The sequence below is a fragment of the Cygnus atratus genome, chromosome 1 (assembly GCF_013377495.2).
Source record: "Cygnus atratus isolate AKBS03 ecotype Queensland, Australia chromosome 1, CAtr_DNAZoo_HiC_assembly, whole genome shotgun sequence".
NCBI classification, from domain to species: Eukaryota; Metazoa; Chordata; class Aves; order Anseriformes; family Anatidae; genus Cygnus; species Cygnus atratus.
In genome coordinates this window covers 46,525,900-46,597,988 of record NC_066362.1, presented here as the reverse complement: position 1 = coordinate 46,597,988, position 72,089 = coordinate 46,525,900, and the positions used below count along the sequence as shown (strand labels likewise).

General features: G+C 38.6%; 1 long non-coding RNA gene across 1 annotated transcript; it reads left to right on the top strand.

Annotated features, from left to right (window-relative positions):
• Positions 1–22,697: 22,697 nt before the first annotated feature.
• LOC118250549 (uncharacterized) lies at positions 22,698–66,167 on the top strand. The gene is made up of 3 exons (XR_004779484.2): positions 22,698–22,981; positions 63,980–64,108; positions 65,849–66,167. It is a non-coding gene; the product is annotated as an uncharacterized LOC118250549 (long non-coding RNA).
• The last annotated feature ends 5,922 nt before the right edge of the window (positions 66,168–72,089 follow it).

Below are 72,089 nucleotides of genomic sequence, written 5' to 3'. Positions count from 1 at the left end.
CCTAAAATGTTTAAATTCTGCTGCACTGCTTCTTTGCACCAATGCCTGTCAGTAAGATCATGTAACTTGTTTCCTGAGTTATAAATTCACCTAAATGTGCATTAGATGAAATGACATACTGTTTTCCCTCCCTTTGAAATAAAGCTCTAATCTTTGTGGCTTGCAAGCTAGTTTCCTGATGAACAAAAAGTTCATTACAGAGTCCGTGAAGAAGGAAACACTGTAGAAAAATACTTATAACGATAGTGGGATGCCAGGACTAAAGAAGCAAGATGACCGTCCTGTTTCTTTAATCATTATTTTTTAGCATAGCGTGGGTAGTACAAAGGGAAATAATGGTCCCCATTTTATGAATAGGTGCAGAGAAGACAGTCTATCATTGATAGGAAGTAGATGTGTATTTGCAAGAAGGATGTATGGTATGAGACATAGAACAGTGATTCTGACTATTTATCATTAATGCCAGAAGGAAACTCAATGCAGTAATTCCTGTGGTAGCCTGAAGCACGGAGGCCTATCTCTTTTGATGTTTTTGCACAGATATCATTTGTGTCTTTGAACTAGCCTCCGTGCTTTCACTTTCTTAATGCAGAAGTGAGAAGCTAGCACTCCTGTTCCTAAATGCGGCAGTGTGAGTTAAGTACATGCAGATTTGTGTATGAGTGCCATAAACTGATGGCCCCCATAGGAGCTCTGGCTCAGCAGGCCAAATTCCCATTAGACATCTTAGGAAATAAAAGATTATCAAGCCTGGCTACTTTTGCTTTACATCAGTATTTTTATTTTTTCCCTTTCTCACATGCCCATCTTGATCCTGCCCAGTGTGGTGATGGCATTCCCAGCCTGCAGGTTACACCAGCTGTGACTGTTGCATGCTGTACTGCCTGCTTTGGCCAGCACTACCCCAGCCTAAGCTGGGTCTGTGACTCTCCTCCAGGGAGAAGTGGGGGCAGGATGTGTCCCTTGGTGCTTGATGTTGTCCTTTCTCCGTCTGGAGACACACAGCACACTGCTGCCTGATGCAGCCTGGTAGACAAGGTGTCTGGAAGAGTCCATGACAACAGCCAGACAGCACTTAAGAGCTGACCTTATTTTGATGGGGAATGACAGGAATCATAAGTACCAATTTTTGTAATGGGAAAAGACATAGGAAAGATCTGCAAGTTCAACACAGTGTCTTCTCTCAGAGGGGAAGTGTGACTTTTGTACGGGGCACTATCAGTGGAGCAAATATCAAAATGGGAAATGTTGCACGAAGGAAAAAGTTGCACTCTTCCCAGCCATTTGAATATAATTATGTACCGATTAATTGAAGAAAATGGCATCTGACACCGTCAGTGTCCTGAAGTGTCACATATGAGACCCCCAAAAGCAAATGAGACACATATTAATTTTAATTAAAATGTTATCAAGAGGTGCTGCTGACCAAGAAGCCCATTTACAATAATCTGCTTTAGTAACAAGTGAGCAAGTCAATTTATTGAACTGAGATAAAAAGCCAACCCAGTAGCAACTGCCCACTGAACACATATTTGATCTTCCAGCTTCCTCTGATTAGCAGAGGAAAGCATTCCCTGAATATTATAGGGTTTTGTCTTCTTCCTTGCTTCCACTAGCTGGTGGTAACTTGTAGTAACTGTCTCCATGGTGCAATCAGCATTTGTTCATCAAACTTAAAAGGGAGCTTTTCTAGCAGATCCAACTTGAAAGAAAGCATTTATAGAGACATCAGTTGCCAGGTACCGTTATTTTCTTTTGTGCCTCAGCTGTTAAAATCTCTGTGTAGAACAGGACATTTTCCTTGGAGATATGGCTAGTTTACACACAGAGTCTAGTGCACAAGATTTGGGGGTTGCAGTAGAGGCTGTTTGAAATGAAAAATGACAAGGTTGCACAAATTCACCTCTTTTTGAGTTAAATTCATTAATCCAGTCCTTTGGATTTTGTGCTAAAGAGCATTAAACTGGACAGAGATTTCCTCAGAAGAATTGTGATTTCAAATATAGGAATAAAGCTGGTAATGACAGCCTAGCTACTGCTCACAGCAGGAGCACTGGGAGGTTTGATGCACTACTTCGCTCTGCCATCAACATCAGAAAGAAAAATAGCCCCACCATGGCTCTAACCTTTGCCCAGACCATTTTTGGGAACCACACCTGACTGCTTACTGCAGCCACACTTGTCTCTACAATGGTACTGATGATCATTTAGCCCAAGAAAATCTCTCACCTTCCTTTTGCTATTCTTTAGTGTAAAAGGCCAAATCCTTTGTTACATGGACAATAAACATGGAATACATTATCATTCTAGAAACAGACATTAATTCAGAATAAATTCAAGTGGTATCACACAAATAAAACAAAGTGGACTTATTCGTGTGTCATGCCCAAATGAGAGCATTGCTGTGGGTTAGTTCTCTTTTCACAGGAAGCAGTTCAAAGCTTTGGATTCTTCCTGAATCCATCAGCAAGCACTGGTTCTCTTGGACGTGTCATAACATACCAGACCCAGAAGCCCTCCAAATGTCTTTCTAAAAGCTCTGTTTTAACAGTTGTGATCCAGGAAGAAGGATTTTTTATAGTGTGTCTAACTTCTGTCTGACAAAACATTTTAGGTGGGAAATGAATCCTGTCAAAAAGGCACTGATGCCTTTTAAGTCCTACTGTGGACAATAGACACATCTGTCACTTACTGTTCAAGGGGCATGCCATGGTGAGCAAAACTGAAAGTCAATGAGATTAAGCGTACTTCAGTCATTCTGAAAACAATACCCAGCTTCTATTGGTCCAGAAGTTGCACCATGAGTACATTTAGGGTAGAGAGAACAGCAGCTGCTACCGAAAGAGAAAAGATTGATGATAAAACTGATTTTAAAGTTTCTTAATTTTCATGCTAAGTTGCTTAACATTATTTTTTTGAAATCCAGGTGTTTAGGACGATCAACTTTATGATATGTGTAGCAGCTACTCCGGAAATAGAATCTGGAGTGGTCTTCTTGCATTTTAGTGTAAAACATTCTGGAAGATTTAGCAGGAAATAAAGAAGTGAAAATTAAGTGAATGAATATACAGAACTTTAAAATATCTTTTTTTAAAAAAGGAACTTTCAGAAAAAAAAAACTCATCTTTTGGCAATTTAGAAGTTATTTTATTGGCACTAGAACATTTACAATTATTTCCAGTAGAGGTACTGCAATCAGTTGATAGTGGAACTCTTGAAAGAATTAATACAGTATAAAACCCATTGTGTCAGATCTGCAGTACATTAACAGGGAGGATTCTTGGCTGTACAAGACTAGTTTCCTAGCTAAGTATAACAGTATCTTCAAATGTTAAATGCTATAATAAAACAGCATCTAAAGCTTTATCTGTTACTTTCTCCAAACACTGTTGTTTTGTGAGACACTAGTGACTTTTCACTTGTTTGCACTGAAATCTTTTGAAGGTTCTTTAAAAAGTGATGTCATATTTTAGTGTTTTATAATCTGATTTGTCTGAGTTTGTTTTTGAACTTGTGTTTCTTTCTGTTGCTTTCCATGGATGTGGATGCTCCACCCCTGGAAGGCCAGGTTGGATAGGGCCTAATTAAATAGTCATAATCAAATTTTGTTTTCTGCCAAGAATCTCTTTAAGAGGAATGCCCCTCTGGATTATGATTATGATTATTATTTTTTTTTTTTTTAATAGACCTGAAAGCAAACTTCAGAGGATAAAGACCTTTGAAATTGTCTAATCTCAGTGAACCCCCTAAGTATGTGGTGGGAGGGGAGCAGATGAGACCATTGAGAATGAGGAATAACAATAATCAAACACTGGTGTACTGGAAGGGCTCTGAAGATGATCATTCTCACCCTTACCCTTTTGGTGTATCATTGCTGTACTAGCAAAGCAATTCTCAGTCTCAGTCCTGTGAACTGATTATAGTAATGTGGCTGTGGTCATGCACCTGTTTGCACTGTGGCAACATCTGGCCTGGTCACATGAAATGTTTTTTGTGTAATTCACAGAGGTAGCCAGACATAGAAAAATATGGGAACATTCTCTTCATACCTTTTTTTTTTTTTTTTTTTTTTTTTTTTTTAATGCATGAAAATTTTAGGGCCCCAGCAAAGAGAGGCACTCTATACATGCGCATTAGAGCCAGGCACAGCTTTCCAAATCCTCTCTGGGGAACCAGACACACACTAAGCTTACTGAATAAAAACAACCAATACACAGTGACTGCTTTTATTACAGTACATCCCTATATTACCAAGAAAACAACACCCAAAATGATAGTAAATGTAAAAGTGTCAACATTCTCCGTCATTCATGCTGGCTGTGGCAAGAAAATGTAGGCTGTAACCATGATGAACTGAAAACAACATTACCAAAATAACTGGAATTTACTGCAAGAGTGCAGCTATTACCATGTACTATGACAAGCATAGCTGGAGGTGTAGACATGTTTTGAATGCACAGAGTTGTTCAGGATTGGACATCCTGCAAATGTACTTCTGAAAACTGCTGCTATTTGCCTTGGTTTTACTAGTAATGCTAAAATACTTAGGTTAGAGTCAAGCTAAATATTATTACCTCTTTACTGCTATCTTTTTTTCTGAATACCTCATTTTCTCTACCTCGTGTGTCTGTGTTCCTCACCTCCCCTGTCTAATGGAAGATGATATACCACTTGGTCATAACACCGTCATCTTGGTTATGTATATTCAGAGCCTAGGTTGCTGGCCATCCAAACTGCAAATGGGACAGGTGTACACAGTTGTGGTCAAGTATCTGTGCTAACCAGCTGTAATTCTTTGGCAGACATTTGGTGTGAACAGATGATCTCAGAGTAGTGCCAGCCTCCAGTTTTTCAGTGGTTTTGAAGATGGAAGTGGGAATAGCTCCATGGCCCTTCTTGTGGTGTATTGAAGCAACTTCTCTCATTTCTTCAAACTAATGGGGAGCAGGCAATTGAATTTCTGTTCATAAAGTTGCCAAACTTTAACCTTCCAAACTTCATGTGCTCTGGCTGACTGAAGGATTCCTCTTCCAGAAGATGTTCTGGTTTATTCTGTCCCTTTCAGGAGGACTCACTTCTTTTGGCAGTAGCACATTTTAGGAAAATGGAAGATGGATTCTTACTGGATGTGACACCAAATGGGTAGATGTTAGTTTCTGGTTACCTCTGAGAACAATCATGAGAGTTAACAGTGAAAAGTGAACATTACCATATTTCCTTTGGACATAGAGCAGGGGAATCAAACCATGTTCATGAGATAAAGTAAAAAAACAAGCATCTATGCAGCAGAAATGTTTTTTAATATTTTTCAAATATTAATAACAAAATATAAGAAGAATGTGAAGCTTTTCCGTTTATAACAGGATGCATACTTTTCATTTGATAGAGCAATTAACACAGTTTTAACTAGTTTTCTCTTTTAAGAGTCAAAATTGTTTTGACTGTGCTCTTTATTAAATAGTTTTTGTTGAATTTGACATTATCTGTCATCAAGGTTAAGTAAGAGAAACGCTGCCTCTACTGGTATTGCAATGGAAAGCTTTAATCTAAAATCAATATTGTTTTAAAGACAATTTGCTCTAATTATATTGAGATGGAAACATGACTGAACTCTAAAGAAGTAAATTAGCTTTCTCTATATATGCAGAAGTTTAGTAAATGTCTCATTAAAAATGGGAACGTACCTCAGATCAAACAATTGGAGTTGAAAAGCCTCGGTTTGCTCCTGGCTGAAAGGGTTATATCATGAGCTGAGTTTCTCATTTACAAAGAATGAGATTCTTCCCTGGCCTGTCATTCCTTCTCTCTCTCTCTCTCTCTTTCTCTCTCTCTCTCTCTCTAATCTATTTATTTATTTATTTTGCCAGTGTTTTAGTCTTACATACAAACCAGTACCAAGGAAAAAGAATATAGCAGTGAAGTGAGGTTACTGTCAATATGTGTCGTGTTTGTAATGCTCTGCCTGGGCTGCAGAAGAATGAATTTTCCTTTCACATTGATACATGAATAATATTGGTGTAGTATTGGCCGTAACGTGTAGTAGTTTATCTGAAGGGAGGTGAAAACATTGATAACAGAAGCTTCCTTCTTATGATATCCAGTTTGAATAAAACTTTTTTTTTTTTTTTTTTTAATGGTAGAAATACAGCAATAGATGAAGACATAATTTACATGGCTAAGTGATGAAGATTAAATAAAATATATGCATTCCATAAATGTCTCTGAAGCAGTAAAGTAAGCATTCCTTTACCTATGAATTGCTGGGGAAAAATGGAAAAGAAAAAGAAAATGAAATAGACAATTAGCCTTAGCACAAGGACATAGAGCTCTCCAGTATTAATGTTTTCCTGTGGGATCCAGAAAAGCAACTCATTTTCTACAAGCCATTACCCCCTTCACAAGCAGAGAAAACTATTAAAAGTCTTGCCCAAGAGCAGGGATGTGGTCATAAGCTGTATTTCAAGGGGCAGGCTTCATTTTATTGTCATATGTAACCCAGATTTATTAGCCAAAATCATTGACTGACTTAGCAATATTGTAAGGATCAATCAGTCTTGTTCAGACACAACTACGTGGAGTACGGCAGGGACATATTCAGCCATCTTACCAGGTGCAGAAGTAGCACAGAGTCACCTCAGTATCATTAAGTCCTGAAGATTTTTATATATTTTTTTCAACTAAATACCTTCTGCTCTGCTAGATCAAAAAAATGGAAGCCAGCAATGAAAATTGTTAGTTTTATTCGCATCAAAAATGCAGTGCTCAAAGTTGAATATATGCATCAAAGATTCAGTCAATGAAAGGAAAAATAATGTGTAACTGCTTATAGCATAGGGGATAGGACATAGCTGTCTTTGTGGTCTACAAGTTTTATTTGCATTTATGATTGAGTTTTGGTAGCAGATAATTGGTTGAACATACCTTAATTATCAGCCCTTGGGTAGTTCCACACCTGTATCAAAAATCACCATCACATTTATGTATACAAGTTGTTGAGTTGATCATAAATGGGATGGCAAACTGAACAAAACAAAGCCTTGATGGAGAAAGTATGCAGAGATTTTCTTGAGTTTTTAAAGAAAGTTACACTTGAACGTAAGTATCTCTTCAATCATCTCCACTGGGTCAGAGGAAGAGAATCAAAGGAGAATGTGACTCCAAGTCTTCTGAGAAATGAGGTGAAAAGGGCAGCAATGAAACCAGTTTTGAAATCAAATTGCTATCCTGTTTAGAGGTACTGATAACCTGCTAATACTTCAGGAGTAAAAAACCAGATAACCAGTGCCACCCCTTCTTGTCTTTTCTTTGTCATCTCATAAATAAAGAAGTGTCTTTATCTCACCGGATATTTAAAATGCTTAGACATTCAGGGACAGAAACAGTAAGAGCGGTGTAGGTTACACTCACGGTGGCAGACAGGCAATTGAGACAGGCCTTTGGCAGGAAAAAAAGATTTTGCAGGACACTCAGCAGTTGATTTGTTTTTGGTTTTGTTTCTGTTTTCCTTAGTGTTCCCCAAATATTTTCAGGTTAATAAACATTAACATCATTCCATGTTAATATTGATGAGACATTCATCTACTTTCTCATTGTCTCAGTAGAATTCATAGCAGGTTCAGTCTGTTAACTCTTTCAGCACTCACTGTAGAGCTGTGACTGATGAAGGACCATCTTCTAAATTGCAGACGGATTAGATCCAGCTCTGCTAGTTTACCTGGTTGACCTCAGGGATAGCTAATCCTCAGGTGAGAGTTAGATCCATAATATACCTTCCTTTGCTGTGCCTTCTCACAGCAGCGTGCTTTAGGAACATAAAAATAGCAGCAGTTGCCAGTGCAACTCCAAATCTTCAGGTTCAGCTCCAGCCTCTATGGCACATGTCTGTGACCTTGGACATTCACTTAATCTCTTCGTACATTATCCTTTCTTTCTCTTTTGTCAGCTTTGATCATACTGTCTCCAGGGCAGAGGAGCCTGTTGCTTATCACAGGATGAGGGTATCCAGCTACTATTGTTATGCAAAGTTAATTATGAAGTGAAGTTATTAATACTAAACGACTTATACTGGTAGAAATTTAGTGCTTAATAACTGTTCCCTGTTTAAAAATGTATTCCCTATTCAGTCATTTTCATAGCAGTTTAAGGCAAAAGGACATAGAACTGAAACTGAATTTGGGGGTGCAGCTGCTGGGCTTTCTGGTGGGCCATTGAAATCAGTTGGGATGGTACCCTTGTAAGAATGGACCTAAAATTTTTATCACCTTGCCTAGAACTTAAGCAGTATCTCAGCTATTTACACTGAAGTTATTCTGTGGCTGTCAAACAGTCAAATGGTGCCTCCAGCTTCACCTTCCATCCTGGTAAAGCAGCAGTTCAGTGGATTATCACCACCTTTTCAGCCATCAACAACAGCTGCTCTCCTCTGCTAGACATCTTACCCTGAACTCCTGACAAGATTTGACCCTGGCTATATATCTGACTGTCTGCTTTTTGTGTTTCCCTGAACCCATTTCCACAGAGACCACAAGCAATCTGGAAATAAAGTATTTTTTTATAGGTGCAAACAATGATGGGGGGGGGGGGGTGGATTTCTGTGCCCGGAGCTTTGCTGTGTGCACTTTTCAGTGACTGTATATTCCCCTCATATCCCTATTGTTTCCACTCATTTCCATATTGTACGGTAGAATACACTGCTGTGTAATTACTGGCAAACAGGAGAGATTTGAATAAAATGTCAATCTCAATATTTGATGAAGTTGATAGGCAGAGAAGTGACATTTCCTAGGGCTTTAGTGCAGTCAAAAAATGTAAGAAATGTTACTTCTCAGACCTAGTGGTGTTTGCAGCCCATCACTACCTTAACAGCAAAAGCCGTGAGAAATGTTAACAGTGATAAACAATTGCCAGCCAAAGCTTTCCCTGGTGTTGAGATGCATGCTGAAAATAATGCACCCTCTGAGCTGACCCACTTAAAAGTTTCCTTTCTTTTGATTAATGCATCAAGCAAATCTTAACTCTCACTAATCTGCTGCTGCCATATCTGCAGGCCTGCCAGTGCACTCACACACATGGCTGAGGAGGCATTTGTACACTTTGCTACTGTAATTCAGCTACATCTTCTTGAAAAGTTAAACAAGTTGTTGGGTATTTTTCTTTGGTTTTGGTTTTGTTTTGGTGTTTTTTTTTCCTGTGTATTGTTTTTGTTTTGTTTTGTTTTGTTTTTTGTTTTTTTTTTTTTTTTTTTTTAAATGTGCTTTCTGGAATGCAGCCATGTCTTGCTGGCTATCAGAAGTGTTTGTAAGCTACTTTTTTTTCTGTTGTTCAAGTATTCATCCTGCATCTGGCATCTCTGCAACAGGGACCGTCCAATTTGTGAGTGGGCACGGTTCAATCTGAACAGACAGGGAGGAGGGGAGACAGACAAAAGATCATATGGAGCAGTAGCTAAAAAGTGTGGTGGTGAACCTGATCAAGGAGCAAGAATTTTTCTTTATCTTTTTTTTTTTTTTTCTCTCCCAGAAAATCCTTAGCAAATTCCTTTACAGGCCAGCCATCAACGCAATTGACAGTAACACTGCACTCTGAATGAATGTTGGGTTTGAAAACTGAGTTTTGCCTCCACTCTCAGTCTGTGATTTCTTGTTCAGGGGATTAAAATAAAAAAAAAAAAAAAAGCCTACTTTCTGTGCTGCATTTCCATGCCTCTGTCTGAAGTGTATTCAGCAGAACTCTTTTCAGTGGTCCTGACATAAAGGCTTATACAGGCAGTATGAAGAACTGATGTCTAATTCTGTAACTCTTCAGAGCTGGAGAAAAGCTTCCAAATTTTTAAGCTAGTTATGTGGTTGATTAGATTGGAGTCTTACAGGTAACATAAAAATCAACCCCTGCCTCTGCTTATGTTATTGCAATGTAATCTGGATACAGAGCTTAGAAAAATGATTTATCTGGAATTGGCTTTTTCCTTTGTTTTAAAGTATTTGTTTTGAGCTTTTCCAAAATCCTTTCTAAGTTGCATGGTGTTAAGTGTCATAGAGCGTAGAAGGTTTAAAAAATAATAAGACAAATTCTCTTTTTTGTCTTTTTCATTTCCTTGCTTTCCTATCCAATCCTAGCCAGGTCCATCTCCTCTTTCCTTTGCCCTTCACTAAGCAGGCACAATTTAATCAGATTTACAGAGAGATAGGAAAGCAGTAATTGAGAAACGGAGAAGGGAAGCAATTCAGCATGGTTACAGGCTTCTTGTGCATCTCACAGCCAAAGTGGGCACATTTGGGGGCACTGTATTTCCTCATGTAACCTTGTAAGCCACTCTAAATTGTTAAGTCAAGTAATGTTTTGGGTGGACCCATTTTCCTTCTTCCATTTGTTTTTAAGGGTTTGCTATGTCTTTTCTGGGAGCACTTGGAAGACAGGCCATCTGTTTTATTCTTAATGGCCTACAAAAACTCCATTTCTCTAGATCGTATTTATCTCATTTTAGACATAACCTACATTTATGTGCATAGAATTTACATACCCAAGAAAAATGTCTTGGAGCACATTGTACATCTCCTCTCTAAATTTGTCTACACAAATTGCACTCCTTGTCACTGGATCTGATCAGTAACAAAAGTAACAGGTCATGTTTTCGTTATTTTTATCACTGCACAACTTTTATTCACAAGGATTGCTGACAAAAGTAACCTGCTGGGGTAGAAGGGAATTATCCCCATGCAAAATCCTTTTTATGGTAAGGAGGATAGTAGAATTTGTCACGGATTTTTAGAAACTCCATACCCTGGTGTATAACATGTTAGGAGAGGGGGCTTTTACTACCATATCCCTCCCCCGAAAAAAAAGACACCTCTTGGAATGGGAGCTAAACTTTTTACTTTACCAGGTTAATTTAGAACAAGTGATTAAAAACAAAACAAAACCCACCAACTTTCAGCAGAGTTGATGTCATAAGTCCTTCCCTTCCTGCTAAAGTTTATTAACTAGGTGTACTTTGGCAGTTGAGAACTGTGACAGAATTGACTCATATTGTGTCTCAAGCATGGCATGTTTTAAAGTGCCAGGTCTGTGTCCTTTTATTATTTCTAATGAGATTTTCAGTTCTTCCTAAGGAAGAACTAAGCTAAGGTTTTGTTTGTTTGTTAGTTTGTTTTTAGCTCTTCTGCAGGTAAAAACAAAAAGTGAAAATGCAACTTAAATGTACCTTCCAGACTTAGAAGCCTGACCTGCAAATAAAATCAACCTGAAGCTTTTTAGGAAATGTCACAGAGTGGAAACCATACACTGTTGAAATCAAATCTGCCATCTACTTCACTGAGAATAAGTCTTCATCTCAGATGTTTAAACTGAATTTATGACCCCTGATAGTCATGTATTTATGTGTGATTTTTTGGATGCTTGGTGATGGTAAGTCCATAGTTTCTTTTAAAAGTTTCCTTCAGTTTTACAGTTATCCAAAACAAGGATTTGCCACCATAATATAGAATGTGAGAAAATATGATAACTACAGATACTGACCCTTAATTTCTCTTTAATGTTCTCATTTTATATAGCTTTTGGGCAGTATTGCAAAGGGCAATGGAATACATTCTCTTCCACAGTCGTAGAGACTGGAGACTCTTCCTCTTTTGGCTGGAAGAAGGCTTTTTGGCTCTATAGTCTGGCAAGTTTACTGACTTCCTGTACCTTTCATCCTAACTTCTTCAGACAGCTTTACAAATGCAATTTGTCAGTTTGCCTGTGTTTTGATATTTGAGATGCTAGTGATTCCACGGTTTTTGAGAAACAACTATCAACACTGATATGCAGGAGCCACTGATACAGGTTTGATACATTGACATTATACAACATAACTGATTTCAGAAATGGCCTTGGCTCTGTGCAACCACTCCTCAGCAACAACTGAAACTATCCATGTGTTATCACCACTATTTTCATCAAAAATCCAAAACACAGCACTCTTTGAGCCTCTATGAAGAAAATTAACTCTATCTCATCTGAAACTATTGATGTGTTTGGAATCTGTGTTTTTGTTATATATATCCTGGTGCAGTTCTTGTCCTTTCTCAGTCTTTCCACCAGCTCCACCCACATATTTTCCAGGTAGCCTCAGATTATAAAGACTTCAAGTTTCTATTTTATTATAACTGAACTGATTAGGGAATGTGCAAAAATTTGGCAGCTGTAATTGAAGTTTACAGAGTTCCTTGTGTGTATTGCAGTCATCAAGGGAACAAAACAATTTAGTTTTCAGCTTGCATGATAAAACATACAGTACCATGGTAATATCTCCAGGCAATTCATCGCATGCATCTAATAAGTCTCATTTGTTAGAAATATGTGAGCCATATCTGTTGCTACAGAGAGATATCAATAGTTTCATATATATATAAAACTATATAAATAAAAAGTATACAACAAATTGTAATAGAATTTCTACATAGCTTTCATTCCAGAAAAAAAGTTTGGCAGAGAAGATCAAAATGTTTTTACAGCCCTGTTGATATGTAACATCAGAATTCTTGCCCACTGAAGATGGATTTTAATATGCTGTATTAATACAAGTCAAAAAAAAAAAAAGAGATGCCATTTGCAACCCATTGAAAATAAGAAATGTCTCCTTCAAGTCCAGCAGTGCCAAAGGAGTTTGTACTGGTTAGTCAGCCACTGTCATGTGCAAACCTGGTTTATCACTGTACATGGATTAAGAAATAGAAGATTTATTGAGAGTTGAGTAATAACTGAAAAAATGCAATCATCTCTTACACAAAGACAACTGAATGCATGAAGTTAGTACCTGGAAATTAGGTTAAATACACTGAAAGATGCTTGGTGTGGGACTGAATGTGGACATGCTGCTGTAGGAGATCCAACTGCTCTTCTGTAGTGGTCACAGCAACCTTCAGAGTTGCTCTCCGAAGAGCAATAGTAGGGTTTCAGCTAGGGGTTTGGATGAAGTCTCATAGTCTTGGCAGGGGCATGGAGAATAAATTCGATGTCCTGACTCAGAGTATGTTGAAAGCAACCTCATCATTTAAGGAAGAGAACTAACTACAATGTTTCAGTTTATGAGCATTTAATTTCACTGTCAAAAATTCCCTAATGAAAGACTGAACGCTATTGTGAGGAATAGGAATTCAGTGATGTAAATATGCTATGTCTTTCTTATTCTCTCTTTCTTCAGGGACAAAAGACCAGGTCACAGGAAGTCTAAGTACAGCACTGTGCAATTTGCTTATATGCATGTTGGCCCTCAGCTTCTTTAAGTTGCTATTAGATGTAAGCAGACTGCACTGGATATCAGTGGCTATCCTTCTTATAAATGGAGATTACACGTGGTTGTTTTGAAGAGGGTAGGGGTGCAAAATAGCATGTTTATGACAAAGAGAGGGCACCCCAAGGATAAATCTATTGCAATTGGAGAAAATGAAACAAAGGTTCTGAAAGAAGCATTGCTGGCCTTCACATAAGATGATCTTAAAGAATACAGTCAGTCGGATGGTGCCTAAATTATAAAAGATTTGCAAGTACTTTGGTATGCTTCTACAGAAGGAGACAGGGACAACGATGGTGATTAGGGAAGAACTAATATGGACATATACCATGAATGAGCAAAGGAAAATGAGGTGGTACTTTTGGAAGCTGGTGTGATTTGGTCATCCTGTGCTCCAAAAGCAGAAACAGATAGGAATAGGCATCTTCTGATTGTGCTGGGGGCTGGGGATGGAGTTTCTTATCTTTTCCCCAGCACAGTGACGAGACGGTGTCCTCTTGTCCTCTTCCTCCTCTAACCTCTGCAAAGTTGTTGGAGACCATCAGAGGGCAGAGACCAGGATAATGGAATGGAGGTTGACAGAGGAACTGTAGGTGACTTACACTGGATGAGTCGCTGTCATATGCTTCCCATATTCCTCTGGAAGTCAGGGTCAAAGTGCTTACTCATTTATGTAGAGGCAGGATCTGCACTCTATGCATTTTTAGTGCCTTATATATGATTTGGTTAACATTCTTCTAATATTTTGGTCCAGCTAATAACAGCAGCTTTAACAATAGAACTTCAAAATTCTGATCTAGCTTTTATGTGCAATAAAAAGGAGTTGGAGATTATTTAGTATTACCTGTAAATAAAATTTTTACATTTCATGTTTTTAATCAGATTTTGCCGTATAACACTGATACCTTTGAAAACATACCAGCTTTACAAACAGTAAGTGGTAATTGTAAAAGCACTTTCAGATTCCTATTGTTCCCATTCTCACAATTTATAGCCTGAGAAGGCAATTGCTGTGTAGCTTGGAGAAGCTGCACCTCCTTTAAGTCTAGTCTAGTTTCTCCTGGATATATATATATATGTAAAGGTAGAGCTATTAGCCAGGATTTTATTTCCTTGAATGCTACTTTCTAGGTAATGAAAAAAATGGTATCATTTGTCAATTTATGGAGGATAATGTAGGCAGCATAAACTTAAATGAAAAAAAAAATGTATTTCTTCTTTTGGGGGCATACAATTGGGATGAAATTGCCTCAATTTCCACTTTTTTTTTTTTTTACAGGCCAAATTCACTAATTCTTTTTTTTTTTTTTTTCTCTTCTAATGGTGTTTTCATTCTTGTCTTTTGCTGTTTTGGTTCGTACTTCTCCATAGTGGCATCTTGCATAGTGGCATCTTGTTCAAGACAGAAAATTAGGAAAACCATTGTTTCTAACTAGTGTGGATACCAACATTCCTTGCCCTTCTCAGGCACCTGAGATTTCTCGTTCTTCATTTTACACCCCATGGCCACTGAATGAGAAAAGAGATGTGGCTGTCTCTAAAAGAGGTCATTTAGGAGTTTTTCTTTAAAAAAAAATTAATGAATACTCATAACCTAATTACTGTACACAAGCTGAACAACAGATATGATAACACTTTTATTACTTTCTATAGTGAATTTCAGAACTCTTAGAGACTTTTTGAATATCTTCTGTAGCAATTTTGACCATTCTGAACCTCCAGTTTTGCATAAAAAAGGTTCTGCTGTTTTGAGTTAGACTCTGCCTGGCTGGGGAATCTGGGGAATCGCAATGAGCAGGTTGGTTGTTCCCTTGCTTGCTAAAGAAGTGAGACTGACCCATTCAATTTTGAACTGAGCTGCCTAACTTTGCACTGAAAGAGGAGCACTCAGAAGGCTGGATGTGGTCTTCCAGGAGAAGCAGCAGCTGGGAGCATTCCCTGCCAGGTGAGCCTGGTGCTGGCTGTGGCCACAGAAAAGGTGCATTGGGAAGCTTGCTGGGGTTGAGCCCCAGCACCTGAGGGGGGATCCTACCTGCAGGATGCTCCAACAAGCAGCCAGCCAGGAATAAAAACTCTAAGTACAGAAGCAGATTGACAAATGTTTTCCAATCCCCTGATTCTTTATCCTCAGCACCTTTACTTCAGTAGTCATTGTTGGAAGGTGTATATCATGTCTTGACTCATGTTAAAGGAAACAGTGGAAGAGGCACTGAGTGCCAAGAGAAGGCCAGCTTCCTTTCAGAGGCAGAGGAGGGAAATGGGTGCCTGGAGGGGTGGTGAGTCACAGCATTTCAATCAGACACCTAAAATAGTATCCTTGATATTCAGCCCATCTTCTGCCACTATAATATGATATCCCTGCAAAGGTTAATCAATTTGAATGTTAATATCATTCTTATTTTCCAACCAATAACTTTCAAATATATGTTGCATGCTTGTCCTCATCCAGGATTAGCAACATGACAAGTATGAACTTTTAAAAGCAAGACACTTTGGAATTACTGGAGAGCAGAAAAAGGTCACAATGCTTTGTACAAAACAGAAACATGTAGATTTGCAGGCCCATAATTTGCCCACTTTTAATAATTTCTAAAGAAGCATGGAGAGCAAATGGGCCAAATTAACGAGAAGAGGGAATGCTCTGCTTGTGTATATAGTGAAAGAGGTGACCAGATAAAAGTATTGCTCCCTGTAGATTGACTCTTACAGCCTTGTTACAGTTGCTGCAATATCATACTTCAGTTTGTTTCCCAAGGCCCATATCACATATGGCCCAAATCACCATTCTGTCTGATGCGCTCTACTTTTTTGGTTAGAAGTTATTTTTTGGTGGCGAATAGTGGTCACAGGGAAATGGAAAAATGTGTTGGTCTCAGTGTTTCCTTGATTGGTCTAAGGTAAAAGAAAACTCAAGTATTTATTTTTCTGCTGTAGCTGCTATTGTCGTCAGGGACTGCTGAAGCTTTAAATCAGAATCCTAATTGGCCCTCGGATAGCTATGAAATACCAGAAGCTTCAAAAGGAGCTTAAGAGAGTAGTCACTGTCTTTTCCCTGTTCCATCCTGTGCTATCCACAACACATACACACAACAAGGATTTGGAAGGTATTGTTATCAGCATTAAATCTTGCTGTGTGACTAGCTCAGACTTTGTAAGACTAGGCACTCCAGAACAAGGAGGTGACACTGAAGTTGTAAACCTTGAGCAAATTACACTGTGCAAATAAATGATTGGGAGTGTGACATGGTTTGCCCTGACTCATCTGCTGGTGTTTTTGCTGTTCTTCAGGTAAGCCTGAAGTGCTTTTAAGAACTATGTTGTCATTTACAGCCTTTAAAAATTGTAATAGTTTGACAAAACTTAACCTGTTCATGTGCCCATGGTCTAAGTAGTCAGGAAACTATGAATGGCACTTGTGTGACGCCAGAGGAAGAGAGGGCCCTGCTTTGCTGGTATTGTTGCACGTGCCTTGTTTGGAGCTTGCCAGTTCAGAGCAACTTGACTGGAAGAACACTGACTCAGGGCTGCCTCCACTGCTCCCCCATCTCTGGTGGTTACTTTGACCCTATTTTGAACCTATCTTGCACACTCAGAGTAGTAGCTACCACAGAGCATTAATGGAAAGTCTCACTGATCTATATGGTGCCCAGAGCTTTTGAATCCACTCTATTCCCCTGCACTAGCATGACGAAACAGGAACCAGCACAGCTGGAGCTGTCAGTCTGGTTTAGTTTAGTGGAATGCATACAGCAGTGATAATGGTGGATGGAAACCAGAGAAATGTGTGTTGTTTTTACTAAACACCAAATATTTTCTACACCTAGTTTTACAACACCTAGCGTGACTTCATTTCTCTAGGATTGCACTGCTATCCAACTGTTGAAAGTTGTTCTTGGTGACCATACATACTCCATGCTGGATGGACAACAGGGCTGGGCTAGATGTTCTCTCTTCCTTCTGGCCAGGCAAAGCAAAGTGAGGAGGGGACTAATAATCTCTTGCCAGGGGCATGAAAGCTGTTCCAAATTCACCAGAAATAGGTGAAGCTTTACTTCCAGGAGAAAGCAAATGCTCCTTGAGCAGCATTGGGGTGGTTCTACTGCACTTAGCAAAGCAGGTCAGAGTATGTCTTGTCACTTCAAGTAATTTCTACTGGTTTAAAATTATCTCCAGAGAATTAAAAACAAAGACATCCCAGAGTCTCCGGCTCTATCACCTCAGGCTAGCATATACCTGTTAAATATGTTGGGGGACTTCAAAGAAATTTCTTGTGTTTGTTTGTTTGCTTGCTTGCTTTGTTTTGCTTTTCAGCTGATCAACTGATGCAATGTAAATTATGCATGGGTTTTGCGAGGGAATGCAGCCAAACATATTGATATCTGAAGAGTTTTGTTTCAGTGGTTTGAAAAGGGAAGCAGCTATGCCATGTCCTGAACAGTCTTTGCTCCAAACCTCCAACTACAGCAACCCCGAAAAGGGCTATTTATGGAGGGGAAGTACTAGCATTTTAGAGCAAATTTGGTAAGAGATATACAAATGCATAAGGAAAAACTAACATTGCTTGTACATCACTAAGACTGGACTGAGAATCCTGTTTGGGGTAGGTTGTTTGCTTAGATTTTTAGTTGTTGTTGCTTGGTTGTTTGTTTGTTTTCATACATTTGTATGAGTAGCTATATTTCTATTTAGAAAGGCTGACTGTCCAAGAGTTGTGCTATGGAAAGGGAATTTATAGAGGGAATATGGAATTTTGGTAACAGAGGACCAGAGAGGTCAGCCATGTAAGACCATTCCAGGAGCTTCTGCTTCCTACAAGGGAACAGCCAGTTAGATAATAGTGGTCCCCCTCAGAAAGCCATCACCCTGCAGTGCCATGACCAGTGCCGGGAGATGCCTGCAATCCTGCTCCTGTGGCAACACCGCCATGATGTGCAAGCTCACCAGCTTTCTCTACAAACCTCTTCCCTCACCACCTTCTTCCATAAAAGTATGTGTATGTGCATGTGTATACAGAAGGTAGTATCAACAGACATTATGATAAAATAATTAAACATAACAATGGTGAAAAATAGTGGTCAGAACCACTTACAAGACCTGGTTTAGTCCTTTGTGAATTCTCATATTTTACTATTATTAGCTTGTTCTCTGAAAAGGGACTTAAGGTAGGTTACAGCTTTTCTTTGCATTTGACTAATATTGTATCCAGAATTTTCAGCATATATCAAATCAGATGTGTTGCTCCTTTACTTTTCAGGTGCTGAAGTTCAACCTAAAGTTGGACTTAGGCTCACATCCCACCTTTTCCTGAATCATTACCTTTAATATCAGTCTGGCAGGCAAAGAGCGGTGACACCTGGGCAACTTCCCTGACCATATGGGCTTTGCACATGTGTGACAGGGTGGAAACTGGCAAGCAATTCAGATGGCAATGTGGTATAGTGTAGAGGAAACAGAGTCCATCCATCCCTCCGTCTGTCTCTCTCTCTCATTGTTGAGACTTCAAGAAAAGTAACATGCCATTTTAGTTTCCGTAAGTGGAAAATACTTGATTGGCATAGTCATTTCCTGAATGACAGCTGCATTTTGATTCCATGTTCTTTGATAGAAGAACACTCTGATAGGTCTAATCAGTGCTATGCTTTGGAGGAGTTGAGTTAATAGATACATACATTTATTTATTTATTGTATATCTATGTATGTATCTATACATTATGCAAAATTAACTTAGTTTTACTTCCAAATCTGTTTTTACCATAAACTTAGAAGCCACATGGCACAGCTGGAATGAAGAGTAATTTTCAATTATTCATTGCCTTGATTCCATCAAGAAAAATGTATACCTTCTTTCATAATAGTACAGTACCTTTGAAAGAAGTAATAAAATGATGAACATTGCTTTTTGTGAAATAAAAGAAACAGCATTTTATAACATTGCAATAAAAAATAAAAAAAAAAAACCAACTGTATAAGATTAAAAAGAAAAAAAGTTTTGCACTCATGAATACACTCATTTGCTGGGAACTTTGTTAAATGCTTTGTGCTGCTTGGCTCAGGTTGGTGTCTGCTGCTTTGTTAGAAGATACCCATCGCAGCCACTTTAACTTTTTGAGGTTGCTCTTATTTTAATCCCCCAAATGCTTCTGGCAGGGTTACTTACACTGAATCAAGGTTATTATTATAAAAATTCCACAATTCTGCCAATGAGAATGAGATAGTAAGCCATCTTGGCAGGCTAATTTAGGTAACTTTTCAGGTATGCTTATTTAAACAAGGGATGCATGAGAAATGTGAAAAATGCTAGCACTTATCGGAAATGCAAATGTGGCATTTGTTCAGCTTAATATGAATGCCTCTGCACTAGGCAACAACACCAGAAGTGCCAATTAGGATGCAGTCATGGTTCCAAAAATTCACCCTTTCTTTTCAGCTAATATGACATTTTTGTGTTGATTTTTTTTTTCTTGAAGAGTGTCTGTGCTTCAGCCTACCTGCACAGAAATGCCAGTCTTGCTGAATTTTAACTAAAAACCTGTTATTGTGCCAGGCATCAATACAGAAGTGTTATGCCTATAATGTGTTTTATTATGGTTAGAATTTAAAGTGCTGTGCCATATAGGTCAATCACTGTTACGAATGACAGCAGTTGTTATCTGCTAGTGAGGACAGCAGTATAATAATAATGTTTATTGCACATCATTTTTCAATGATTTTATGCTATCATTTAGGAGATGAATGAAATGGCTCTCTAGCAGACATGAATGTAAATAAATTAAACATTAAGAACCAGTGAGTTCTAATCATCTTTCTTTAAGATTGCACTAAATGGTTGCAATCAGTGAAATAGATGAGAGATTGCATTAAATTGCCTTTCCAGATACTATATCATGCCAGCTCAAACAAGGTTCACACGCATTACAAAACAGCTCAGGTTGAAGGAGCAGCTGGAATGCCTCATAGGCATGCATTAGCTGAGAGTAATGCACTGGTCGCGTAACACTGCTTACAGTCTTTTATGTTAACAGACATGGAGCAACAAAGAGAAACCCAAACAAATAAACAAGGGAAAACCTGTAATGTTTTGTTCCTGGGCTTGACTTATATTATAGCTTTATATTAATATATGCCATGGGTTAGGGGATTATGCAGGAGCGCAACTTAGGTAGCAATATTATCTTAGCTCTTTCACTCAGCCTCCGCTGTTTTTTTCAGGATGCTACTGGAAATTCACAAGGCAAAAAGATGACAGGTTGGAGAATGAAGGGTGGTTTGTTACTGTTATGAGATCTATGAGGAAAGAATACAGCCACTGTGATATGGGTAGCAGATAGGCAATATCTGAGAAGCTGTCAACAGGAAATGTTAAGGCTAGGTTTTCAGGAACTGACCTCTTATTCTGCCAGCACAAATCCACAAATTAAATTGTGTGAGCAGTTGGGTCACAGAGAGGGATAGACTTCTGCAACCATCTGACCTCAGGTACAGGCACGAAAGTGAACCTGAAATAGGGAGGGCCTCAGGGTCAGCAAAGACAGATTGGAAATCTGTCTCTTAGAGTCTTTAAATGGCAGAAGAGTGAGCACAATTAAAATTGTGATCATTCAGTTCCTCTGCTGCCAATGGTAGGAGTATTGCCTCTTTTCATTTAGCGGTAATACAGCCCAAAGCTATTAAGGCTCTTGCTCAGCTGAACAGTTTTCCTATTAAGAATATTCCTCTTTAAAATAAAAAATAAAAAATAAAAAACAAACAAACAAAAAAAAACCACAATTATTTCTAGGTTTCCTTCCCTTCCCAAGTGGCTACTGTTTATCAAATGCACCTCACCTTCCTCCTCAGCCCTTTTAATTTTCATTCCCAGCTCATTGCACGCTGTGTGTTTCAGGAGGGTTTTGCTGGAGTGCAGAGAGCAGGACAGGACTTAGCAATGTACAAACCACCTAAGCTTTGACATTCACCCTCTCCTCAAAACATGCCTTGAACTCATTCTGCTGCTCTGCTGCAGTCTAAGAGGGGATGTTTGTTAGACCCTGGACAGAAACACTCCTTTTGGAGAGGTCAAAATCTGTCTTTTCAATTTCTCTGGACTTTTTATTTTTATTTTTTGTTTATTTTTTAAATGTATCCTCACCTTGATCTGTAGCTTTAGCCCACATTCTGAATAGAGACAATTTGGAGCTCAGGTATCTGAAGATGCAACTTGGCTTCTTTGGATTCAGAAAGAAGTGTTAATATTCCTATATTGTTTGTCTTACCTTTTGTTTAGAGCATTGTAGGCTTTTCCTTTCATGAAAGAGGGTAAGAAGTCTGGGAATGAAGGGAAGATTTCTTGACATGTTTTTGTGCAAATGAGATATAATGTGTGAGAATGTAGCAACTACCTTAAAAATAACTGGCCCCCCTACCCCCCAAAGTTTTTTACGTTTTTCTTCATTGTGGTCTTTCTTCATCATTTTGGTCTAGCTGAAAAGGATTTGTCAGTGATTTGCTTTGCTTCAAGCCCACTCCAAACTTTGGTGCTGACCAGAGCAATTGGTGATGGACTTTCAGGCAGCAGGAGGAGCCGTGCCAGCTGTGCTCAGCTCTCCTTGTTACTTCTGTTCCCAAGCTGCAGAAATGAGAGGCAGAAGAGGGATCTGCTATGCCTACAGTATGGTACAGCCTGGTGGTTTATGGTAATGAAACATGAATTTTTTCCTGAACTTTCATTTCTAGTTTTAGCATTCAATATCTCTTCCAACAGGAAAACCCAAGATACTGCTGAAACATTTCTCCAGTGTACCAAGCTGACTATGCTATTTATTATTTAACTGAAATAATGAGTTTATATTGAATGCCTAAATGTAGTATCTCTTCACCCCAGTAAGAGAAAATAGTGGATGACAGAAAGAGCTCCTGAATTTGCTTCTTCTTAAGCTCCAAGCTCTGTCTTCAGGTTTTATTCAGTCTTTCCAGTGAGTACTTTGATTGTAAAACCTTTAAATTTTTTTTAATTATTATTATTTTATTGTTGTTGATGATTTTAAACTGCACATTCATTCAGTATCTCTCACTCAACAGTAGACAGAAATCAGCTATCTCATATCCAATACAAACATCAGAAACAAAGACTTGAGTCAACATCTGGGTGTATATGTCGTAATTGAACTCTTCACAGTTTCAAAGAGTGACACCAAAATCTTTAAATGCCTTAAGATTCAGTAAAAGAGACCCTCAGTAAGATAGCTCTTTCAAGACCCAACACAAGACAAAGGGAATGATTTTCTGGATTTTATTTATTTATTTATTTATTTGTAGTATTACTCATCCTTGTGAGTGGGCCAAAATTTATGGCAAAGAGCAGCAAGGTTCAGATGACTTCTCCAAGTGTTTCAGACAGTTGATGACTCACTCCACAGGAAAAAAAATCCGTTCTTATCTCTTAACTGCAGGAAAAACAGATGGGAGTCTCTAGGTTCTCCCTATAGCTCCCGTCTTTGCCTGTCATCACCACAAACCTCCTTAGCAGTGACTATCTGCAGTGTCTGCTGATTTCAAAATCTTCAAGTACTTCCACCAAAAGTGCTTTTCTGAACCCAACAAAAACATATTCTCTAAATTTAGAGAGTCTTGAGGCTACAGAGGACTCCCTTTCATGGACTTTCTGGCATCGCTAATGTCTGAGGAGTGAAGAAGTTTGTGGACTGTGCTAGAAGGAGACATCATCTGTATTTGGTAAGTTACGTCTGATCCTATTGCCTGCTGAGCGATCCAACATTTTGCCTGTAGTTTTCATATATGAGGTGAAGTTTTCAGCACTGCAGAAAACTTGTGATTTCAGTCTCCAAAATATGAAGTTTTAAGACCCCACAATTCTCACTAAGTTTAATAGAAGCTGTGGGAGACATGTACTTTAAACAATAAAACTTTTGGTACCCATGGGGTACTGAGACTTCTGTTGCCTTTCTATTAATGCTAGCCATTATGTTTGGGTGGCCTGCTGTCCTTTTTCTTGTTTGACTGTTTAATCTTTTAACTTACAGGCAAAAATATGCATTAGTTCTAAGCATGAAAGCTGGCAACATAACTTAGGACCACTTGATTTATATAGGCAACAGTTAGTTATCTACTGTGGGAAGACAGGAAAAATAAACATAACACCTTTTTTTATTATTATTTTATGGTGTTTTGTAGTTGTTGTTGCAGTTTGTCCATGTTCACATAATTAGCAATTTGGAGGTGATGCCTCTGGTCTGCAAAGAGAGCTTTTCATCCAAAGACAAATCCAAGGGAGAAGTGCACTGAAACTGATGAAAGTCACCCCAGCAAGATAAGGCACACAGAGCAGGAGGATTCAAGGATATTACCTGTGTTCTGCGTCCCTGTAGTAGAAGTGATTTTGATAAGTGAAACTGTTGTTAGACTACAACATGCAAGTAAAAGAAGGGCAGCTATTGCCTGAAACTATGTACTGTTTTTGCTGACCGGTATTCTAAGATTTTTATGACACATATTCAGGTATTTGAGGCTGGACTTGGACATTAGAGGAAAAATGTATAGGAAGGAGTATTGTCCATTTGCAAAACATCCAGAGAGCTGTGAAATATGATATGGTGATGAAAACCTGTTTGTATAGTGCTAAAAAACTTGAAATGTGTGCTGTTTTGAGGTGGAAGGGTCGGGAGGGACATTGCATGGAATGGAAATGGGTGTATATCTGGCAAGAGACTAGCAATGTATCTATATAAAGGATCAAAATGATGATAGGGACAGGACAACATCTCAGCTTGTGGAACCATGATGCAAAATCTTTGCTAACAAAACAGCCTAATGCCCTACAAAGGGAGTGTTCTCCTGTCCAGCAGTGCCAACTCAACTGCTTGCATATGACAGCTCTGTGAGTTGAAGCAAAAGGCCCCACAGCTTTCTCTTCCTCTTCACTTCCTTTATTATTATTATTATTATTATTATTATTATTATTTTATTTCTTTTTCATTTATTTGTTTTGTTTCATTTTGCTTCGTTTTGTTTTGTTTTCAACCAGTTCAACCCCAGGGTGGTTTACTGTGTGGTTGGGTGTTGGCCAGCAGAGCAGTGACTGTTTCAAGGTGTTGACACCAGTGATTCTCCCTTGTGCATTCCCAATTGGTGTAAGGTCCACAAAACAGAATGTCACCAGGTTTTGCTTATGTGTATTGCTTGTATTGTTCTAGATTTCCACTTGACGGCTGTTTTTTAATTGCTATAACTCTGTCTGATAAGGGTATAATCTTTTTATCTCACAAAACTGTAAATTGAAGCACTGATACCATTAGGCCAGCATCACAGTATCATCAACCAGTACAATTTCTTACCTTATGGCAGCTAAAAACAAAATCACGTGCTGATACACGCATTTTCTGTGGGTTCATGTATGTTCACAGCCAGTTTTGACCCTAGAGTATTTAAGACCACACATTTGTCACAGTTTTATCTCCAGATGACTATCAGGCTGCCTCACATTGCAGGGGAAATGCATTAACCATTTACAATGGAAAGTTCAGTCCCTGGCAGTGATGCAAAGGATGTGTGATGTCTGCTTTGGTTGGTGTTTTCAGGGTGAGCCTTGGAGATGATCAGCTCGGGAACTAACATTCCTGACATGCAACAGTCATAAATCTAACTGATAGATGCACTTAGGAATGCTGTTGGCTCAAGTACCATTGCAATTCCTCCCAGTATATCACAGAACCTGGGAACCCATGGAAGTATTAACACAAGTCCTGAGGAGGGCCACAAAGATGGTTAAGGGGCTGGAGTACCTCTCCTATGAAGACAGGATGAGGGAGTTGAAGTTGTTCAGCCTGCAGAAAAGAAGGCCCTGGGGAGACCTTACAGTGGCCTTCCAGTACCTAAAGGGGGCCTACAAGGAAGGGACTTCTTGTGAGGAGAACAGTAATAGGACAAGTATAATGGCTTTAAACTAAAAGAGGTTAGGTTTATATTAGATACTGGGAGGAAATTCTTCACTCAGAGGGTGGTGAGGCCCTGGAACATGTTGCCCAGAGAAGCTGTGAATGCCCCATCCCTGGAAGTGTTCAAGGCCAGGCTGGATGGGGCTTTGGGCAACCTGGTCTGGTGGGAGGTGTCCCTGCTCATGGCAGGGGGTTGGAACTAGGTGATCCTTAAGGTCCCTTCCAACACAAACCATTCTGTGATCCTGTGATTCTACGATTCTATAATTCTATGACTCTATGAAACCTTTTTTTCCCCAAAAGTTTTTAATGACAGAATTTCAGAGGGATTAGAAGTTTCTACACAGCAGCCACAAATGGCCTATAGGTGCACCACCACTGGTCTGCTCTCCATAGACTGGAAACACTGCTGCCTTGGTACTGCACTTACAGCTCTGGAAGTCATCAGACGTAGGCTGCCCTGAGATGCCTTCAAGATCCAGAGACCTTCATGTTCCATTGCTCCAAAGGAAAATGAGAGATCACAGAAACTGCACGATTAACCTGGAGATGATTCATGTCTCACACTGTTTTCAGAGTATAAATCAAAGCTAAATTTATTGAAGGCTATTTTGGAAGGAAAACCAGCAGGGATTAGGGTACAAAAGCAATATTCATGCTAACTTGGGTAAATTATGATTGTAAGTACTCCCAAATCTCTGTCATCATGCTACCAAAAGCTACTAATATCCCCATCACCTTTTTAAAAAAATAACGTGAATGGGTCAAATTAAATCTAGTGATTTCAGGAGTATTTACTGCTTTTAATTAAGCAAAATACAGAGTTCTTTTTCATGTATTTCTTCCCTATGTAATTTATTTATCTTAAAAAGAGAGGGAGAGAGAGAGAGAGAGAGAGAATACTTTCCACTAATTCGGGAATGAAGGTCCTTGCAAATAATTACTTTGTTGACTAATTGCACATTTTCCATAGTGGCATTCTTTAAAGAGAATACTTTCTGGTATTTTAAGTGGAAGGAATGTGACGTACTGCTAAACCACAGGCTTTGCTTTTGTATTGTACCAATGTTGGGAAATGATGTTGGATGGGTGATGGAAAATATATTTTGAAGACAAATAATAGTGCTAGTAAGGGAACTGAAGCTTTAAGCTGTTAAAGATGTTTCTCTCTACTGCCTGCTAAAAAAAATAAAAGGTAGGAATTGGAAGCTCTACAAGTCATCAGCAGGAATTATCTTCCTGGAGATACAGGAGAAAATACAAATCTGCAGGCAAGACCACTTCTAACAGAACCGAACAGTAAAAGCTAACTGAACAGGCTATTTTACTTGCTGGTAAAAACATTTTCTTCTAAAAGAGTTTCATTTAATCGTATCTTGCTCCTGATTTTTCTCTTGACTGAGCAGGTATTTTTCAAGGGGCAAATGAGAATAAACTGGTATTTTATTTATTTATTTATTTATGATGGTTGTCTTTACTCAACAATAATCTGTGCAGAGCAGGAATATAGATGTTCTGAAACATCTTACTATTAAATCAATAAAAAACATGAGGAAAGGTCTCAGAGGAGACAATCAAGATGGCTGGAGGACTGGTGGTAAGTGTACCCCTTACCTCACTGTAATCACTTTGAGGTTTTTGATAATATGTTGTTAAATCTGCATTTTCCTTCAGTCCGTCTCTGTAGTCAAGGATTCCAAGGATGCAATGTTTTAAAGGGTGTCTTAATAGCTTCTGACATTTTGAATTGTTTACACAGAGTGAAAAAGCTGTGATGACAAACAGGGGAGGTAATTTCAGTGAGAACCTTGAGTGGAGCCAAGTTACACAACGCAGATGAATGGAGGCTGACACAGAGTCCGCTGGGACTGGAAGAGTTGACTCTCCTGCTCAGCTTTAGAACTCAGCTTTTGGATATCAGTAACAAAAGTGCAGACACAATGAAAGATCAAAGCAAATTTTTAACGGCTTGACCTTTCAGAAGACTCTATCTATGTGGCTTTTGCCCTTTTCATTGTGACCATCCAGTAGCCTTTCCTTAAAAAAGAAAAAAGAAAAAAAAAAGTCTATGATAAAAGATACAAGCCCTGAATTAATTAATGTGAATATGACAACTTATAGGATGATCTCCTGGGAGCCAGGCAGAGATATGGCTGGGATTTCTAAATATCTCACTTGCATGTGAAGAATGACATTTATGCACAGTCCTCGTCATTGTATATGATGAACTTTGTATCCAGGCTTAATGAGACTGTGTATAGCTTTAGTATTTCTTTCTTCTTTAACAGAAAATACCACTGGAAATAACAGAGGAAAGAAAACAGCAATAACAGAAGGAAAGTCAGAACCCAGCTAGAGCACATCCCTAATGGACTTTGGCAAAGGGCTTTTGCAATAACCAGGGGCAGACTCACCGAGGTTTCTTCACACAGATAATTTCTTTCAGCTTTTGGACTGAAAACAGAGGTAAAACACCTTGTCACAGGCAGAACATGGCACACATTCCAGCCTAAAGCTTTTCCTAGAGCAGTAGGATATGCCAGCCAACACTCAGCTTAATTCCTGTTAATTTTTTCCAATATTCATTATTCAGGTGTTTGTAAAAACAGAAATTAAGTGGATCCATGAGAACATACATCCTGTAAGTACATATCCTATACAAAGTAGCATTGGAAACTGAAAGGCAATGCAGCTAAATTCACAGGAAGTGGGCTGCAGGCTGACAGCAGTGTGGTGAGGAGTAAGTCAGTGGTAACACGCAGCATGCAGCTGGACAAAATAAATGCACTGGCTGAATAGATGATAAAAGATGCAGATGAGTTTTGATAGTGGTATTTTCCCCATAGTACTTGCCATATCCAAGCATCTAGGGGAGGAAACAATTGTTTATAGCAGTAAAAAAGGACAATAATGACCTTACTGGGCTCTTAGGGAATAGAGCACCAGGGGGCTGGAAAATTCTGGCTGACTGCTCGTAAATACCAATCCTAGCAGCTAGATTAAGGAATGACTTTCCAAGAAAAATCATAGGATCACTGTTGCACGGGTCGTTTACAACTACAAACAGACACTAGACACTGTAAAGGAGTTCTGTACAATATTTCCCTTTATTTTTCTGTGATTAATTCTGAGATGATATACCACCTGAGGTTTCCTGTGATGCTAAATCAATTTCCTTTTGTTCATATTTTATTGTTATAGTTATTGGTTCTGTATAACCTCTAAAAGCTTATTGCCAAGTGTGAAACCTCCTTCATTAGTGCCTGAAGATTCACAAGGATGTTTTCATTGAAACTTCTACATCTTGACCTCAAATTTGTAGTTTTTGAACAGTCTCGGTTGTTGAGATGAAGAATTATTTATTTGTAGAGTCAACAGTGTCTTTACCCCTAAGCTATAATAAAACTGTTAAAACCAAGTGTTCAGTAACTTCCCCGCCAGGAAACATTTTCTGAACCTTTCCCTGTGTAGTTTTCTGTGGTTTGAATTATCATTTGTTAAATATATTATGACATACTGTTTACCACAGACCACAGCTTTGAGACCTTTGTGTAGCTATGTCCCCTAGGAATTTCATAAATAAATCACTGCAAACTAGACATGCACTTCAATCCCTTTTGCTGTACTTTACGTCCTCTGAATGATATCTGCTTTGACTTGGAATAGACCAGGTTTATTAATGTTGCTTTATCAGTTGCTAAGGGCTGCAATGTGCTGAAGTGGAATTTGGACATTGCTTCTTCTTAGTATGTGTGTCTTGTAGACCATAAAGCTATTATCCCAGCTGAAAAGGGGAAAAAAAAGAGAAAAAAAAAAAAGAAAAAAAAAAAAGGAAAAACAAGGTACTTGTTATTCAAGACAGCTGAGCAAATTAAAAACTCTTGGTTCATCTAAAAACCTCTACTGAACTTTCTCCAAACAGGAAAATTAATGAAATGTTGCTTGAATATTTGGCTTTTTCCTCTTTATATTTTGACATTAATTTGATCTGAAATTTTGTTCTGACACCTAGTCAGTGTCCTTAATATTCATACTGCTTTGGTGGCCCAGGTCTGCACACTCAAGGATTTGCTGGTGAAATAGCAGTGTTTTGTAAAAGTTGGCATTTTTTCTCAGTTGCTTACAGAAAGTAAGTCTTAGAGAATTGGTCAATTATTGGATGTACATCTGATCCGAGTCAGTGAGAGCTGTAGAGATTCAACATTTCTCAGTACTGAGCCATACAGATAAGGAGGTGCCTCAGACTACCTCATGCAGACTTTTGAAAAAAAAAAAAAAAAAAAAAAGACTCATTCTGAGTTGCTCTGTTCAAATACTACTGTTTATCCTTCAGGCCTTGTCCATTCAATGATGAATGCATATACATTATAGAATATATATATATAATACAACACATTTAAGCACATATGTAATGAAATTGTAGTTCATGCTTTGGTACAATACTGAATATGGATAGGTTTAAAGGATGTAGTTTTAGATCTTATTGCTGGAGCATATGTGAACTCTACCCAAGAAAAGCTCATCTCAGCACTAACAAATGCCCATGCTTACTGTCTTGCCACACTGGGACCAATTGCTATCCTCCCATCCTGTAAAATACATTCCCTGTCCTGTTTTTTGTTTGAATTCAATATGAATACTTCTGCACAGCTTTTGCAACATTCATTTTGTGAGCGGACATTTTTTTTATTTATTTTTTAATCTGAGTGGCCTTTCTTGTCCTATTTCCACTAAATAACCGGAGGAAAATAATTTTTTTAGAAGTTATATTTATGTTTGTAATAAAAATTAGGTGTGTTCCTCACTTGTCATAATTGTTATTTTTTTAATCATGCACCATGATATCCACTACTTTGGCTATATATAGCCTCTTTCTATTTAAGTTATAATGAAAAAGAAATTTTTTATTTGTTCTTGTTACATAAATATAGTTGACTATTTTTTCACATGTACGTTTAAGAAGTTCTTGTTTTGAATCAGTTTAGTGTATTGTTACTTCATGTATTTCAGCACAAAGCATACCAAAGTACTTTGGGCTGCACTGTACTGGGATCAGCCATCCATTTCTGAAATGCCCTCCTGGCATTTCAAAGCTGAATCCATTCTGCAAGAGCAACAATGTGTGAAAATCCATAGCAAAGAACATAAATAATGGTTTATCCAGTTGAAAAGTAGATCCACTGGTTTGTAAATAGGATAGATGTAATTATTGTGCTACGATTTGGATGCTACTCTGTCATAAAAGCAACTAACTTTTGCTGTGTCTGAGACATATGTCAATATATTGCCTACTTCATACTCTGTAGATGGTGGATTACCTTTGGTGATCTCTGAGAAGTTAATTATTAGATCTAATGGCTTTATGAGATTAGGTAAATCACAAAATGAAGTAGGACATCTCTAGTGTATCTCCCACTGTTCTGAGCCTTTGAGTGCCTTTCAAACAGCAGATATCCTATTTATCCTTAATTATAAATAGGTGATGTGTATTTGTATTAACATTTATTATGCAATTGGAGGAAGTAAATTGGTGGCACTGAGGCTATAACCGGTATTAAACAATGTAGCCAACTGATCTGCTATAATCTCACAGCGCAAAGCTGACAGATAAAGGTGTTTTTGGAAACTCTGAGATTTCTAAACTTAACAGTAGAGAACTAAGATTTTTGTGTGCTGTGGAATAATTTGTCTTGTAATTTAGCTTTAATTCACATTTTCACAATTAATTAAACATCAACCTAATCATTATACACATAAAGCATTTAAATTGATGTATGAAGAATGATGGGGAATGAATAATGCTTTGAAGATCCATTTCAAATTAGTTGTTTGATTAATGAATATTCCACAAGGGCATTTGTGTGATGACCTCTGTTGATGAGTTAAGGAAAGGCATGTCTGTTTAGATAATGAGAAGACAAAGTGAGTGAGAGTTATCTCTGCATGTATGTTGTGTAGAGTTATGAGGATTAATCTATAAAAAGCATATTACTTTTTCACATTTTTTGTAAGAGATAACATGGAACTGTAAGATCAGTAAATAAGTTTGGCATTTGAAAGATGCTGTTTAATGATAAAATGTTAGCTCTGTATGGCAGTCATCTTTCTCTGGTTACAGAGAACCATAGTGGAGGGCCATTCTCTCTCTCTGAGCCTGTTATGATCCTTCACAGCACCTGACCTTTTGATTTCTTGCATGCAACAGAAGATAAATGTTTCACACTCTAGCACATTCACTTTTGGTTGCTTCTGTAGTTATAGAAATGAAATAGAAATGTTTTACCTGGTAAAATTATGTAATAGATTGGGTTTCCAGCTGTTTTACTTCAGCAGAGTACAAAATGTTGTGTGTTAAAGTAGTGGTATTCTTATCTATCATAACTGCAGTGTACTTTGGCACCTAGCACCTGGTGTGGGGTTCCTGCCCCTCGTTGGCACCCTCCAAGCTGCTGAACATTCAAGGCAGGATGCAGCACTGGATGAGCCAAGCAGGTATTCAGTCTTGTCATGTCTACCTTCTGCAACAACAGAAATGTTGGGAAGAAATTGTTGCTGGGCTGTCTGGCTGGTTTTTATGTTTATCACAGGGTACAAATGAAATATTTTATCAATACTTTGGGCAGCAGTCAACTGCCTTTCTGCTCCCTGCATTCAGCTTGTAGCACGAGGGTAATATAGCAACAGTAAAACCCTTTGGAAACCACTCCTGAAATTGCTGGAGACAGAGGAGCTCTTCAACAGACAAGGGATACATGATGGGCATCATGACATGGCCACTACTGCCCAGTTGCCCCCTCCAGTGCTGTCAGAGTTATTTACTCCTGTTGTATTTGCCTTTGGGTATCTACACTTTACAGGAGGTGTAAATTGTGCAGAAAATCCATCAGTCAGATTTTTCTTACTTTCCCTTCTCCTAGGCTGTTCTGACTGTGGGAAAAGGGTGCTGTTTTTCAGTAAGAATTCAGCAGGGGTGAGAAAAATCCACTCCAGCCCCTCCTGAGAGTGTCCCCACAGCTGACAAGACTGTGGGTATTAGATCTGGTCAAGAATCTTTTCATATAGCACTTTTTCATTGCAAAATGCATGTGTGTGTGTGTGTGTGTCTGTGTCTGTGTCAGGATGGAGTTTGCAGTCCAACCCTGACCCTCTAAGCACACAGAATGGGACACAATGGGTCAAACTAAAGATGTCCCAAGTCCATTAGTCTCTCTCCAGCAAAGGATAGCTGCTGAGGTGCAAGGAAAGACGTGCAAGGAAAGGCTAAGCAGATAGTTTGTTTTCCCTGAGATTCCAGCAGGCCTGGGGTTTCCTTCACTGAAGGTGATGTATTTGTGTTTAGAGAGATACAAAGCTTGTCTGGTTCAGTCAAAGGTCAGGATAGAATCTCCCACATCCTAGTCAACAATATTCATTATTTCCCTTTGGTTCAGTGACTACTGAATAATTAAAAGAAAAAGAGAATGCTTCTCATGCAGTCTGATCCAGAACAAAGATGTGAATGCAGGTTTCAGACACCTTCCCTCACTTCTGTTCCCATTCCCTTGAGTCCCCTTTTCCAATATTTTTTGTTCCCTTAGTTGTAGTCTCAGCAAAAACTGAAACAAAATTCTAATATTTCATCTTCACCCAGGCAGTCACAGAGCAGCCAGATTTATTCTCTTTCCCCTGAAACAGAGAGAGCAGTCAGAACATGCAGGGCACCCTAGCTCCTCTCTGGAGTATATTGGCTCATTCAGGCTTGATATGACAGCTTGGGGAAGACGTTACCAATTCATTATCAAACACACCATTTTTTCCTTAAGCTGTGTGATTTCTAGGGCCACATATGAGAATCTGAAAAGGGTGGGGAGGGGGTTGGATGAGGGACAGGGGCAAGGCACTTGTGCATTGAACATCCACAGCTTTTAAGCCACTCAGACTCTGAAAAATCCCACGTCTCTCAGGTGCTCATCCTCTCTTCATCCTCGGAAGAGGTGGAGAACTTTGTCTGGACCTGCAGAACCACACAGATATCTTGACTGGGAGGTAATATTTCAAACAACAGTTAATCCTTGTAGGATGGCTGCCTGCATATCGGATGGGGTCTGAGGTGTCTGAGGTGATGCATTAAAACAAGACAGATCCTGCCCTCCTCCTCTTGACATAACTTCTCCTGTCTAATGGCATCCCTGCTTTCTCAGGCCTGGGCAGGAGGGATTTTTGCAGGTTCAGGTACAGGTAAAGCAAGAGCTCCCATTTCCCCAGTTTACGTATTATCGAAAATAATTAGAAGGCAAATTAAAGCAGGCTTGAAGTAAGGGATAAAGCAGTGAAAACGGTGAAATAAGTTTAGAAGTGAAAACATCAGCACAGAGATGTCAATCACATCAGGATAAAACACAGTATTTACACAGGAGAAACCAGGATCATGCCCACTGAGCTGTCTGCCAATATGTTCCTACAGAAAGGCACTATTTATAGCACAGTCATTTTACAGCCTGTAGAAGCCCATAAATATAAGTGCTTAAAATATAGAATACCTTTGCAGTCATCAATGGGTAATCATGATTTGAAGTTTATAACCCAAAAGGAATGTTATCATACTGAGGTTTGTCATTATTCTTAGCTTTATTTTTGAATTTTGCTTTGGGTAAAATTGATTCTGTCTTGTGAATGCAGTGAATAAGTGAGAATGACAGCAAAATATATTTTTTAATGAGTTCTTTTTAAATAAGACTTTGAATCAATAAATGCAGATGAAGCTGAACTTACACAGAACATTAAGCTGTGACCAGACAAAGCTGTAAAAATAATAAGGTGACTATAATGTTAACATGGTAATTTGTTCAATGCTAATATTCATTTTTCATTGGGCAGTAGATAAAATATTCAGATAAATCTACACCTGCTTTTCTATACAATAAGCACTTAAAAGCTTATGACTGACTTTTGGTGAGGCTTAGGAGCATATAGAATAAATTTATTTTGAAACTGGGGCACAAGCTCCTATTAAATATTAACTTCAAAATCTACCTGGGTAAAGAATCCCTCAACAAAATTTAGAAAGTTACTACACTGTGGAAGTTAGAAAAGGCACCTATAGTGGGATGCTAGTAAACAGAAGTGCTAGGCAAAGGAAATGCCATTTCTTGATTCACACTGAATACCTAATTCCAACTAGTGTAATGTATGGCCTGTCACATGGCATTGATTACATTAAAAGTACGTCACTAGTTAAATAAAATACCTTTAAAACATCCTGTATAATTAGTTCATTTCTAATGATCCACATAGCCTACAGGAATGATCTAAGAAAACAAATAAAGCATCTTCCCCCTCAGCAGGGAGAGCTAGAGCTCTGCACTTTTAGTCCTTGTCTGGTATAAATTGGTGTCCTCCACCGACTTTGTTGCTTGGGGATTTGCTGCATTATGTATTTGTCTTTCCTCTTCAGCTCTACCATGAGCAAGGAAGGCAACTGCTAATCTCTAAGCCTCTTATCTTCAGAACAATATCCATGTGTGTGTGTGTGCATGCGCATGCGTAGATTCAAAGTTATCACTGGAATAATGAAAGTGCTGGTAACCAGATATTTTCAGAAAATCTTGACTTCCCCCAAAAGATGCTAAGTGTTGTTAAAATCCTGTGATAGAAGACTGATTGAAAGATCAGATGTAAGGTTTCACCTCCCAGTGCTCAGCTGCATCCAGCATCTCCGAGAGGAACACCCCTCCCAGTGTCCCCAGGAGAAGGATGTCTAAAGAGGGAGCAACTGGGACAAATTGGCTCAGCTCCACCAGCAGGTCAGAATAATATGTCATCACTAAAGGGACTCTTACAATTGTTCAGCAATTTCTTTGACACCTGTGTATGCCATTTTATTTTTTTATTATTATTATTTTATTTTTATTTATTTTATTTTATTTTATTTTATTTTATTTTATTTTATTTTATTTATTTTTTTCCCTATACAGGCTTCTTTTCATTAGTGTCCTGAAAAGAAATAGTCATTCTGTGAAAAATAAAATGTTGAAAGACTACTTCTAAGTGTGTACTGTTCCACCCTTGCATTTGCAGTGGTGAAAACCAGTTGTTACATCTACTGCTGAACCCTTCACAATCCTGAGCTTATTGAAAGAACAGGGATCAATTTTGAAACTGTGCTGGGAAGAAAAAAAAAAAAAAACTGAGGGGAAAGTATTCAATGACAAGGTATCCAGCCGTGCAAAGATGTTATGAAGGGAGAGCTGCTGCCTTTATTCTTGAACGGCACAATTCAGAGCTTTCAGAGCAATAAAATCACACCTTTGGCAATCATGGGGGATGATTTCTGCACAGAACTGTTGCAATGTAAAACTCGAGGCAACGGACCTTGCGTTTGTTTTCCTGGTGCACCTGGAGGAACCTGAGATGTCGTTTATGGGTTGCCGTTCTGGTCCTACAGACGTACCCGTGGGAGGGGATGCGCTCCCGGCCTCCCTGCCCGCAGAGCATGGCTGGTGGCCATGGGACAGGACTGTGGGCAGCAGAGGCCGTTCATTTCCAAAGAGTCAGGAGGTTTACTCCACACGTGGAGGACCTTGTGTGATCTTTTTCCCCACCCTGCAGTCCCTGGTACAAACAGACTCTTAGCTTTCTAGGCAGGCAGGTTTCTAAATTTTCATCCAAATTTTCAATATATTTTCAGGTTTAGCCAAAAGTGATATAGCAAAGTGAGATTCAGCAAATCAATGGCTTTATTTTGTTTGGTCTCCTTTAAAAACTGTGTGGACCAGACCATGAGGCATGCAGACTGTCAGGTACTTGTCTCTCTGAGAATAAACTGTAGCTCCATTGAAGCACCATGGCAGCTCAAGGAAAGATTAATGTTGAACTGTCCTGAGACAAGATATTTTAATTCTATTTAGCAAACTAAATTAGTTCTGCATGGATCAATCCAACCTAAGCCAATCAGTTTCATTTGAATTTTGCATGTAGGAAATTGAAATATGACAGAAAAATTTTGGTTCTCCCAAGTTTACTTTCTATTAAAACAAAATCCCTTCCACCTCCAAATTCTATATAGAATTCTCAGCTGACATGTAACATTTACTTTTTTCTATTCATGGCTGAAAGCCAACTTCCTTCAAGGTTACTGTTTGTAAAATCCTTTTGCTGGATGGAAGACATGCAAATATCAAAGCTGTCCCTAGACTGACTGGTGTCAGCACAGAAAGGTGCTTCTCCAGCTCATCAAAACATACACTCTGAAACTGGGCAAAGATCTCTGAATAAATATTGTATAATGATTTCACCTAAAGGGGCAGGTTTGGGGTTGTAGCCATGCTGGCATGAACTTCCATAGCTTTCGGTCAGCTTGGACAGTGGGTTGTGCTTGCTTCTGTCTGCAACAAAATGAGCTGTTTTGAAGAATCATGAGCCAAAAAATTCAACAGCAAGAGTGAGAGAGAGGGGGCATTGTGGAGTCATTTCATGAGGACCAGTGGCTGCTGCTTGCTGGTGAGAGCTGTTCCAGACCTTATGCTTGTAATTGGCACTCTAAGATGCTTTTGCTTTTTTTGTTTCCAAGTGAGCCATTCAACTAACGTTAATTTCATTCAACGGTAATAAAGGTGAAATCTCTCTAAAAATAATTATCTTTCTTTGCATTAAGATATGATCCCTAAGTAAACAGGCTTTAATTAATGGCAGAGAGTATTCTGTCAGCTTGCAATACTCCCTTCCTCTGTGGAGCTGCACTAAATTCATGGAGCTTTTAAAATGACTTCTCAGACACAACATCACTGTTTCCCTTTCATCCTAGCGCCCAACACCCCTCTCTGCAGTGAGACGCAGAGGTTTTGAGCTATATGATACAAAAATAGCTCCTAAGCAGCTGTACTAAGAGTCTGCTGTGCTGTTAGAAAGGAGAAAACCTTTCAGTTTGCTTTATGGAGGTTTGTGCAGTGGTGGCATTTCAATATTTTTTAAAACCTCTCATCTTTTTCTCTGCCCTTACTGAGAGGTGATAGTCTCCAGCGAACACGGCATGCATACCAGAAGCTGCTTTGTCTTGGAGTTATCCTCACCAGGAGTCAGGGAATGAGATTGTTTTGATGACTCACAGATTAGGTAAAATAGCACTCTAGTTTTCATCAGCCACGGATCATCTGAGCCTAGCTTTGCTGCTGCAGGGCCAGACACATGACAGGTTATCTTAGCCCTCAGAAGTGTTTCTGGGAACAGCTTGCTCCTGGACCCAAGTACCCCAGTTCCAGCCCTGTTTCTCTCTGCAGTGCCTATGAGTTGGGCAGAGCAGACACTGCTGTTCCTGAGTGTTTTCTCAGCCCTTATGGCTACTTGAAATTAGCTCTCTGTGCTGGTAATTTTTCTAAACTGATGTTTGGCTCCCTGCTAGAGCGGTGCTCAGTGCACACAACTTGTTTTGCAGAATCTTGCTGGAAGAGTCCTATGTGAAAACACTGAACAAGCCAAGCAGTGCAAGCTCTCTTTTGCTGTATAGGACCCCCATAACACAAGGGAAAAGGCTTTGGGAAGTACTGCATCCCTAAAGATGTCAATATCTCCCCTGTGTTACCACTGCAAGGGCAACTCATTGACAACCTGCATATGTTACATACCAGCAAGATTGATCTTTTCCCTGTATCAGAAAGGCGTTTAATGATCATTCAGCTAATTTCAAAATGTCCTTGTGATATCTCTCAGGGAAGAAGGCAAACAGTGGTTTTGCTATATTTAACTGCTTTGCTGGTGCACAAAGCTAGTGAAGAAACTCTTGCCAGCAGTTACGACCTAATTGATAGCTGGTGACTAAATGGAAGAAGGACCATCTCTGCTGACCTGCTCTAGTGGGTACTGGCATTTCTCACTGTGCACAGAGCAAGACAGGCATTAGTGGTAAGCAGAGCCTAAGCCTTCACACACTGAGGAATTTTGTGCTTAGAAACACAAGAAAGGAGACAGAACTTCAGTTACAGACACACTGATCAGAATCAAATAGGTGACAGGTGAGGGTGTTGTGGACACGGTGAGTTGAATAGCTTTTTGGTGGCTACGCCAGCACGAGCAGAAACTGTCCCCGCTGCTGGCTTTTGCCTGTGTTTCATGCCTCTCTCCTCACCCTGCAGTCCTGTGCTGGCATAGCTTTTTCTTCAGGCAGGCAGTGAAGCAGGCTGGAAGGTAAACAGTCTCGATCATTTTCCTCCATCGGTTATTCTTCAGCTGGACCAAATTTCTCCAGCCTACCTGAGTGCATGGACATGAGTGCAGCAGCAGGGACACAACAATTAAGAGCCAGGAGCAAGACATTGGAAAGGACGGCTGGATGGGGCAGTGACCGGCCTGAGCAGATCTGCCACCATATGCCAGACCACCACTTTGGTCCAGGGAGTGCCATGGAAAGTCTCTGTCTTTTGATTTAACATGGAAAAACCTGCAAGGTAGGAATTATGCCACTTCACTGACTGAATTTCTGGAAAAGAGCTCCAAATTGTATTTTAAAGAGCTTTGATCATACAAAAGAGCATACACACATAGCTTTGGCTTTCCTGTATCTTTTTTGCAGCAAAGAATCAATATGGTTGCTGCAGGTTTGTTTTTTTTTTTTTTTTAAAGTGGTAACCCCATGGCAACTACTTGCTTGTAAAAACGTATTATGGTGGTTCTTACCTTTCTTGACCATGAAGAATAAGGAAGAATAGTTCTTGCTTTACTTGACTCTTAAAAATAAGAGATGTATCCATGGCATATGCAGCTCTGTTAATTGGGAAATTCTCCATAGTTGCAGGCAGGCTCCTTGCCTGGTCTCCCCCTTGCTGTAGGGAGCACCCTCTTAACCCAGAACTGCACTATGGCTGCTGAACAAAGGTGAGGCTGGGGGTCTGTGAACAAAAGACAACCAAACCGAGATCTCCTTTTTCCCCAGCCAGGATAGAAATCATGAACTGGAATTGTTTAAAGCAAAAATAAATTTTAAATGAAAGCAAACAATAAAAATGGCTCATTTCTACTTTGTGCAGAAGACTACAGAGGAGTTTTAAAGGGGTCACTTGCAGACGGCATAATTGCCACGTGGCAAAATAAACCGAAATTGCTGCTTTTATATCAGAGATATAACCAAGACTTGGCCTACTTGTTGCACATTTCATATTATAGGCAGAAGTTACGGGTTTATGTACTGGAACTCTCTTTATAACAGCATATCAAAAGTGCTTCACATGAACATATGTTTTCCCATGGTTGTGTTTTCTGAGCATGCTGAACGATTTAGTAATGCCAGCTAATGATGCAAAATGGGTTTCAATAGCAATTTTAGTGGCTAAATGAATCATACTTAGATAAGGGAAATCTGAAACATTCCAATTTATGCAAAATTGCTAAATGACCTATCCAACAAATCTCTAAGGAGAAGTTAACACAGGGTGGTACATGGAACTGGAAAAATACAGCAATGTTTTCTCCTTTATAGAATGAATAGGATTTTAACGAGAACTTCTGCATGAAATACCAAATATTTTCTTTATGTTTGTTGTCCTTAAAAAGATTGATACAAGTATTTGGAGATGAATTCTGTTTTTCCTTTTTGTTTCTAGTCTGCTGAAATAATAGCTAATTGTCATTTATTTTGTTTTCTAGTGATTTCTCTCTCTTTTTTTTTTTCCTTCTTTTTCTCATTAGATATTAACAAACAGGAAAATAGAAAAATACGAGTACTGTGACTAGCCAAACAAGTGCTGTAGTGCATATTTTATCCTACTTTATTTTATAGACCTATCAAATGGTTTTTTTCCTCCAAAAGGAGTTTTTCAAATCTACACAGAAAATATGAGAGGATTTCTTACACTGTTTTGGACACGCCAGAGTTGATTAACAAATGCATTCATATTCGTGGAACTAAAATCAAATTACCATAAAACTTACATAAAAGAAATATGGAATTAGCTGAGTTCCATGCCGTGATTTCTATCAGAAAATTATTTGGACTATCAATCTGCTTTGTTTATTTTTTAGGTCATTATCTGAAACATTATCAAAAACTTGCTCCTTTGGGAACACTAGAAAATAGGAAGGGACAGTAAACCAGTAGAAAATCTTGTTGACATAATAAAAGGCAAGCTGTCCAGAAAAGTAAGTGTTACTCTCAAGACACTAATCACTAAAGATGTTCATGGTATGTGAATTTCATTCAGTCTTCTAGTATTGCTAGATTGTATTTCCGAAAATGGTGCCTGAAAAAAGTGCTTTATTAGGGACGTCTGTACTATTTACTGCAGCACTGTGTAGCATTTTATATGGCAAAACACTTCTTAAGTTTTAAATAAATTTTATCCCTGGCGACAAGTTAATAGATATCACACTAGGCTATTTGCTCTGAATTGATTTATGCTGATAGTAGGCAGAAATGGTAACCTTCATATTCTGAGAGAAAATTGGGAGTGGGATGTGGAGGAGGAAGTAGAGGAAAAATGAATTTTATAGTGATCTTAATTAGAAAAATATTACAGCACCGGGGTCACACAAAGGGAGTAAAGCATTCTTTTACTTTATGGCAGGATGATTGATAGATTCTGCGGAGGATTTATGGCAAAACCCAACAGTAAATTGCCATAAAGAACAAAAACAACAACAAAAAAAATACAGCCAGAAACATTTTATTTATTTATTTATTTATTTATTTTTGTGCAACGGGCCCACATAATTAGGATTTTTTTTCCTTTTTTTAAGATACTTCATATAGTCTTAACCAAGGAATTTTCAAAACAATCTCTACTGAGACATGAAATAGCTATCAACAGAATATAAGACTTAAAATGAATCTGTGAGGGTAAGTATTATTCAGTGCACATAATGAGAAAAATAGAATGTTTAAAGATGACACTGACTTATTTTAATTATTCTTAAGCTTCTCAGACACTGAGACGTGAAGTTGGGGACCAGCAGCACCCACAATGTGTCTCCTCAATAGCTTGGAAGCATAAGCAGGGTCTCCATTCAGCTGTAAAGGAACATTATAGGGTGGTGAGATAACTGATAGAAGATTACAGACTGATTAAATTACTGCAAACCAAAAGCAGTGAAAATAGCACAAGAAATTAATTTACAGAAAAATCAGTCTTGAAATGTTCTCAAGCAACACTAATTTAAGCTTTTCATTGCTTTGAAGAAATGGTGTTACATGAAACTCAGAACACATTTCAAAGACCTTCAAAACCCTATAGAGACTTAAATGATTTTCAAATCACAGCCCTTCCTACCTTTCTTTTCTTTTGGTATCACTTAGGAGCATGGTGGGAAAGTAAAGATCTGTATCAGGATAAGGTGTGAGTATTTTTTGTGTCTGGAAAGTGATAAAATGTCCTCTAGAAATCTCAGAGCCCTAGATCTATGTGCATCAAAATATACTGTCAAACATTAAATCTGATCCCAAGACAAGCAAACAAATGCCAACAAATAGCTCCAAGACATGAATAAATTAGAAAATTCATTACTTTTGTGGGCTTTTGTAACTTCTCCACTTTGTCTCTAAGAAATACCACAAACAGGAGATCATTTAGAGGACTGGGTTTTAGAGTAGTGGACACCTTAATATATAGTACAGATGGACATGTAAGCAATATAAACTCAGGTATCTACATTTAAACATCTAATTGCATATGGTAAATTATTATCAGCTGCTTCAATGGAAAGGGCAGGGTTTCCTTCCAAATGCAGGTATGCAGTTCTCTGCCTCAGTAAGTTCCCTGCCTGCTTCCAGCAGCTGACTCCATGTAGGCTGACTCCTACCTCAAAGCCCATTCCTTGTTCCAGAGATGCTTCTTATTTTTCAAGTCTTCTACAGGTTAAATGTGGAAAGTCACTCTCCTTGAATTTACTAAATTTGATGTTATTACATTCCCTGGCTTTCTTCCTTTTTGTTACTGTTTTAATATCCAAAACACAGAAGGTCAAAAAATGTTATTGCATTGATTCTGTATCAATATGTTTTCATATGAAAAGGACACCTTTGGATGTCAGAACAGAAATTGAAAGACAGTAGAATATATTTTAATGTAAATCCAATGATTCGTTTTAAAAGCAGAAATTAAATATGTTTCTTAAGAAACAGATTTACAATGTAATTAATAGCTAATTGTACAGTGTTTATATTCTTACTCTCTTGAAGCAGACTGTTTTCTTTAAATATTTCTTTTAAGTCTGAAAGCAGCAGCTGTCTGAAAGGAAGATTTAAATTTTACTTGAAAATTAATCCTGGGTGTAGCAAGTATCAAAAAAGAAAGACAAAAAGTAAGATGACATCCCTCTTTTTTTCTCAACTGTGAAATTATACAAATGACATTACAACATTTCAGAGTGGTTTGTTTTTTTTTTTTATAAATAATTTTCACTTTACATTGAATATTTGCACATTAATAACTTGGTGATTTTGTCATTTTCAGTGTACTCTTCTTTCATGAACACTGTGTGATTATTCATAATGAGCAGCCGGTGTCTTTGAAAGTACTGTAGACTGTGCAAGTAAGATAAAAAAAAATTATTTTTGTAGTGACTGCAAATGAAAGACCTCATTAATCAACTAGACTCCATTTAAACATTAGCATTAGAAACTTCAGTATGTAATCATTATATGTTTAACCCTTTAAATGCCACACTTTTCAAAGTCACCTGTTGGAACCTGTTGGAATGTTGTGAGGCAACATTTCATTAACTCAATGTACGTATTCTGTATGCAACGTGTACTCCAGACGGAAAGTGGAGCTGAAGTCTCCCCCTAGATTCTCAGACCTCTCACTATGTTTACTGAAAGCACTATCTGAGTACTGATGGGAGAAACAGCTGCCTTTCCAAAGCATTTGGATGGGTTAAGAAACTGCTGATACCACAGTAAAGGGTGTTTATGAAGTTAATGTGGATGGATTTTTGTATTATAAAGTTAGCCCAGTGATGCTGACTGCATTTGCTTTTCTCTGTATATGTGTGTATTAGCATCCCATTTTATAACTAAAGAAATATTTGAAGTATTATAGAAATGTACCACTTTTCTCCGGGGAAGCTATGGAGATATCTTTTGCAGGTCCCCACTTAAAGCTGAGATGCATTTTGCATTAGTCGTTCAGCCCCTGTTAATTCTGAAATGTACATTTTAGGACCATATTCTGGAGATGCTATAAGAAAAAAGGAAAACAGCCTAAAACTGTGTATCTTTCAACTCAGTTTAATCAGGAGATGGGAGCATAAGACACAAAGTTCCTTTCTTGTAAATTTTGTTTATTACAGGGTGTCAGCAGTTATAGCTTTTTCTTCTTCTTGTTTTTTTCTTCTTGTTTATTTAGTAAAAGGTGAGTCTGAAGAAGGCATAAAAAGCACCCTAAAAACTTCTACATTTGTCTCAGTTTGGTGTGCTGCATCCATATGTTTTGAACTCATCTGCTTTTATCTGGATATTGCCAAGCCACCCTGGATTCAAGGTTGGATTTTTCCAGGTGTTGCATCCCTACAAGATACACCTTCTTCAGAGGACCAAGGGCTTACAAGTCATTAAGCTCATAACTTAGTTTGAGCTCACTCACAGCCCGACTATTTAGGGCTTTTAAGAGAAGAACAGAGACCTGAAACAGCATCAGACTAAAGAAACACTGACTGCTGGTTAGGTAGCCGCTGCCAGCTGTGCAGTACTGGTCTAGACTCAGATCCAGCTGAGCAAAACTGTGGCTTCCCTGAAGACCCGAAGTATTTGAGTACTTCTGAGGACTGAAAATTAATGTGACACAAGTTTGGTTACTAGGACATATGCTTCATAAATGCTAACATAAAATTAGTATTTCAGTGACATCTCAAGATGTTGTCGGAAGTTAAATTCTTCTAAAATCTTTATTTACATTAGCTTCAGCAGGACTCCACAGTTCAGAAGCCGCTGGGCGGAGAAGACCACAGTCCCAAGGAAACCCATAAACTGTGCCTTCTGCAGTGATAAAAATGGGAGCTGGGGCAAATACTGTTCTCACATGTTTGCTGAGGAAACATGCTTACCTGAATCCATTTCCCCTTCTGCATTAGCTTCCCTCATTTTGAGACAACAGAAGTGTCCATGTGGACAGGCAACTTGTGCTTGATTTATTGTCATTGATGCTGACACAAATAATAAATTCAAAGGAAGATGAAAATTGCCTAGCAAGAATGATTCAAATAAAGCCTGTCTTCCTGGGCAAAGGAGCACTGATTTGCTTCTCCTCCAATGACAGCATACTCACTGACCTTTACAGGAATGGTGAAAACTGCACACATGCCAATACTTTAGAAATTAATGTCTTTTTATATCTCATCTCTACAAAAACATAAAGAAAAAAATCAGAAAGAGTTCAATCTGTTTTCTGGCACTTATTCTATGGCAAAAATATGAAAATTAACTCTCCTACCTACAAAGGGTAGAAATCCTAATTACTCAATAAAAAATTAAAGATGTATTAGAGTGATGTCAAAGTGGTATAAATTCTGAAATGTTGAAGAATATTTTGAAATGATGTGTTTAATATGTGATTCTCTTGTAACAGCCAGCAATCTCAGAAAAAGGCCAATAGAAGTTTCTGTCCACATATTAAGTGCAAGCTACAATTTTCCAAAGTGAATGAAATTAAGGTTTGAAGTTGAAGAGCAATTTGCATCTTAAAACCAATACACCTCATTGAGCATAGTTGATATTAGCATACATTCAAGACAGGAAATAATTGTTGGAAATGTAGTGTGTCTTTGTGTGTCTTTATAACTAGAAATGCTTCTATAGAAAAATATAGACTAACTCTCTTTGCTGCCCAAAGTTATTCTTCAGAAGAAGTTTCCTGGGAATACTGTATGTATGTATTAACTTCAGATGATGCATTACGCGAACTGCTATGCACAGCTCATACTGGTCCTGCCGAACAAACAGCCTTGAACCTTTGTTAGTTTTCTTGCAGCTTTTCTAGCGTTGAGTCTGAATTTGGCTGCCATAAGGAATGATATGGTTTGATGAAGGTGCCTGGCTGGATCTCCTCCTTCCTAAGCCTTCTCAGTGTGTCCATATTCAGGATGGGCCCTGCCTGAGCAGTGGAACAGAAATTTCACAGCCAAAGCTTCAGCCAAAGGTGGGGTTCAGGGCCTGCAGAGATAGTGGTATCTCGCTGCCAGAGATTCAGAACTCAAACTGAGAAGGCCTGGAGCTACCCTACCTTGCTGGAATGCCTTTGAGTGGCATGCTGGACCAGAAGACCTCTGGAGATCCCTTCCAGCTGCTTTATCCTGGGAGCCTCTAAAATCTTTTGTGCTTCCTGGCTAGCTCACACAAACCTTGCATTAAAAATTGCGTGATTTCTGGAATAGTTAAAGGGCTAAGATGTGATGTAGAAGAAGGGCGAAGGGAGAGGTCAAAAGCACTGATTTGTTAGGGTGGGGGTATCTTAACATTTCTAATACCTCTCTGCTTCCTTTTCAAATTAGGATCGAAGTCTGGAATCGAACCTCTCCAAAAAAGTGACATTTTAACATAAATGGCAGTAAGTTGTCTCAAGGTAGAAGACATTCAGGTATGAGTGGTGACAAGAAAACTCAAAGTATTTTTGACTATTTTGCAATAAGATAACAATATATGGGGAAATTTTCTGAGGAAAATCTCTGTAACTGGGTTCCTATCCCTTTCAACTGTGAGAACTGAGATGTATAGTGAACCAAAATGAAAAGTACTGGCAATCTCTCCAGTCCCGGTGAGGTTGGAGATGAACACCTCTTCACCCAGCTGCAGCTGTGCACCAGGCGCATGCTTTCTTTTATTTGGCTCTTGGGACAGACCAAACCTGGAGTCTGATGGACTGCTCAGTAGATAAGAATAAAAGTTCTTCTTCATCATAATTTGCACTGCGCTGTTTGGTCAACTTCCATTACAGCTGTCTGCTGTGATGATAGATAGCCCATACCATCTGAGTCACCCAATATTCCTTCCCAAATTAAGTAAAGGAAGAAAAAAACTTAAAATATTTATAATGAAAGTCTGCATATCAAGTTATAGATAACCTCAGCTATGAGCTGGAGTCAGATATCCTCATTTTTCTTGTGTAATTCTGCACATTTTGGTATGAGTCTGACACAGGTCATAGCCCTGGGTTTCTGAGCAGGAGACTGATAACACTATAAGTTGTGACTGTGGGACCAAGAGATAGAAATATCCTTTGGAGTGTGAGTAATAGACAGAAATGTTTTCTACAATGACCAAATATTATTTTTCATCAGCCCTCTAAAAAGTTTCAACCTGCCCTAATTTTCTCCATTGAATTTAATAGAACTGGATTAAACTACAGGGGAGATGAGAACATAAATTTGATTCCTTTCATTCCATGTAATATTAGGGTTTGTATTCTTTCAAGCTGTAATAACCTCTAGACTTCAGCAAAATTGAAAACCTTTAAATAGCCTTTCACAACCTTTCAGCGTAGTAATGAAGTTTTAAGTGCTCACTGGGGATTTTTAGTTCAGAAAAATCTAAGCAGCAGTAGATATTAAAATCTAATGTTTACTTCAACTCTTTTACAGCCTAATGGGTTTTTCTGACAGTGTAATTTTTAAAAGGTTGGGTTTCATTTATTAATATAGTATACTTACCCTGGAAATCTTTCTTCTTTAAGGACTCTGGTGGGAGACTTATATTTTGTTGGAGCACCTGAAAACCCAGCTAGAACAAGGAAAAAGAGAAACTTGCTAGGAACAACCAGAACAACAAGCAGGTCTTTTTTTTTTTTTTTTAAAGAAAAAAAAAGAAGTCTCATGATTTAAACACCACAGGAGGCAAAAAACAAATTAAGGATGTAGATTCCCTGGGTGCACATAATTACAAGTATGTGAGTCACTGGATTCAGCAGAGTTGCTCATCTACCTAAAGACCTGGAGAGGATGTCTGCCTGCACACAACTGAGGGAGAGCTAAATGGGCTTTATTTATTTATTTATTAACCTGTTGCTCAAGGGGGTAGTGGTAGGGAGAGAAAATTGCAGGGTGAATTTACACTGATTAAAGAAATGCAGTCTGTGTACACAAGCATTTCTGAGGCACAGTGTGGGACTGGAAGGATTCCGAATTTGTGTGCTGTTAAATTAGTGGGGAAAAGAGGATCTGAATTTCATTGAAACAATAACAGTATAAGTCCCAGAGGGATTATTTTCATCCCTATATCATTCTACATATGATGTTTTATAAACATATATTTTTATTATGCATACAAACTGTTATTAGTATTTGCTGGGGACATACAGTAATGTGACTGGAGCTTTGCTTCTTTTTATAATAACACATTCAGAAGGCACTTAGATATCTTTTTTTGTTGTTTTTTTTTTGTCTTTCATTTTCTTCTTAAATCATAAAATTAAAGTGTAAGGAAATACAGAAATAGGGACATGAGATACTGCTCTAAAATTCACGTATCTGTCAGATAAAAGTCCAGTGCTTCTAAAGCATAAATTACAGTGTATTTTCATAAAGAAAATGAACATGTGGGTGACAGAAGATTTTATTATGAATATCTCTTAAGTACATAAGTACATGCATATGAAAATAAAGAAGTCCCAACATAGACATATGTGTAGAAACAAAACATCCCATGCTTGGTTTCCAATTTCTAACTAACCTTGACTATTGGTGTGTGCTAAACTTTAAGAGTGTGTTTATTTCTATCAGTTGAACAAAATGTTATTTGGCTGACTACCAGTGCAAAGGGCCCAAAGTCAGCTACTGAAATCCCTGTTATAGATCCTTGTTTACTCATTCAGGCCAGTGCAGGCTTCTCAGGGAAAGGACTTTCCTGACATTTCTCTGATGCTCTGCTCTTGCTCTCAGGCTGTACTTCATGGATAAATGCAAGGAGAATCACAGATCTGTGGTAGAAAGTAAGAGCTAAAAACCATTACTGAAGAATAGGAATGACTGTGCTTAGCAACTTGCTCTTCCAGTTACTGGAAGAGCTGCTCTTCTGGTTGCTCTTCCAGTTTCTGGAAGAGCTGAATCCAACTATTCAGCACTTCTTGCTCAATAAAGGAAAAGTGTTAACATCTCTGAGGATGTCAGGTGTTGAGCAGTGAAAATGTCACAACTCTTCAATCTTCCTGACTTGAAAAGAGACTAGAGACTTTAGGCAAAGGGAAGAAGCTAAGAAGCCACAAAAGTGCTTGCAATATGGTGAGAAAAGCATGAGATGAGAGAGGGAGGGAGAGGGAGAGGAACAAAACATACACTGAAAGAGATTTGAGGGCGATGTTGCTGTTTCAGAACAGGCAGATGTATGAACACTGCAAGAAATGTTATTTCATGAAAAACTCTAGGATACTGAAATGTGGGCTTTCCCATTTCATGTGTCATGTGATGCTCAGGATTTTATACTTGTAATGACTGAGATGTTTTCAAGTTGTTATTTGAATCCCTGCAATGGATATGGCTGGGGCTGCTGTTGCTGCTAGAGGCAAAAGTCTCTAGTCAGCATTCCTCCCCCTCTCCAGATATATGCACTGTTTTTGACCATGTGAATGTAGCTTTCTACATCATGTATGGAATTGAAATGCAGTGCCACTGGAGAGCCACTTGCCTTCAGTCATTACAGATAAAAGGTGTATTAAAATAACTTTGCCATGGAACATCTGGTAGCACACGCTGGGCAAAATCCCTCACTGGTATAACTACTGATTCTGTAAGTAATTTAAAGTGGCTCTAACAGAGAAGGCAATGTGTCAGACCCACAGAGGCTCTAAGCCCATGTCTAGTTCTAGACAAGTCAAAGTGATGTTCTGGCCTTTCTTTAGAGTTAACACACTGGTGTTTGGTCACTGCGTTTGGAAAGTTTTCTTCTCTCCACCATGCTCCATTGGGCTCCAACCTAGTGTCCTGAGGGAGGAAAGTATGAACTTCAGGCAGACCAAAATGAAAGGACCAGCTAGCACAGTGGCAAATTAAATCACTGCTGTTGAAGATGGGTAATGGGCTTAAGAGAGAATAATCAGGGTATTCATACACATTGTAACTTTGAAAATAGCTATAATCAATACGGAAAAAAAAAAAAAAGAAAAAAATATACCTCTGTGAACAGGTCACTAAACCTCTGCTTAATATGCAAATGTGAGGGCAGTAGATTAAGAAGCAATCCTGTCATACTGGCTATCTAAGGAACTGGATGCAAAATAATACTGAAAACTTCAACAGGTCCATGATTTAAAAAAATTCCCTTCTTCCTCTCTAATGTTGTTTCTCAGTCCTCTTTCTATTTGGAAAGATATAATAACATGAGAATGGACTTCAAAAGACAAGTTTCTGGTACGGTTTTTGGTAGAGTGAGATTTTGAAATTAGAAGTGTCTGAAAATATGTCAGGACTGTTATGTATGAAGGGGCATTGCCCAGAAGAGGTGGTTTACTCTTGTAGCCCCTTTTACTAAACAACACATATGAGAAGACAAAGTAAAACTGAGAAAAGATCAACTTTAAAAATAAAAATAAAAACATGTACTTTAACCAGTATACCCAGACATTAAAGATACTTCCAAATTTCAGGAGCTAAAACAAGAACTGAACATTTGCACGGACAATGAAAACCTACAGTTGTGTTGGATAGAATTCTCTTTTTACACAGTTCTATTAGTCAGGATTATAAAAACTGAAATTGTGGGGCATGAGCCTGTTGCCAGGGGCATGCCTCCAATCCAAAATGGAGCAGTCTGTGGATATGACTATATTAACCAAGCAAGAGATGGAACACAAATATCACCCAGAATTACGCTCTCTGTTACTTCAGTCACTTGAGTGACACATGTTTATAAACACACCACGTTATAAACACACCATGTTTATAGAGAGTTTGGGTATGTTCCCATGACACTACACTGAACTTCCTGCCCTATAAGTGACAAAAATAGATATAAACTTCTCTTGTCAGAGGTTGTCACATAGGCCTTGCACCTTTTTCTGATTTTAGAACTGCATGAAAAGATCATCTGAGAAAAGAGGTCGAGATCATCCTAGTCAGTCTCTCTTCTGTAGAGCAGGAATAAAAAAAACAGCGTCTCACATACATTTGTCTCTCTCTGAGACAAAAGAATAGACATTCCATGGCCTGTTTATCCATAACTTTAAAAAAAAAAAATCTTTTTTTGCATGAGATTTTTTTTTTTTTTTTTTTTTGCTGCTTGCTATTTTCTCTTCTCTCAGTCTCATAAATTGACCCAGTTTGTTCAGTCTTTCATTACAGATCATTCCCATTTCTCCTTCCTCTCTGACTGATGAACAGCTATTCTTCAGTTTCTTCAAAACTTAACATGGCATGTTAGCTTGAGGTTCTTCAGCACTGGCTGTTTATTTTGTGAGCATCTTTGTGTGCTTCTTGACCTCTCATATCAGCACTTTTGAAAGAACAGGGCATTGGTTATTCACATTAGTAACACGGTATGCTGTTTAAGATTTTAGGCTCTGTTCTGACATCCAGTAGGCTAATGGAAATATCAGAGAACAGCAGACTCAGGTGCAATACAGTGCAGAACCCTGATTGATATAGTCCTCTGTTTGATAACGAACCACTGGTAGCTGCATTTAAATATGTTTTTCAACAGTTACACCCTGCCTGGAATAATTTCCCCCAGAACAGTTTTCACGGGCTTTCTTATGAGGCAGTGTCAAAAGTTTTACTGAAGAGAAGGTCTGTGACATCTACTATAGGTTCCATATCCACTAGTCATTCTCCTGTCACAGGAAGAAACTAGATTGTTTTAATGTGATTGTTCCTGACAAACCAACATTTATTGTTGCTTATCTTGTTTTCTTTTTAGGGTGTACAAATAGTCCTTTCTTTAATAGTTTGTTCCAGTGCTTTTTGGGCATTTGATATTAGGCTAGTAGCTCTCTGGCTCCTCTTGTAGAAATATTGTTTTTCTATTGTCCCATCTCAGTTTTCTAATGTCTCACTCGTCATCCATGAATTCTCAAAGATAATGGGTAAAGATTCTGACATTCCTTTAGCCAGCTCTTTGAATACTGTAATTCAGCTGATTATTTTTTAACCTTTTATTTGCCTACATTAACCTGAGACATTACATAGAATATTTGAGTTGGAAGGGACTCACAAGGATCATCTAGTCCAGCTCCTGGGTCCTCAAAGGACCACCCAAAAAATCAGACCATGTGTCTGGGAGAATTGTCTAAACACTTCTTGAACTCTGGCAGGCTCTGTGCCATGACCACTTTCCTGAGGAGTCTGTTCCAGTGCGCGATCACCCTCTGATTGAAGAATATCCTGATATCCAGTCTGAATCTCCCCTGTTGCAGCTTCAGGTTGTTCCCTTGGGTCCTATTGCTGGTCACCAGAGAGAAGATCTCAGAGCCTGCCTCTTTGCTCCTCCTCATGAGGAAAATGTAGACTGCAATGAGATCTTCCTTCAATCTCCACATCTCCAGGTTGAACAATGCAAGTGACTTCAGCCGCTCCTTGTATGTCTTCCCCTCTAGACCCCTTACCATCTTTGTTGCCCTCCTTTGGACACTCTCTAACATCTTTATGTCTTTCTTATACTATGGTGCTCAAAACTGCACACAGTACTCAAGGTGAGGGCACAGCAGCGCAGAGGAGAGCAGGACAACCCCTTCCCTTGACTGACTAGCAATGCCGTTTTTGATGTACCCCAGTGTACAGTTGGCCCTCCTGGCCTCCAAGGCACACTGCTGGCTCACATTCAGCTTGTTGTGGACCAAAATCCCCAGATCCCCTTCTGCAGGGCTCCTCTCCAGCATCTCATCCCCCATTCTGTACATATAACAAGGGCTGCCCCTTCCCAGGTGCAGAATCCAACACTTGCTCTTTTTAATCTTCATATTGTTGGTGATTGCCCAGCTCTCTAATTTGTCCAGATCTCTCTGCAAGGCCTCACCACCCTCAACAGAGTCAGCAGCTTCACCCAGTTTGGTATCATCTGCAAACTTACTCAAAAAACCTTCAAGTCCTTCATGCAAATCATTTATGAAAACATTGAAGATGACTGGTCATAAAATGGAGCCCTGGGGAACCCCACTAGTGACAGGTCGCCAGCCTGATGTAACCCCATTTACAAGAATCCTCTGGGCCCAACACATCAGCCAATTGTTTACCCATCTTATTATGCTTTTATCTAACTGTATTCTGGTCATTTTGTCCAGAAGGATACTGTGAGAGACAGTATCAAAAGCTTTATTGAAATCCAGAAAGATTATATAAACATTATCCTGCTGTCCTTGGTATTGGTGGCCATCATATTGTAGCTGGCCTCTCTAGTAAAGACAGATAGAAAAGAAGCAGTACTTCTGGTCTTCTCATCACTACCCGTTGATAATTCTTCCTTTGCAATTTGTGATCCAGCAATTTATTTCATCTCTTTTTATTACTCATGTTCTTGAATGATTTCTAGTTATGCACCATGTCACTTCATAGTTTTATCTCATTTCATGCTTTTGTGAGTCTATCCCTATAGTCTTATGCTACTCCTGTAAGCCTGTCAGTAAACTGACATCATTTTTGCCTCCTGTATGTGTCTTGAAGTATTTCTGCTAAATGAAAAGATTATTGTTTACTGAACTCTCTTATTCACTTTCTCCTTATTTTGATTTGCGCTTGTGTCCTTGGTACAGTCATGCTGAAGAACTGCCATCTTTCATGAACTCTTTTTCCTCTTCAGCTTCGCTCCTGGATATCTGGTCAGTCAATTTGTTGAGGTTATCTTGAAGCTTATTGGTTTCTGTTTTGTTGTTCTCTCTCTATAATGATGCCCACTAAACTTGTTTTCTATATTCAAGTTTTCAAAAGATTCACACCATTAGTTAGAATCAAATCTAGAAATATTTTTTTTTTCTCCTGCCAGTTTCTTTGCTATCTCTATCAAGTAGTAGTTGTCAGAGCATCTGGAGAAGAACAGGGTTCTGTTTCCTGGTACATCCAGTTTCCATTAGTTGCCTGAGTAGTTGAAATGCTTGAGTGCCGCCAAATCCTTTCATTTAAATGATCCTGCACATTGCTCGTAAGAGCATGTTCTGTCAGATCATTCAGTTTTGATAGCTTTAATAGATAACTACCACATGTATTTCCTTTTAATTATTACTTAAGAGTTCTTCAGCTACTCAAAAGCCCTCTATGTTCTGGGTCCTCGGAGTAAATGAATGTCTCTTTATATTTGAAATACCTGATCCTTCACTTTTTGTCTACCTTTACTTCTCAAGCGAGTTTCATATCCTTTCATATGTTAGTTCTCGGAGTGTGATTGGACTCAGCCTCTTAGGCCAAGTAAGTACTAATTTTGATCACATGTTGTCCTGGTTTCAGCTAGGACAGAGTTAATTTTCCTCCTAGTAGCTGGTAGGGTGCTATGTTTTGGATTAGGATGAGAAGAGTGCTGATAACATGCTGATGTTTTAATTGTTGTAGAGTAGTGCTTACACCAAGCCAAGGACTTTTCAGCTTCTCACTCTGTCCTGCTAGCGAGCAGGCTAGGGATGCAGCAGGAGCTGGGAGGGGACAGACCCAGGACAGCTGACCCAAACTGGCCAAAGGGGTATTCCATACCATCTGATGTCATGCTGAACAATATATAGGGGTGGCTAGCCGGGGTGGGGGGGGGCCGGCTGCTCGGGGATAGGCTGGGCATCGGTCAACGGGTGGTGAGCAATTGCATTGTGCATCACTTATTTCGTACACATTATTATTATTAATACTATTATTATTATTATTATTATTGTTATTATTTTCCTGTTTTAATAAACTGTCTTTATCTCAACTCACAGGCTTCACTTTCCCGTTTCTCTCCCCCATCCCAGAGAGGGAGGGGGGAGGGTGAGCGAACGGCTGTGTGGTGTTTAGCTGCCAGCCGGGCTAAACCACAACACATGTGAAGACTTCAAGCTTCTCTTGTTTCTCCCACAAACCTCATGTATTAGTACGCAGATGTCTAAGATAATCACTGAATTTGATCCATTATTCTCTTCCTTTTCTCATCTCTGATCCCATTTTGAAAAGATCCCTTCCTACAAAATGGCAGGGCCTGACCAGATAACTCCTGCTAGTACGTATCCATGGTGGCTTGCTTGTTTTGTCACTTCTCCCTCTCAGTCCTGAGGCCTACTTACGTAGTCTTTACCAGCTCATGTGAAAAATTGACCTCTGGTGGATTAGAAGGGCTACTGGTGTGATCCATTTAGAACGTTTCTGTATCTCCTGTACTTCCATATACTTTGGAGCTGAAGTTCCAGAAAATGGCAGGGGAGACCTCTCTTGGTTCTTTCTGCATCTCTATGAGCTGGAGCTTAATGGCTCCACAGGTGATACGTCTGCAAATGCCCGTCTATTTCACTTGTCTTTAAGTACAAACCTGAGAAGTTTAGATGTGTTTTATTTATAAGCATAGACCAGGGAGAGAACTGCAGAAGGTAGTTAGTCAGGAGGAAACATCTTCTCTGCAGCTGCATTGTATGTGCACAGAATTTTGCTTCTGTGTTAACCTTTCAAAAGAGGTCATTACTTGTGGAAGATATAGTGGAAATCACAAAGCTGGAAATCACAACATGTTCTTAAGCCTGCAATGCAACTCACAACTTTATTTTCCTCATAATATCCCTTTTCTGTGGACATTTTTGAGAATTTTATTCCAGAAAGAATATGTAGCCCCAGCAAGCACTGCACTTTAGACAAAACTGTGTTGTAAACTGGGCTTTGACCATTTGACCATTGGCCAGTGGTATAGCATTCACGCTTTTACGTTCTCCAATCTTCAACCCACGTATAGCAATGAAAGAAATGTGTCTCCAGCATAGTGTAAGTCAACATGCTTATTTTTAGATTTTTTGTGTCTTATGTCTTTGTTTTCATAGCAATTTTAATTCCTACAAAAACACATTTGTGGATAGTGTTTTCCCCTGCTTGCTCTTCAGGAGATGGTGACTATTTCCAGGTAGGTATAAAGAACATATAGCAAAACCATCAACTTGAAAAATTGGGGAACATCAAAGTACAAAAATCAATGACTTGAAAACTGGACATCTTGCCATATGGCTTGTGTGTCCCCTGGGGATGCCAATGGGAAATGCCTGGCCCTAGGTGTACCCAAAGAGGTACCTGCCCTTGGGCTGCACAGCTAGAATCAGATTTCTCTCCACATGCTTGGTCCTCCGTGGACTACCAGGCAGCAAGGTGAGAGAGGAAGAGGTAGAGATGGAGGTAGAGGTTCTCTCTCACCCAAGTACCTTGTGGTGAGAATACTTGCCTTGTGCTGGAGGGTTTCCATATGTCAGCAGAGAAAGGAGAGGAATCCAAGAGTCTTGCTTCTCTCACTGAATTTTTAACCAAGAGGCATATCTCCTTCACCTCTTCTCTAGTTTTAAACTTGAGAGTTTTAAACTTCAAAACTCTTCTCCTCTCTTCTCCTCTCCTCTCCTCTCCTCTCCTCTCCTCTCCTCTCCTCTCCTCTCCTCTCCTCTCCTCTCCTCTCCTCTCCTCCCCTCTCCTCTCCTCTCCTCCCCTCTCCTCTCCTCTCCTCTCCTCTCCTCTCCTCTCCTCTCCTCTCCTCTCCTCTCCTCTCCTCTCCTCTCCTCTCATTTTTTTTTTTGGAAGTTATGTGACTTCTGTAAAAGAACTGATTTTTCTTTCAGATGGTGAGGAGTATAGTCAAGTGCTGGAACTGGGTGGGCATGAAACTGCTGCTACTGCTCCTCTTTTTGTTTTATTTTCCTGCTGTTAGAAATTTATTTTTAAAATTGTGCATAAGTGCATCTCACATGCTACTGTGAAAGACTGAGTTAGTTAAGAGCTACATGATCTGGTTTTATATTATAGATTGGACAAATAAGGGGAAATTCCAGAACTGGGGGTGGTGGTGGGGGAAGCTGAATAACAGGCAGTAAATGCTGGCAAATCCTATACATTTTAAATTAAAAAATGATCTTTTTAAGCTCTTTTCTTTTGGCACTGCATTGTGTTGAACTGTTCTGATGGACTGGACTACAAAGCCATGGGGAAATTCTTTAAAGGTCTGGCACAATCTGGGGCCTTGGTGTGCTTTGATGAATTTAATCGTACAGAGCTGGAGGTAATTGTAGTACCAGTTTCTTAGCAAAGTTGGTATTCAATGAAAGTGACAAGCTTGACAACTTCATTAACAGTACTGACATTAAACAACATTGACAGAAGCTTACTGTTAAATGAAAAAAAATACAATTTTAGTACATTTTAATCAAACTCAACTGGTTGTCTATGTCAAATCTGTCCTTGTGATTTTTTTATGGTTTCCACATTCTCTACTGTAAATGTAGCCAGAGAAATATTGCTGTTGCAACCTTCTGAGCACAGTAACAGAAGGAGGTTTGTGGGGAGACATTGCATTTTGTTCATGATAGATTAGCTGCAAGATCTCTCTGCTCTGGTATGCAACCTGTCACTCACAGTGTTTTGAAAGACAGGAGTTAACTTTCATCTGCAGAAAGCTCACAGCCAGGGAAAGAGAACTGCTTCAATACCACGTTTATTACCTTGATGGGGTGGGGGGACAACAACAACAACAGCAAAAAAAAAAATACTTCAGAGAGGCATCTGCAACAAACAAGAGCTTTGTTTTTTTGTTTGTTCATTTTTTTGTTTTGTTTATTTGCTTGTTGGTTTTGTTTGGTTGTTTTGTTGTGATTTTTTTTTTCATTATTCAGAATAGGATTTAAGAAGGCAATTTACTACACTTGTACAAAATATAATTAAATGCCCATATAGGGAAATACTGTGTAACCTATCTTGTTGTATAAACTAAGGTGATCTGATTGATTTTTTACATTTCCTACATTTTTCTGCCTTTTTTTTTTAAGTCTCAGCTACTCAGAACCCTTGGTAGAAAGTACTGACACTGAATTATGTTATAAATGTTCTTTTAAACTTGTGCTTCTGAGCTAACAGAGAAACAAGCTTTAGAAATACAATACGATCGCTGTATTCTCCATTATATTGTATTAGACTGTTAGAGATACATAGCTATTTCTGGAAGATGCTATGACTTTAGCATTTTCATTCATTTTGCGGGTTATCATTTAATGCATAGGGAATTTTCCAAAGCATTGGGCAATTTATTAGCTTAAGGTTGTGATGGATTTTTGGTTTCATTACACTTAGTAGCACATTAAAACATCAATTTAAAGTTTAAAAACAAAAGTATTAATGTTTTCAAACTGAAAGAGCCTGCACTTCCTTCAGTGCTTATTGTAGCTGTTCAGCAAATGTTGACCCTTCAGACACCAGTATCTGAGCAGGTGCAGGTCTTGGAAGATATGTCTGGACCCAACCTCCATTATGTTTATTATCAGCAATTTGGGTGGGCTGGTGGAGTGAAGCTGTCAAAAAAATCCAAAAGTAACAATAACATAATGATTTTGCTAGGATGGGCAAAATTATGAGATTGTTTCTCCTTTATTGCTGTTTGCTCCTCTGCTAGAAGTAAAAAAGTTTTCTCACTGGATTGCAGTACCATGAAGAGCAACTGTGCCTGCACGGGTTCTGTTTCAAAAAAAAGGCAGCATGCTCTCCTTTTTGTATTACTGTGAAGCATATACCTAGGAAATGCCTGACTGAAATCTTTTTTGCCTTTGTGCACTTTTTCCCTTTGCCCAGTGACAGGAGATCCCTCAAGTCCAGCACTAAGCTCTTCTTCATTAGAACCCAGTTTTCAATTTAAATTTTAATTGGAATGGATGACTCAAATACTTACCATTTGCTGTAATTTCTTCATGCAGTTCATCAACAACACAAAGAATTTTATTTTTTTTTTAAAGCCAGGTTCCTTTTCTCTGAAAGATTTATTTCTGGTAATTAAAATTATTTTAGATCATTCCATACAGTTTCATTTTTAATAGGATTCATTCTTGCAAAAGGATTTTTTTTTCCATTCTTTGAATGTAATGCCACCTAGATGAGTGGATTCTTACACTGTTAGGGTTAGGGTGCAGCTAGGGTTAGGGTTATACTGCATTCATATACAGTCCTAAATGTACTTTTTAACAGTTTTATGATCCATTACAATATGTTATACTAGGTCATATTTATGTATTATCATATACTGGAAGTAATTGTATATAGTTGATGAAAATAACCTGGAGGACTACACCTCTCCAGTGTTTACTCGTCTTTTTCCTCTGAGGCCTAGACAGAATTTGAGATATTTTCACATTGGAAAATAGAATATTAGGAGATGTATACAGTAATTTCTGGTCCTCAAACTGTTGAAGAAATGTATTGCCAAAGAAAAGAGTGTCATATAAACAGCAAAGGACTTTATCTAATCAAAACACGATATACTTGATTAAAGCCTTTTGCGTCATCTGGCACCCTGACTCTGCCATAGCTGGGGTGAGCTGGTACAGTCAAGCTTTGGTAGAGACCAGCTAGGAGCTTGAGTGGTCTGATACAATTTGAAGCCTTGTATAGTATATTTAAGATCAGTGCCTGGAAATCCATCAGAGGCCAGTAGATATCTTCTTCTAGTTCAGGTTTCAGGTCAATCCCCACAATCATTCCCAGTCACCGCTCATTATCTATGTAATTGCCCAGCAGTAAGATAGTTAGCTCTGTGTCAGAACGCCAACATCAGAGCTGTGAGTCAGGAAAGGCTTTGGGGTTTCTGATGCTTTTTTATCTCTTAAAATGAGCTCAGATCTAACACAGCTCCCAGCCTGTAGACTTCAATTGAAAAAAAAAAAAATCATCTTTACAACATGTCCAGTTGCTTCCCTCAGCCCAGTACCATGGCATTGATTTCATCTGCACAAGCTTGGCTAAGCAACTGTCATCCTCTCTTGAATCAAGAAATTCACCAAGTTATTAATTCCTCTGCAACTGTCGGAATGGATGAGATAAAAACAGGGAGATCATAAAAGTCCTGTAGGGAATTCCAATGGGAATTTCACCATTAAAGTAAATAGATCCAAAATTTTGCCTCATCATCGTTAATTGATCTTCAAAAGCCCTAATACCATCATTCTTAATTTTGTATGAGTATTTCCACAAAAACATTCAGAATACACAGTGGGGTTTGTGCAATTCTTAAATATTTTTGAAGTTACACACTTGAAAATTTTCTTAATGACACTGTAGGAATGAAATAAATGGAAGAAATGGGAAATAAGATATTCTTTATAATTCTGACTGTAAAAATATAAAAGACTGTAAGTTCACCACTAGCCTGTTGTGGGGCCTGAGACTGTGTCACAGGGGTAAGTAGTTACAAGAATTTCAGACTGTAGAGGAATCTAGCCACTAAGCCACTGTATCAGAGCAGGTATTACATTATTATGGATTGCACAATTCAAATAAGTTCAGAATTTCTTTCATTTCATAAAAAGATGTTATGCTTCTTCTGCATGCTTAAGGAAAGTACATTTTGACACAGCTATAATCACAGGAAAAGTAATATTCTAACAGGAAAATGGAATAGGACATTATTAAACTAGTAGCCGGCAAAAGAAGTGAACTAATTTTTTCTGCAGGTGCATACCACAAACTAGAGATAAAAACAGTGATGTAATTTCTGTAATAAATATTCTCAAATAAAGAAATCCAACCTTTTGCTTTGTAAACCCAAGAATATTTGTTATTCATAATGAACTGATTAGATTACTAATCTCAGCTATTTTTCCATTTCTTCCCTCTCTCTTTTTTTTTTTTTTCATAGAATCATAGAATATCCCGAGTTGGAAGGGACCCACAAGGATCATCAAGTCCAACTCCTGGCTCCCCATAGGTCTACCCAAAAATTCAGACCACGTGACTAAGTGCACAGTCTGAATGCTTCTTAAATTCTGACAGGCTTGGTGCCGTGACTACATCCCTGGGGAGCCTGTTCCAGTGCACGACAACCCTCTCAGCGAAGAACTTCTTCCTGATGTCCACCCTGAACCTCCCCTGTTGCAGCTTGACACCATTTCCTTGGGTCCTATCGCTGCTCACTAAAGAGAATAGATCAGCACCTGCCCCTCCACTCCCTCTCATGAGGAAGCTGTAGACTGCGATGAGGTCTCCCCTCAGCTTCCTCTTTTCCAGGCTGAACAAACCGAGTGACCTCAGCCGCTCCTCATGCGTCTTCCCCTTTAGGCCCTTCACCATCTTTGTAGCCCTTATCTGGACACTCTCTAGTAATTTCATATCTTTTTTGTACTGTGGTGCCCGAAACTGCACACAGTACTTGAGGTGAGGTTGCACCAGTGCAGAGTAGAGCAAAGAGTAGAGGTTTTTTTTGTTTGTTTGTTTGGTTTGGTTTGGTTGGTTGGTTTTGTTTGTTTGCTTTTTTTGTTGTTGTTTTTGCAATGCCTATTCCATGTTTGAAGACGTGGAATGGGTAGTTAGGAGGGAGCTGTAGAGAAATAAACAATATAGTCTTAGAGACACAGAATAATTTATACAGTATTTATTTGTCATTCTCCTCCTGGGGCTGCCATTGGATGCCACTGACCCAGGTGCCCTGCTTGGACATGATGGGGCAGGAGGCATTGCCTCAGGCCCTGTGATGTCTATGAAGACAGCACTCCTGGCTGAATTTGGTTTTCCCCAGATGATCAGAAGAAATAGAGGATGTGTGTGAAAGCTGTTTCAGATACACTTTGGGTAAGCTTATGCAAAACAGGTCATGTTATGAAGTGTTTTTGAAGACGCTGGCATCTTCAAAATGGATATGAATTGGATATCCATTGGATGGATATCAATGCAAGACTTTCATCAGCCCATTGTTGAGTTAGTGGTTTGTTTCAAGATATCTAATAACTGCTTTGATACTGGCATTTATAAATAATAGAAATTGGTGGAATTATCCTAAAGAAGGGTTTAACTCCCAATTCACATCAGGTAGAAGAGAAAAGAAGTCCCTTTTCTTTGCTTCACCACACCTGCTTGATTTGATCTCCAGCATGTGTTTTCCCTCATTGGCAGGTTTTGTGTCCTAATGTCCAGCACCCTTCTCTACCCAGCTTCATAGCCTTACCTGCCCTTTCTCTGCCTCTGATTACAGCCCAGTTTGGTTCCTGCATTATCCTGAAGAAGCTGAAGTATGCACACAGGTTCAGATTTAACACTGTCTTCATAGCCACATGCTTTGCTCTGGGGCAATGATAAGAATGTTAATAAGAAATCTGAGAATCCTCAAAAGATGCCATTAGGGCATCCTCCACATCCAAGGAAAAGCACAGATTCAGCCTTGATACAGCCTCACCTTCCAGCTGTGACCTATGTTGCATGCAAAGACTTTTGTATTACAAGGTCATCTCTTTTAGAAACATTAATATTTGAAAGCATTATTGTTGTGTACTGGGAGATGTTCATTTCCAGCCTGTGTCTTCCAAACCCAAATCAACAACAGTAATGCAGACTGTATTTCTTTTTTTTTGCTGAGGCAGAAGTAAGGGAAGATCCATTCCTGCTCTCAGATGTGATGTCCTGATTTGCAACCAGTTCCCTCCAGCAGCATCCCCAGCTTTTCCTCTATCCTGAAAAGATGTGGTACCCTTCAACCACAGGAAATTACTAATTGAATGGCTACAGTTGAGCAGGCAGAGAGCAAAAGAAATCTTACTCCATACCCGTACACTGCCCAACATTTGTCTTGTATATTTGTACATAGATTCTTTCAAAAATATCCTTTTTCCACCAGTCAAACATCTTCTGGTGTGTATCTCTGTATGTTAATGATGGTAGTCTAATATTGTCAGTTTTGCACTACTTATGGTAACTTGCCAGGCTGCTTGATTTTCTCTGCAGATTTGTCATTCTCTTGTGCAAGGTATCACTTTACTATTATTATTTATTTACTTATTTATTTATTTAATATTTTTTAATGTATGTGTGTTTACACAGCTGCCTTGAAAGCAGTATGTGATCATTCTTTCCCTAAAAATGCAGAGAACAGATGACTTTTTCTATTTGTTTTCCAAATGTCTCTTTAAAACTTCAGCTCACTTCTAACCACTGAAACCGTCATGATTAGGTTTTGCTGTTTACTTAATAAATAAGCAAACTTGTAAACTCATTTTTCTTGTTTTAACATTTTTAATATCCTTTCTTGGAAATCTTCAGAAGACTAGATAATTAGTTTAAATGCTGAAATCCTATTTTTTCAGTGGGCTGTTTTGATCTTCATGACTATGGGACTATTTGTAGGCTTTGTTCAAAAAATTAAGCATGAAAACATCAATTTTATCCTTTAAAAATAGTTACACTTAAAAATAATCATTTGCTATACTCTCCTAAGGATCTCATGCAATGTACCTCTTACTTTCTTTTATATCAAATGTGTTCAAGTTAGGAAACTGAGCACTATGACCATCTTAAAATCTAATATCATCTTAAGACAGATTTAGGCTTTTTTCTGCTACTTAAAATTTTATGAGGTGCAAAGACTGTGCCCTGTAAATGTGTGCCAGCTCCTTTGCTTACAATGCAGAAGGCAAAAGAGGATTGAGATCATTCTTCCAAAGCTATGTACCAGCTCTGCAGTACAAGTCTTGGTAAAAATGCATTTAACATTTACAAAATGAAGCAACTTGAAATCCTGACCTCAGAGCAGTCAAAGAAAGCCTGGTCATTAATTTAGAAGGCATTGTGTGATCTTTTGCTAATTTAACAATGTGTGTTGGCATGTGACTAATGAAAGGAACTACACAAAGTGGTTTATTTGACTGGGGCTTGAATTGTTGCAGATTTAAAAAAAAAAAAAAAAAAAAAGCTTTTGAATTCATATTTTCCTTATGACTACATTCCTATAAAACAACGACACTTTATTGGATAGTTGTTTTGTTTAGGAGAACGGTCTTATTTTTAAGTGAACAATTCACATGTCAGACTGGCACTTTCTTCGTGGACATATTGCCAAATTTATATTGAAAACCTTGTTAAAATCTATTCTTCCCTTGATATAGTTTTGCATATTTATTTTATGTGAAAAGAATAGGTAGTCTGAATAGCCTAAAGATGATATTGAAGCAGAATTGTTCATTACCCTGGCCATTTTAGATCTAACTGCGCACTAATTTTTCAAAGCTTTTGATTATTTGTCATTAAACTTATTATATTTCACTCAGGTAATGGCACCAATATGTTTATAGCATGCAAAAGACTCACTTGCATTTCACCAATGTATTTGACTGTGCTGGTATTTATTCCAAGTATGTAAGTTTCCAAAATTGATAACCACATATCTGTGTATATACTTCATCCTGATAAAAGGTTGCAGTGTTTTCAATACATCCCATATTTTGTTTCTTCTTGCAGATGATGTTCAGAGAATTTTTTAACTAAGGGCTCAAGATGATGTTTTTCTGCTTATTTGTTTATCTGGTTAAAAGAACAGTTAGGATGTTACTCTTAAGTGTACTGCCCTGTTTCTTTGAAAGTGAAGGAGAAACAGGCTTCTAGTTGCCTCAAACATTTGAAAGGATTTCTTCTGAAACGTGGATTCTTCTGTTGGAATTTTATATTTCCTTATCTTCAGTAGGGCCAGACTTGAAAGGACTGAAAGAGGTTCCCATTGATTTTTCTGAGAGTCCCTAATCAAGTATCCAAGAAAGAAATTTGACCCCAAAGAGGGATTTCTAGGGCAAGTGGGATTTGTCTGGGCAGTTTGCTTCTGAAGGAAGAAAGCTGTATTCTTTCCTTTCTTGAAAGGCAATTCATGAAAGAAACATAAGGAATGGCTCAGCAAAAAGAAACGAAAAGCTTCTAAACTGCAGGTAGAAACAATATGTCTTTTGATAAAGCTAATGTTGCTTTGTGTTAAAAGCAGAGTTCAGATCGCCAGGAGTTACACTCTTTGTGCAATGATTTCCTACCTCACGACATCAAAGGCTCGCAAGCGCTGTGCTGAATAAACTACCACTCAAAAAGAAAACCAGGAAAAAGAATAACCCTGAAGGTAAGAGATGATGAACAGGTGCTGTCTTTTATAGGGAATGTGATGCAGATCTCGCACAGCATGGTGATGGGGGCAGAGATATCATGGGAGGCATGTTTCAGCCATGTCAGTGCCATGCCTCAGAGCAGGAGCATAGCACTCCTTGGAAACACTGCTCTGGCTCTCAACAACAACCACCAACTAACCAACCAACCAAACAAAAAAAGAACAAAACCATGATTATCTCAGAGACAGGACAAAAGAAGAGTTTGGAGGTGGACTTTTGTGCCGAAGGAGGAACCATACCCAGCCTGGAGCAGCCTCTGAGGCAGCTGTCCTCCAAGCACGAGGCTGAGCCTCCAGGTGGGAAGGCTTCAGGGGTGATACCCCGCCCTGTCCGGTGCTATCCCCATGCTATGCAGACAGTCACTGCCAATGGCACAGGGCAGAGAAAAGACATCCTGAGGGCTGCAGGTGGAAAGGGTAATGTTGTTGCACTGGAGTCTGAAGAGACATATCTATAGAGATGCCCATACCTCAAGTAATCAGGTATCTGTTTCCTTTTTTTTTTTTTTTTTTTTTTAATGGTCACATCCACATCCGGTTTTTGTTTTTGTTTTTTCTTCTTCTTTTTCCTTCCTTCCTTCGTTCCTTCCTTCCTTTCTCTCTTTCTTACTTTTCCTTCCTTCCTTCCTTCCTTCCTTCCTTCCTCTCTCTCTCTCTCTCTCTCTCTCTCTCTCACACCACATTCTTACCCACAATAATTTGTAATGTTGAATCTACAAAACAAAATTCCAGACTTCTGAGTAAAATTTCTATTCTCTACCCTGGCTTTGTCGAACTGAATTTCAAGCCAATCATTTATGTCAATTTTGCTTCTAAGAAATAAGTTATATTTAACATGCTCATATTAAAAAGGGGCTGTTTATCTATGTTCTTTTTAATACAACATGGGGAAAGTGATTAAAAGTCAAAATAAAATGGAATATTTATTATTTTGCCCATCTGTTACTTTTTTTTTTTTTTTTCTCCCATCTCTGGACACAGTGGAAAAGAGATTGCGTTAATTAATTCAAGCAATTCTCTGTTGTACTATCCAAACATGATGTCTAATATTTGCAGCCTACTTTAGATCTTAAAATAAGTGAAGGGAAATTGTACAGATATTTTTGAACAGGTGTAGTGATAACTTAGTGGATGATGAAGGTAAAAAGGTGAGGGGAGTGTTTTGTTATTTTTTTTTTCCTGGTATAATTGCATTCACACATACACACACACATACACAAATAATCACTGAAATTCTTCCTTGCTATGCGCAGTTAAGTTGGAAACATGTTCCCTGTACTTTTTACTCTACCCTGTATGACAACACCATATCTTTGATATTAGATTTCCAGTAGGCAACCTTTTTGCTTTGATGAAACATATTTGAGAGGTGGATTCAAAGTAGAGACTATGCTAGCCTGACTGTCATAAAATGGGATTTTTAAAAGAAACAAGAATGCAAGCTACTTGCTCTCTAGGCATAGAGAAGGTTTTCTATCATGTCAAAGCCTGAAGATTTCATGTTTATACCAACCAGAAATTATTTTCACATTAACTATGTCTTTTTTTCTGGGCTATATTGTTTTATTATGTTTCATATTTTATGTTATGTTATGTTATGTCATGTTATGTTATATGTTATTTTATTTTATTGTTATTTTTTTATTTTTTATTTTATTTTATTATTTCATTTTATTTCTTACTGGCTTATTCCAGAGCTGTGTCCAGCAGCCCAGTACACAGAACAAGACACGTCATCACTTCTCCCCATATGTCACAGTCACTCTCTAAGATGGAAAAACACAAGGATTCCCAATGGTCCAGCAGGATGTCAGGATGGTCTGTTGGTGAGAGAGTCCGCAGAGCTCTAGTTTCTACTGTAAGAAAAGCCACCATTTCATTACATGGCTTGTAGCAACTCAAGCGGCTTTTCTTTTTAGCAGTCAACCTTGCTGTTAAATTGTGGAAGAACAGAACCTTGTGGAAAGACATCTAAGCTGACTTTTTTTTTCTGGTAAATAAACTTTCTAAAGCAGTTTCCTTGAGGTTTTTCGTTATATTCAAGAGGGATTTATCAAGCTTTTTCCTGTTTCTTTGTGTTATCTTAGAGACTCCAGCTAGTCAAACTTTTTAACAGATAGCCAAGTAGCTTAGCTGTGTGGGTGCTGAGGGGGAGTGGGCTACAGAGGCTGCAAACACCAACAGTTTTGCTGAGGTAGTTTCATGGCCCTCTAACACAAAGCAAAGGCAATACCAACTCTTGATTAAAAAGAAATTCACTTATTTAACATTCTTACTTTTAATATCAATTCAGCATTCAAACAGCAAGTGTGAAAGCACATGCAATATTACTTGTCTTGCTGGTATACATTAAGCCCTTGAATGTATTTGAATTCAGAGCTGAAGTTTGACCTAATTTAAAGTTTTCCAATATTATAATTTTAACTTAGATATATTCCAATGGATGGTGTTATATCAGATATTAAAATGAATTTCAGATTCTTAGTCCTTGTCACAGGATCCATCTTTGCAACCTGTGGGTGACAAGAGTAAGATCCATCCTCATTGTCACTGGAAATCTGAAAGTTAATTTCCAGGCACAGGCTTGTTTTGTCAGGATGATTTAAGATCATATACAGAAAAATAATCTCTCATTGAGGAGAATTAAGCTTTGGTCAGAGATGAGACTTGCACGGGATGGCAGGATATGGTCAGAGCAGCTGCCCACATGGCCCCATGTACAGGGCTGGCCTGACTGGGTGGGGAGGCACTGTGGGGTGCCCCAAACACCCACAAACAGGCCGGGGCAGTGTGGGTACCACCGCCTCTTGGTCTTGTTCACTGGAGAATTTTCTCTGGGGAAATATACACAAGGCTTTCTGGGAGGAGAACTATCCTGGCAACTCTCTGGGTAAAAGACGTGCCTCGTACATAAGACAAACTCTGAGCTGGGATTTCAACTACATGGAAACAAGCTGTGATCTCCACACATCAGAAACTACGTTTCAGTGGGAGGCTTTACCAGACAAAGTCAGCATGGCCCAGTGTGGTAGGCACTACAGCTCTTTAAATAAAATTTGTTTCAGAAGGCTCTTGCTGGAAATGAGAAATTATATATTCTAGATGGGCTTTTAAACTAAGGAAATAAAAGACTCAGTGCTTCATTGCTGGATTTGGAAACTATCCAAGGAAGATTTTTAAAGTTTGTGTTCTGTTTACAGTGTGTTCTCACTCATAGTATCAGATAAAATGTTATATTTTCTTACTTTAAGAGTTATTAATGAGAAAAGTTCAACAAACAGCCTAACACTGGAATTTACAAAAAGAAAAATATTCAGGAGGATATAGAATACAGTTTTATCCAAGATACTGTAGCTCACCAAAGTATAAACATTCAATTTTCTTTATTTTTATCATCAATGTAAATTCATGAGGATCACACCAACTTTGAATTCGGTTCATTTTATCTTGCCTTTTTTTAAGACAAGAAAATGAGAACAAAGCCATTAATATTTCCGGTTCATGTTTTCCCCCATTTATAGTGACATATCAGGAGACTCATAAGGACTGGAAACAAATGTCTGCAAAAAATGTCGTGTTCTTTTTCTTCTAAGCAGGCAGTTGTACAATCAGAGTTGACTTTTTACTTCAATTGGTGTATAAAAAAATCTATAAAACATTCAAGATTCTATCCTAAAATCAATCAAGCATCTTTCTGACATGAAACCGCCCAGTTCAGATCCACCTTAAGCAGTAAATGATAAAGCAGGAGCAATTTCACTCTCTTGTCATAGTTTAAAAAAAAAAAAAAAAAAAAAAAAAAAAAAAGAACTCTGTGCAATAAGATTTTAGAACGTTTTCTGAAGGTGTAATCCAACCAGAGGAGCAATTTTGCCAAACTTGAGTTTTTTGTTTTTTTGTTTTTTTTTTTTTAAATAGAAACATTATTTTTTATTTGAAAAAACATAAGAGATGAAAGTGGTGATGGAAAGGGATTGTCCCTTACAGTTGTAGCTTTACTGGATTCATGAAGCCTTCTAAGATCCAAATGCATCATTTGAACATCTATTCAAAAGTTGCTGCCAAGTGGCCAACCACTAACACATCAACATCCAGACTAGGATGGCAGGGGGTTCTCTGTCCAGGCTGGCAGGTGAACAAATACGAGGTTCAGGCAAGACATTACCCAAAGGATTTCTGTTACGTAAGGCTTTCTGTAACCTCGAGTGCATTCATAATAATTTGTGTGTGGTGAAGGAATCTCTTTGCTGAGCATGTATTCCTTATTTGGAAGCATGGGAAGTATCTGATATCTGTGTCAAATAGATCCTTTTTTTGGTGTCTATTGTAATTACATTTACAAACACCTTGATTGGCTGATGGTGTTAGTTGGGCCAGATTTGGAAAGGTGTAACTTTTCAGCTAGGGACATCAAAAGCATTATCAGTAAAAGTGGCCAGAGGACATTTTTGATGTGGTGGCTCTTCAAATCCTTATAGATTTTTAAGGTGAGACTTTGCATTAAGGCTCTATTTATAAACAGATTACAAAAGATTAATTACATTTTTTTTTATTTTTTTTTTTTCCCCAAGTGCTTAACTAGCTCTTATGACATACCTCCTGTCAGGTTACTTACTCCTCCCTCCAAATATTGATTCTGTTGGTGTCCTTGTGACCATTTGTACTTTGTAGCTGCCTTTTTCTTTACCTCATAAACATGTATGGCACTTGATGCTCCTGCAGCAAGTACACTGAATCATTAAACTGCCATGTAATCCCTTTCAACCTGTGCATAAAAATGGAACTGTGATGGACTCTCAGTGCACTGAGCCTCTGAGATTCACCTCAAAGTATTCTATTGGAATAATAGAATTATGAACCAAATTTAACTGGTATGTACTAAAACAATAAAAATGTAACAAATATAACTAATCTTGTCTGGTTTTATCAGGAACATTGTGAATGAAGGCAACATACATACAAGTGTAAATAAAGGAACCCCTCCCAAATGCTATATAAATCATGTGTTCTGTGAAATGGTCTGTAACTTCTCCATATGCCAAAAAAAAAAAAAAAAATTGTCTAGTTAACTAGACAGCAATTCTGGAGCATAAAAAGGGTATATTTCAAAATTCAACTTGAAACAATGGCTGTTGCTCTGTTGCTCACTTTTGAACTGAGGACAAGAAAGAATAATCTAGTAGTTAACTGGGCTTGAAAGATGAGATCTTTTTTCCAGTATTGCACTTTATGTAAATCTCCAAGGCCAGGATATGTCTCACCTGACTCTGATCCAATATTAAGATATTTTCCTTTGAGCTGACAACTTTGCACTGCCCTGGCGGAGGAGGTGGAGGAGGGGGTGCTTCCAGAGGGTTATTGAGCAGGTGAGCCTGGGGTGACATCTGACTTTCGATACTCAAATTAGGGCAGACAAACACTGTGCTTTGTTCGTCTGACTCACAAGATAATGGCACAAAGAGGCTGTGCAGTAAATGTGTTTAATACACAGAGGTACTCAGGAAGTCTGCTGCTGGAGGCTATATCAGTATCTGAAATAGACACACAGGCAGATTTTGCCAGGACATTCCAAGACAGGAGAGCACTTTCAGGGGTTCTGGGGTTTGCTTTGGTTTATTTTTAGGGTCTATTTGTTCAAAGTATAAGTGAGGATTTAATGCAGTGGGAAATTGGGAGAATACATTTCCTTTGGTAAAATAATTAACATTACTTTTATTAATGTTAAATAATTAATGTTACTTTAATGTTAAGTGGGAGGAAAGAAATCTATTGCTCATGCCCTGATTATGAATTAACCACTTTTGTGGGAACTTTAAGGAAAGATCGATGTTCTCAATTTTGTTAACTACGTAAGTCTGAAGCTGCTGAGTTGCTGTGAGCTAGCTCACCTGGAAGAGGGGAAAAAGAATTGGTGACACTGGATCGAACTGATGTGGTTGTTCTTTATTATTCACATGCCTGATCAATTCACAAAGGTCCCACCCCACAGTCAAGGAAAAGTCCTCTTACAATAGGTCTTAGGAGATTTATAATAATGCAAAGCAAACTGCAGTATTTACAGAAAGCTAGACATTTTATTTTAGATAAATATGAAATAGAAAGTATAGAAAACATTTTGGTTTGTAAACATTGATTTAATTTTTGCATCTATGTTTTATTATCATTTCTGATATTCTTTTACAAGTGTTCACGGTGAAGCTGTTCCAAGAAAAAGCTTTTTATCATTTAGAACTTTTTTCTTCTTGATTTGTATAGTAAGAGGCATAGTTACTTGTATTGAACATGAGCGTCCATAGCAATAGATTTTAATTTCATAAGGAAATTCCAAGTATCTGTAAAGAACTATAATATGATATGCTTTAAATTCTAAGGAGTGTATTCTCTAGTCTGGATTTTAGTGGTTCTGGAAAATAAATTGATGGAAATAAATTAAAAGTTAACTGACTTTTATTTAATTTTCATGTTGCTAAGGCTTTAAATGACAGGTGTCACTTGGAATAGATCCTATTCTCCAGACCCACAATCAAAATAACCAATAAAACATATTTGCTTCAATGTTTCTCTACATGTAGAAAACAGAAACTCTCTCTTCTGCAATGTGCAACTCCTGATTCTCATGTGTTTAAGGTGCTGCTTTCCACGGTGAAAATTAAGAGGAAAAAGGAAACAATTTCTGTATACATGGTTATTTGAGCCTGCACCAAAGAGATGGCTGAAGCCAGCTTTTTCACCCAGATGTGGGCAGCAGTAATCAGATGGCTCCCTCAAAGCTGCTCTGTTTTGGGTGCAGCTCCAGCCATCCTTAGGCTGTGATTTCTCTGTGCTACAGCACTGCCGTTTATTACCTACAGGAATCCCAGAAGGAGTGAAAAGGGATAAGTGGGAGAGGAGGGTGCACGCTCAGGATTTCACGGGAATAGCAGCCATTTCTACACTGTCTGTCTTAAAATGGAGACCAGTCAGGGTTTGTTCGTTCTACAGAGAGATAATTTTCTGCTTGAGATCCTGCAAATTAATTGCCAAGTGTCTCAGCTGTCCCAGGAGAGGCAGTGAAAGGTGTATTGATAGTACCTGCAGATAGCCAGGAGAGATGAGTGGTTAATGGGATTCACCAAGTCACCTCCCTGGCAGGGAAAAGCACTCCTGGTCTTGACTTAAAAATCAAACTTGCCAGTTGGAGAAGCTGTCTGGCTTTGCAAGCTCAGAAACTTCTCTGCACAGCCAGGATTTCTAGGCAGAGTGGAGGGATTTCTGTGTGAAGGGTGGGCTTTGTCCTGGTCACTGTTCCTGTCACTGCAGTGTGAGGGCAAGTAAGAGCTCTTCCAGGGACAGCCAGAGGAGATTGTTCCACAAAGGTTCCTTCTGGACCTAGCCCTGGGAATGTGCTTTGGGAAGGGCTGGGAAAGTTCCCTGTCATGATGATATCTGCTGCAAAACATGGAATTTAATAATACTATTTTGGGGATCTATAAGCAAAGCTTCATCGGACAAAGAGCTGGGTTCCCTGCCTCACACTGCTGCTGCAGGGGGAAATGCTGGGTCACACACACATGCACCCAGGGCTCTTGCAGACCTCAGCAGAGTTCAGTGGCAGGGTCAGACAATTTTGGAGGGTTTACAGATCAGTGCAAGCGGTTGCATGCATACAGCTGAAGTGTCAGACAAGGTGAGATGAGAACGCTTGCAGGTTGTGTTCAGCGGTGCAATTTAGTGAAGAGCAACTTGGGGGAGTTCACCAAACTGTGGAGTAAGGTGGCGTTGAGTGCAGTGTGTGCATCTGGGCAGACAAGGCAGGGTAGCAGGGGTTCTGGTGAAAATATAAGTGTACTATAGATTTCTTGTTCACATGTGTTACTCAGAAAAAGATATATGAAAGCAAGGTCACTGCCAACAACTAATTGAAGCAGAATAAAAACCTTAAGAATTAAGAATTTGG